The following is a 72,089-nucleotide window of genomic DNA, read 5'->3' as shown; positions in this document are numbered from 1 at the left end:
CTTACACACCCGACTCACAACTAGAGAATTTTGCTTTGATATCCGGTTGATAAAACAAAGTGGTGAAAACTTGAAATACTAAATGTTAATTTATTTTGGTTTGAACAGCCGTACAAAGCTATGATGGTAAAACAAACGACAATCAGAATATTGATTTCACGTGAATTTTATCAGCACAGCAGCGCCTATGCAGAAGTTGGCTGCATGCCGTCGTCTGCTATTTCCACTGCAGGGCCTACTTTGTTCAGTACAATTTTGTATCTTTTTTTCTGTAAATCTAGAATTAAGAGATTCATTGAGGCCTGTATCGGAATTTACTGAATCATCAGTATTGTTAAATTCCTCTTCAAGAGAGGTTGACAAAATATGTTCAGTTGCTGTGTTATCTATGCTATTGAGTAAAGAACTGAAGTGAATGTACCATGTCTGAATATCAATACTCTCATCTTGGCCACGTCTTTGATTTAGCAGTGATTTCAAAGCTGACCCAAAAGTCGTTCGCCTCCTTTAGTCTTAGAGCAAGCTTCATTTAATTGGCTCCTAATACGGGCCTGGTGTTCTCTTTTACTCTCTCTACAAATCTGTCTAAATCTGGCTTTAGCTGTCATATAATCGTTTAAAACAGCATTTGAACCACATCTCTAAAAAGTTTTAGTTTCGCATACATGACACGTTTCGACTCTGTACAAGCTCTATCAAACCATTGTGGTTGACTGCCAGTATGTTTGAATGGTTTACTTATGCAGAGACCTTTAGAGCCAGCATACATTAGCGCTTCATTCAGCTTATCAATGGTGTCTTGAAAATTGGGCAGAGAATTTTTCGCTTCTTGCAATAATGACTGGACGCTTGCAGACATAATATTTAGCCGAAAAGAATTCTTACAATTTTCTGTCCAGCCAAAGCGGACAGATCCAGAAGTTGAAGTGGACGGATGTTTTTTATTCTGATGCAAATGAGTGTTGGCTGCCTCCAGTCTGCAAATGAGTGGAAAATGGTCAGATTCAACCCGTGGCAATACATTAAAATAAGTGACGTAACCAAAAATTTCAGATGACGAAATTATATAATTTATAAAATTACGCCGTCCATCCTAAATATTTATTTTGATGCTATACTAAAGCTCTATTCTCGACCACGGAATGACGTCAGTAGGTGAGACGCACGTGAGCGAGGCGTTCAAAAATATTTAATAAATAAAACTTTTTTGTGTGAGAAATAAATCTAAAATATACGAAGGCTTTACAAGATAGACGATATGTGTAGCTGAATTCTATTCATGTACAAGCATCATTAGTTATACATGATACATCATGGAAAAAATTATTTCTACCTCCATGCGTGGATCAACCAAAAGTTAAAAAGCTAGAAGCCGAATGAATGAACGGTAGTTAATTTTAAATATAACTAAGATCGAGATTTGGTTCCGATTTGCTGATTTTGTAAAGTCAGTTCAGCAAGTTTTTATTACGTAGTCGTATTCCTTTTTTATGAAAAACCCCTGCCCTGTCTGGATGAGCCTATACGAACGTAAACTGTCTTTGCCGATTTGTATGAAAACAAGGGCATCTGCGCATGTGCGGGGTAAAAGCTGTTTCCTCGCTATAACGCCCACTACATTGTAATGCAACAACTGTGGCATATCTCATTCCAAAACTGTGTTATTCACAGATGTGTACTAGTGTAAAAAGATCAAAAGTGCTTTCTTATTCATTATATGAGAACAGCGTCGGCTCAGCGACTCTAAGTTACGCAAAATTTCACTTTTATTCATACATTGCCAACACACATTTAATTTCAAAAGACACCCGCTAATCATCTGCGGCCGCATTGCATTCTAACAGGCTTGAAAGCTGATGTAAAAAATTCGGTAAAACTGAAAAGTTAAGTTGCCCATCTTTTAGTCCGAAAGACAAAATAAAGACCCCCAAATTAAGTAAGTGTATCTTTGTAGGATTTATATTGACGAGCGCTGTCAGGTTTATTAACAATTCTCATACTCTCTAATTCGATCACTCCAACGCTATTTTCCATCGATTAAATACTATAAATTCGATAAAATTCATTAACGATAATCCTTTTTGTAAAAAAATGCTTCTCAAAGTTAAAAGCATCCCGGCGTCTAATTCGGATATCGTAACCTATGCTGAATGTTTCTACCCCGTGTGTTTTCCAACGGCCACTGCCTGCATTCTAATTTATGCGCCGGGCATTAAAGGCGCCACCAGCGGCTGGAAATTTTGGTCAGATTTTGACGTAAAAAGTCAAAATTTCATCAACTTTGCAAAGGAAATCATAAAAAAACCTTATTTTTATATCATTTGTCTCGTTACAGACATGCCATTAAAAGTAATCCAAATTTTGTGCCGTGCTTTTTAGGCTTTATATCAGACCCTCTTAAGATTTCTAACATCATTCGATCTGTAGTAAACCCACAGATAAACATCCTTATCTCTGGCCAACATCCTGCCATCCTAAACACCCTTTCAATTCAATCATTTGGAGCAAAACTCTCCGTTATCGACGTATCTGTTCAGACACTTCAACTTATGACAAAGCAACCAAAGAAATGATACATCATTTTTCAAAACGAGGCTACAAATCCCAAACAGTCAAAACTTGCATTGAAAAAGCCAGAAACATAGAAAGAAACGACTTACTTACCATCAAATCCACTGATAAGACCCAAAACAAGAGAATCTCCTTTGCCACCACCTTCAACCCTACTCTTCCTAAAATTTCGAACATTATTCGCAGACACTGGGGTATCATTTCCGATGACACAGAAATAAACAAAGCCATTCCGGAAATACCGATCACAGCCTTCAGACAACCTCCAAATCTAAGAAAAATTCTCGTAAGAGCAGATCTCAAAAAACAACCACATCAACCCACAACAGGTGAAATTAAACGCTGCGACAACTGCAACCGATGCCGATTCATTACAGAAACTAACACAATTACCAGTTCCACTACGGATAACACCCATAACAATATCGGCAAAATCTCATGCAACACCCGGAACCTCATTTACATTATCACCTGCCAAAAATGTTCAAAACAATACATTGTGGAAACGAAAAGGGAACTCAAAAGACGAATTTACGAACACATATACACAATCCACAGTCGTAAACCCACCCAGTCTCAGAACATTTCAATCAACTCGACCACAGTCCATCTCACTTCCAAGCTACTGGTTTACACAAAGTACACACCATAAATACTTACAAAAGAAGACTATGTGAACAAAAAATACAGTATAGAAATTGACGCACTCACACCCAAGGGCATTGACCAAAGAGAAGGTTATAGCTATTTTCCCGCGTTTTCAACTCTTCCCTTTTTCCAACTTAGGGGACTCCTTAGTCTAGACTATTTCTTTACATCTAAGGAGTCCGAGTCCCTCCGCCATGAACTTGTTCATTCCGACCCTCCAATTCCGCTGGTATAGCTCTACTCTCCGCATCCAGGTCAGTTTCATTTCCTTGTCAGAGGCTTTGTTTCAACCACCATTCTTGTTTCGGAGAGCTTACTTATCTTTAATGTTTTAGTCCTAGTGCTTTTAAATGTTTAAAATCACAACTGGTTTTTAATTTCGTTTTATAATGATTGTCTACAGTTTTGTTGTTTTTTTTTTCGCTCACTGTAGTTCCAGTTTTCATAAGTATTGTAATTTCATTTGATTTCGATTTAATCCTCAGTTTACCTTTTACCAGCCTGATTTTACTTTTGTATGTGCTCACTTTTATTTGTCACTTTTACCCTGAAGAAGGGTGCCGAAACGTCGGTATATTTTAAATAAAGATCATTAGAAGACAAAGAGTACTGGTTGAACTGCCTCCTTTATAAAATTATCTATGCCATGATCCTGGTGTGTTCCCGCACTCTACGTGTTGCTTCTATGGTTGTAGTTGGACTGACTCTTTTTAGAACACTCTCCTTGGTTGGAACGCAGATAAATGGAATTTAAATCGTGATTCTGAATTTTGAAATCGTCTTAAAGATTTATTAGGTGAAAGTATTAGGTGAAAGTATTGGCTTTCACTTAGATTACAACACCACATGATTGGAACAAATTTGGAATAATTGGATGTGAAAGAAATGTCGGTTTATCTGCAAATGTAAACTCATCTTCTCTTCTTTTTAAGTTGCAAACTTGCTTTTTGAGTAATTTGTAATATTGCAACATTCAGGTGTAGTAGGGCACCTAACACTTTTGAGAAATTTTAAAAATATGAAGATCCAATTATCCCAAAATAGTTCAAATTGTGTTACATATATACGATATTACATCTTAAACGGAGATTACTAGAAACAAATCCAAGGTCAGCTGGAAGAAAACAATTGAGCTCTCTATTTTTAAAGGGCCGTCCATTGGCACACAAATTTAGTTTTAAATATCAGTGACTAATAAAGTAATAAAAAAGTGAGTTGATGAGGAAATCACCGTCGACGCGTCCAGGTGAAGGGACGGTGACTGGTAAACTTTTGAAAGTAAAATTATTAAGGCTTTTATTCGTCTATTACCCTACCAATGATCGCAATTAATGATTGCAGAAATTAAATTATCACGTCAAGGGACCACTAGAATCAATCCTATTACACGTTTGTGCTACGTGGAGTGTAAGACAATTTCATGGGTCTTTTAGTACCCAATGTAGCAGTAAACATATCAACAGGTGGTTGTGTAGCGCCCCCCTGAAGGTTATATTTATCAATGCCAAAGCGAATACTCAATGTGAAGGACAATGTTTCACGTTAGTGACGAACAGTGAAAGCGACGCTTTTCGTCCACATGCAGACCACTTCTGATACCATGTGTACGTTGAGCCTTGTTACTTTGTTCTGGGTATGAAAAATAACGCCTTCGATACATGGTAAGTGAAATGCTCTTATCCAAATTATTTTACCCAGGCGAAAGCAAACTGGCTCAAAAAATGGAGGCACAAGAGAGAGAGAGAGAGAGAGAGAGAGAGAGAGAGAGAGAGAGAGAGAGAGAGAGAGAGAGAGAGAAGAGAGAGAGAGAGAGAGAGAGAGAGAGAGAGAGAGAGAGAGGAGAGAGGAGGGAGGGAGGGAGTGTGGGTGTGTACGTGTTTGTATGTGCCGGGGCACGAAAGTGTTGTAGTCGTACCTTGAGCTAGTGAGTTGAGGTGCCAGCCAGTATCAGTCGTAACAATTGCACTGAATTTTAGCTGACACATCAAGCTTAGGTACCACTCTTGATATTTACGACAAGATGGCAACGTCATATAAGCTTAGTGTTCTACACTCCAATTTCGTCATACACCTTTTTAAAACAAAACTTTTTGTAGGGCCTAAACACAACTATCTTAATTATAAGCTTACTGAGTAAACTTTGGTCATCTCACAGAAATTTCAGCCAGTCTTGCAGTGTTTTACTAATTATTATTGTAATATACAGTTCTCGATATTGTTATCTCCCGGCCCCAGTGTTATCAATAATTAAGGTTATATGCGCCTCGACTCGGTGACAGATATTTCGATCTCAAACCTTTACAATACCTTGTGAGTGCTAATCTTCATTTTGAAGCGTTGCAGTAAGAAACAATTTCAGTGTCTTAATTTTTCGAAAATGAAAAATTTCATGAGTTGGTAAATGTTTGATAATTGCTTTTCTAGAACCAAATATTGCGGTTTCCCCCGTGTTATGATTTAAAGTTTGTCTTTCAATTTCGAGGCGCAAACTACACAAATGTTGTATGTACGTCGAAAGTGAAAGACCTGTACGTTTGCTCAAACTTTCATCAATGAAACTTTCAATCATTCTCTTACTAATTTGCAAATAAAATTCAGGAGTCACCCTTGCAAATTCGGGTACCAGCTAAGAGAAATGAATTACCTAACATTTACCGACTTTTGAAAATTGAAATGGCCGCCATCTCTTTTACTTGAATGTGAAAAAATACAATTTCCAGGTTTCGCAAAATTAAGAAAGTGGAAGTTTTTGTTACAACAATACAGTAAATAAAAGGAACGCCAACAAGTGGTATAGATCGGAAAAGTTGTGAAAATGGTTTTTTGGGCTCGAACATTGTCTCCGGGAGAATTCTGCCATTGTCACAGTGTTGCAGAGACGCTCACACATGCATTCCACCATTGTCCCAGTGTTGCCAGAGACGCTCACACATGCTTTTTTCTTACTTTCGGTAGATGAATTCTGGAGCAAGAACAATATGTCGCATGGGTATTATCGTGTTAGCTATTAAAATGGCATCATTTGATGACAGTTTGAATGAACTTCTGTGGACCAAAACAAGTGACCAACAATTGTGCCACAGAAACTTCGATCGGCCTCAAAAAATGGCGGAAAATAATAAAATATTACCATTTTGCTTGCTGTAAATTGTTGTCTCTGTGATACCAATGGAAAATGACTGTGGAAGAGATTTCGTCGTGTGTTTGACAATGGAAGAAGATAGGAAACGCTAGTATTCTATTGTTCTGTTTGAACTCATATATGATTGCTGATGAACGGTCGGCAATACATGTGATATTCTGTTATAGATGTCTGTAGAAATGGATGAATTGTATAGGCCTATAGTGACTGAAATTGTTTACATGCTAAAATCACTTTGGTTCAATTGATCAATGTTATAAAAATGAGAAAGATACTCTCATAGCAGGCACAAAAAGATTCATTGAAACGGTCCGACTAGACTATGAGGACCATGCTCCAACACAGTTTATTTTGATAAGTATGGTGAATGACAGTCATTTATAAATAGGACAATCTTGATGATATCTTGTCAACACAAAGAATGAACAAGCCTTGATTTGTTGTATACGTTAAAGGCATATTTTGGACATTTCGGGATTTATTTCATCCTGGAATCGTTGCACGTAAGACAGTGGCCCTTCCCCAAATGCTCGCATGAAAACTAGTGACCAAACCGCAAAGTGCACTAGCCCCCATCCCCCACCCCAGCCCACCCCAATTCCCCGTTAATTATACGTCCATGCAGGCCATTATCAAAGCGCATGAGATTTTAATATCAATTAATAACAGTGCTAGCTGTTATTTTTACTTTGTCTTTACGAGTTTACCTGCTCTGCGGTCTGATGCCAGTTGAAATCTGAAAATGTACATAATGACCTGTCAAACTTAACAAATTCTGAAAAGAGAGGGATCAAACTTAACTGTTTTTGTGATTTTTTAGTAAGGCTGGGCTTTTCCTCCGAGGCTCCAAATAGGGTTCAAGGCTGTTCGACCTCTATGATTGACAAACAGCATCCCATGCTACACCATTTTGAGACCACGCATAGACGCTTATTTCCTGAGAGAGCTAATATCATCAGGCCATGTCGGCAGTACACTAGTCTCGGAGCCCATCTACCGTCAATAGCGGTACCACGTACTACGCATACCCACAAGTGCTTGCAACATCGCTTGGATAGTCGATGGAAGGCCTTCGTCCTCGCACTTTCGCGTCGATCCCGGGCCTTCAATCAATTACCCAAGCAACGCTACAAGTACCTGTGCGCAAAACAGCCCGCACAGACGAGTTCGAAGTTATCAACAACTCTACCTCACTCGCTGTGCTATGCAATAGGCCAAACCCGGAATTCGAATCGACCACGGTACAAACAAAGCCATGTGCGTAAACGCGCACAGACGTACGTGTATTTCCATCCACAATCAGTACACATGTGGGTTTGTTTGTACCGGCATCACGTGATTATTTGGGCGTACTGAGTATGTAGAACGGCGTACGCATCGCGTCCTTTTTATTCCGGAGTAGAACCATTGGTGACCATCATCTATCGATACGCTTTGAAGTGTGCATATACTAGTTCAATGGCTTGAATTACTTCAAATAAGCAAAACCTGTTCAATGATCATGAAAGAATGTCTATTTTATAGCTCAAAGCTGTATTATTAATATAGTGAACATGTCGACAAATGGAGACGGAGAGCGCACCGATTTGGGTAAGGGGCAGAGTTGGTCCAAAATAATGCTCCCATCATTAATGTCTTCAAATTAATAAAAATTGCTGCAAATTATATCAAAATCGTTGTGAAGCCGTGTCGCGAAGTTCACCCCTTCATTCTCTGTCAGGGTTTTTGTGATGGGTTTTGAGGACTTGATGTTTAGGACGCCCTCAACGGGTAAAATTAATGCAACTGGCATCGATAGTGTCACGGTCCCTCCTCAGACAAATATAGTTCCTTAAAGCTTGCTATCAATCTGCAAAGAATTAATCCTCTTTCTCAAAATTGAATTTATTTGCAAGGTGATCATTCATGTCATGTTGTAATTACCCTCTTTATTGTCTTGTGTGACTTTTGATAAATAACCTGTTTCCCTGACTTTTGGAAATCATTCTATCATTGTGCTTGTTAACTTTCATAACGACGACAAACAGAAAAAGAAGTGATTACAAAACAGCCTACAGCAATGAATAAATAAGCGTATGTTGTCTTCAATATTATATTTCATGATTTAGCTGTGAAATGAAATTGAAAAGTCCATGACGTGATGCAGAAGACACCACTCATTTGAATATTGGAAAACAGTTGTCATGAAGAAGCTTAGAGAACACATATAATGTATAAGACATTTAAGACACATATCATTACAGTTGATGCAATATTATTCAGACTTTTATTTAATTGCCATTGTTTTCGACAAAGGAATAAATGTTTGTAAGAAATATACTCTAGCATACCCATATTTACTTTTCAATGTTAGTCTTCAAGAAACTCTTCAATGCCTATGTCCAACCATTTAGGAGAAGATCCATAGACTCAACTGAAACTTCAGAGATATCAATCAAAGAAAGAGTTTCTGAGAAGACAACTTTTAATCAAAATTTAGGAAATAACAAAGAAATTTAGAAAATAGAATATTCCAAGTATCATCACATAATCTTGCTGCTAGGACTGGTAAGTGATCTACAGACATCGGTGCAAGTGTTTTGCCCAAATATTACATACACACAAAAAAATGACAAATACACACTTGTTCATTCCAACTCAACTTGTTATTGGCCCAATGTCGAAAAAAAATAAAAAATAGACAGTTTGTCTCTGAAATTCAACTTACATAGAGTAAACTACAACAGGGCGGAATAAATAACAAGATTATGATGCAGACAGTCCACAGTCTGTGGTGGAAATTTTTGATAGCTCACGTCAGGATGGCTTGACCAAAATTGGCAATAATAGCCTCAAAAATATAAGATTGAAGATTTCATCATCATTTTTATATCACTTTAAGATCATCTCAAGTAACATGTAAACCAAATACCAAATCTATCAGACAAGTAGTTTTTGAGAAACAAACATTTTGACTGACAATGGCAAAAATTACCTCAAAAATACAAAATTTGCTGATTTTTTATCATACTTTCAATTTATCACAAAGAGATCATCCCTAGGAGACTGTATACAATACATCTAAGCTATCAGACAAATGGTTTTTGAGAGAAAAAAATTGACCAAATCTGGTTTACATCTTCACTGTACAACATTTCACAATGAATGTATGGGAAGAACCTGTAATTTCAAAGCTGAAAATGGCTAAAAGTCAGCATTACTGGGGCATTACATCAGTTGTTGTAATTTAAAATCCATGTTTCCTCCCTCCCAAGCATGAACTAATAGAGGTGACACTTCGTAAGGATGGCAAAATGGATTCATAGGGTTGGATTTCGCTGTAATGCAACAGTGGCTTCACCATTTTGCACAGTGACCTCAGATTTTTATACTTTATTTGGTAAACGTACCGGTATGCCAACTCAGTAACAGATTTATGTTCATAAGCAAGAAAGAAGTGAGTCCTCCCTATGAACACATTTCTATCCCTCCTGACTGCAACAACGGATGAAACCATAGAGTAGCTTCCCTCTACATCTTCACTCGGTACTCCCATTGACTTGACGCCACTTTGTTCTGCCATACTTTGTGTACGTGGCAGGTGATGTCATCACTTCCTGTGTTTGTATGTGGTCTTGAAGGAAACACAAATCTATCCTGCTTACATGGGAACAGGTATTGGTCTGCCGGCCTAAAACAATTCAAATGGAGATTATTGTCAGTGATGTGAAGTGCATTTGCTATCAGTTTGGTAAAAATTACTTTTATTGAAAGTACAATACTTTTGTTCTTGGATCAATTGGCTGGAGCTTTATTTTGAAAAGTAAGTGAAAACTAACATGCTAACATAATTTCTCATCTGGTACATTGCAAATGCTGATATTTCTACATTTGTACATTTCTATTGCTTTTACATGCACTTCGAGTAAGTCACTATAACTGTATTTGATGTCACACACTTTGTATCACATTATTTGGTAAGATGGTTGCTTTTTCATTAAAAGGCTGCTTGAGAATATGTAACATGTACATGTATATACCAGGTTGGCAACAGTGCAGTCTCATGCATGTTTTCAATAAAATATATAATACCACATTACATACACCCAGTTATCCCTATAGTATGACATCACACTATTGGCATATGACTACACTGAATCCATATTGTCACATTACATAGATCCAGTTATTCCTATAGTATGACATCACAGTATTGACAAAGACCCAGTTATCCCTATAGTATGACATCACAGTATTGACATAGACTCAGTTATCCCTATAGTATGACATCACACTATTGACATAGACCCAGTTATCTCTATAGTATGACATCACACTATTGACATGACCCAGTTATCCATGTATGACATCACAATATTGACATAGACCCAGTTATCCCTATAGTATGACATCACAGTATTGACATAGACCCAGTTATCCCTATAGTATGACATCACAGTATTGACATAGACCCAGTTATCCCTATAGTATGACATCACAGTATTGACATAGACCCAGTTATCCCTATAGTATGACATCACAGTATTGACATAGATCCAGTTATCCCTATAGTATGACATCACAGTATTGACATAGACCCAGTTATCCCTATAGTATGACATCACAGTATTGACATAGACCCAGTTATCCCTATAGTATGACATCACAGTATTGACATAGACCCAGTTATTCCTATAGTATGACATCACACTATTGACATAGACCCAGTTAATCCTATAGTATGACATCACAGTATTGACATAGACCCAGTTTATCCCTATAGTATGACATCACACTATTGACATAGACCCAGTTATCCCTATAGTATGACATCACACTATTGACATAGACCCAGTAATCCCTATAGTATGACATCACACTATTGACATAGACCCAATTATCCCTACAGTATGACATCACAGTATTGACATAGACCCAGTTATCCCTATAGTATGACATCACACTATTGACATAGACCAAGTTATCCCTATAGTATGACATCACAGTATTGACATAGACCCAGTTATCCCTATAGTATGACATCACACTATTGACATAGACCCAGTTATTCCTATAGTATGACATCACACTATTGACATAGACCCAGTTAATCCTATAGTATGACATCACAGTATTGACATAGACCCAGTTATCCCTATAGTATGACATCACACTATTGACATAGACCCAGTTATCCCTATAGTATGACATCACACTATTGACATAGACCCAGTTATCCTTATAGTATGACATCACACTATTGACTAGACCCAGTTATTCCTATAGTATGACATCACACTATTGACATAGACCCAGTTAATCCTATAGTATGACATCACAGTATTGCCATAGACCCAGTTATCCCTATAGTATGACATCACAGTATTGACATAGACCCAGTTATCCCTATAGTATGACATCACACTATTGACATAGACCCAGTTATCCCTATAGTATGACATCACAATATTGACATAGACCCAGTTATCCCTATAGTATGACATCACACTATTGACATAGACCCAGTTATCCCTATAGTATGACATCACACTATTGACATATGACTACAATGAATCCGTAATTCCACATGGTGTGGATGTGTCCCAGATTACTTTCACTGTAAACAAAAATCAGCTTTTCAGAGCTCATTTGCAAATTCTAAAAATACAAAAGTAGGAACATAATGAGTTCTGATATGGGGTGCTACTACATAATATGATTGATCCGAGAATTTTGATAAAATTGTGGGTTTTTTGGCGTTGGCGATTCATCTTCCAATTTCTTCACCACTGATATTTACATGATGTTGCTCCATTGCTAGCATTTTATGTTGTCTATCTGATTATCAAAAGAGCTTTTGCAAAATTCATAAACAACATAAGTGTAAACAATGACTCACAGAGTACTATGATCACTTCAGCAGCAGGGATGTTTATTGAAGCAACATTGACAGGTGGCAAGTTCATCAACACAATCAACAACACTGCCGGAGCATTTAGTAGCCATCAATGAGTCAAGGCGAGGAAGCAATGGGTGTTCATCATTTCTGACAGCAGCTACATATGTATATGTTACTTATTCTATGGACTTGATGGACCAGAAGAAAAGCTTTTTTCATGATAGCAGAATTTTCAGTACATTTGAAAGTTCAAGTTTCAGCTCTGTTCGTGCATGTTGTGCATCATGTTACCTGAATTTTAATTTGCTGTTGAACATCGGTCATCAAAGCTTTGAGACACTCTGCTTGATTCATTCAGAAAATCCCAAATGAGAGATGATATTATCCGTAAGAGCAGTTTTGTTGTGCTCAAAGTCAACCTCAAACATGGCTGTGCATGACTGCATAACACCAGTGCATAGATTCTATTCAACTAGTCCCAATAGTTCTTTCCCAGCATTTATGTGAAATACCACACTTGAAATGTTTGTTCACTGAAAAACTGGGTTTATGCATGTTATTAATATATAATCATCATATTCCTTACTCTTGAGGCTGCATTATGGACTGTTAATCCCCCTTGACTACGGCTAAGATGGATACAGCAGCTACATAGGGAATCACTTGTCCATAACGCAGCCACACTCATTCGGAATGCTGGGAATTATATATAAGTATTTCATTATTCTATTTCTCAAACTCATGAGACTCAAAGCTTCTGTAATGCATTGAATACATACACTGTACTTTAAGAAAAACATTTATATTGCTAACTGTCATATATATTTACAACTTGACAAGCTAGCTGGTTTATCATAACAGCTGCAACTCAGATATACGTACAAAATTTGTGTCACATGCCAAAGTTGGATATAGCAGATAAACTCAAATTAAGATTTCATCCCAGCACATAGTAGTACTACAGGTCCTCAAACTGTTTCTGCAATGTTCATACAACACAATTCAAGTTTATTTAAGCTTTTACCTTCAAATATTTGAGAGCTGTCTTGATCTGCTGTAACTCTGCACAACTTAGGTCAATCAAACATGACAGGTTACTTATCTAAACAGTGTAAAGGAAAGGTACAATAAAAGTTAGTATCGGAAAGTCTATGTCAAGCTGAAAATCAAGGAAACTATGTATCAACAATTAAAAGATCCACCAGAAGATGACAATATATTTATTCACGAATAGAAGCGCACAAAAAGCAGATATTATACCGTAGATTGCCAGCATTCTCAGCTAAATGTATAGTCAAAGAGTCATTCATTGCTGGTTTATACTGCCCTAAGTTACACATGAATTGGTATTTGGGGGTTGTGTTAACCCCATAGTTTGCTTCCTAAACCCTTAGCTTTTGAGAGGAATTACCATTACTTTTTTACAAAGAGTGGTCTCATGTCTCATAACATAATGTCAATTTGGTTAAATGTGGCAGTTCAGTGTGAGTATACTTGACTAATAATGTACCAGAGTGAGTCGTTTTGGTCTTTCAAATTCATTAGGTTTATACTGACCCTCCACTAATTCAGCGCTGTCACTTCAGGATGTCTGTAATTCATCATCCTTCTTGTAAGAAAACTCAATTTTCTATTGAGAACATGAAGTGAGTTCCTAGTAGGCCATAATCTTGAAATTGATCAGGTAGGTTCCACATTAATGTCTGTTGGAAAATATAAAAACAATTATCATTGTTGTTTTGACTGAACAGAATACTTTTAATGCCGTAACAGTTTAATTATACAGATTCAGCTATTTGAAACCAGTCTGGATCAGTCTGAGTCTGAAATGCACAGAGATGGTGACAAATAGTAAGGTTTCTTGTGCAGGGGTAAGCACATATTTTGAGAGGTCTACTGGCAAAAAAGATCACTAACCCACCAACCATTTCAACTAACCAACAAGTTCAATGTAATTGTTAAAGCCAACAACCTGCTTGTCTGTTATGCTACTAAGAGCAAAACAAAATACCAGCTTGTTCACAACAAAACTATAAGGCCATTAACTGGGGTTTGTGTATTTGCTGATCTGTCACATGCCATGTGCAGATATGGTACTGGTAGTTTTTTCAAAAAAACTTCAAACACAACTTTTAATTCATGACATTATTACACATTTCTCTGTGAACTGTATTTACACTGTTGTCCTACCAAATCACAGTCTGCAGAAAACAAACTAAAACCTGGTTCACATACAACCACTTGAGGATGTTATTATTCCATTATCATAGGCAAAGTCTCAGGAGACATTATGTATAGAACGAATCATAATGATTATTTACTCATAATTAATTCATTTGTAATATGATAAGTTACTTGCCTTCAATGACACTGGAAATTGCTTTTCCATCATTGCTAACACCTTGTCAACACATCTACTGATGGCCTTTATTTCCTCTACTTTGTGGACCAATGTTGCAAGAAAGTGAAGAGCTTTACAAAGCTGGTACACTGCTTGTCCTCAGTGCATACAGTATGATGCCATTGGTGAAAACCTGTCAAGGTAAAAACAATAACTTAACATTACACAGTACTTATGCTCAGTGTGTCAATACAATAAACAATGCAATAATTATCTTTATCAGAATTGTCTAAAGTCATGGTAGAAAACAAACCAAATTCTGTCTAAGGTTTGTAATTCAACTTTGCTTTAAACGGGTAATTACAGGACCATTGGCGCACAATAGGGAGATTACCAATGACACAGCTATTTGCATACACTGGGCAGGAGTTTTTGAATTCTCATAGCTCTGCTTTGACCGTATGATTAATTTGCATAATCATGATGGGCACTTTCCAGACATATGCAAAGAGGGGTCAAATGGTTGTGCAGGGAACACATTTTGAAACATGCGTTCTCCGACATAAAACGGAACATTTTTTTCAGTTTATTTTTGACTTGTGTAGTCGCTATATATTCACAGACATCATATGCAAGATTCGATGACACTGAAAGTTCGAAACATGGCAAAATTATGGGATTCTGTGACCAAAGACAGCACGCCCGATCAGTAGCATGGCTTTTTCACACTTGCATAGATTTAGGATGATCTGGATTTTATAGGGGAAGTTCAGGGCTCTGAGCCCAAGCACTATTCTTATGATTTGTACCTTTCTCTGTAATTTAGTCTAAACTTTGTGGATGGAGATGCAGTGATGCTCTACGTACTTCATACAAAAGTTCTAACCTTTAAACTTTTTCCCTTCTACACTCTTCATACCAATGGCATGTTCAAATAAAGTCCTTGGTTTATGGTATAACTGAAATTAATGGGTACTTGAACACTGCATACTCTCTCATCTGCAATCTTCATGTCACTTGACTGCAGTATAAATGGAGTTGGTGGCAACTTCATCCTTTCCTGTCTGACTGGGTACTCGCTTTTCTTTTGCTGCAACAAAGATACAGAGAAGATAATAAATCATTTAAAAACTTATTACCAAGGATACGGTAAAGATTTCAGCCTGTGTACATGTATTACTTTCATTATAACTTTCATAAGTCCAGACTTATGGCAAACACAATATTGCTTCACAAACCAAACATCCAATATATTTTGGGAAACAGCTATGCATGTTGATAAGTACCAAAGTAATCAGCTATCAGATTTCTGAGTGACAACAAATGTTGAAATCAGTTTAGCAAAACAACATAGGTGATATCATCATGGTCTCCAATCAGAAGCCAGGAATTTTCTTATTTCACATCGAAGGCAGAAATTTACATACAAATAATGAATAAGACTTATTTCCGATCATCAATTGTATGATATTTATTGTCTGTAAATATAAAATTTCTCATTTGATCTATCCACATCATGGCTATCAATGATCACAGCCATGGCTCCCCCTGAGAGTCAGGAGTCAAGTTTATTACCAGCTGACAATGCAATCTGATAGTTGATTATCAGTGTGCCAAGTAACACTGTGAGTAATATCGCAGTTGATGTAAATACCTGTGTCAACAACAAGTCATCATAGATGCTGATAACTGATCTGGAGTTATAGTCATAAGTCACAAATCATACTACTATATTTGTAAGAAAGTGATGCACACTTGTCTGACAAGTGGATATGGACATAAAACTTTGAAACAAAACAGCATCTCGGAGGCCATGTTGACTGCTGGCAAACCAAATTGATGATTGAGTCACAGTGCCCAGTCCTTGAGCCAGTATTGAAAGAAATCAGTTCCTGCATGTCAATTTAGCTCAAATCTGGACACACAAAAATTAAAATGGTAAAATTGATAGCTGCATTGAATTACACATGACATAAAATCAAGAATACCTGAAAACAATGTACAGACACACAGAACACATACATTGAAAAAATTCAAAAGTTATGCCCAGCTACTGTCTCTTTAACTATGCAGCAGTAATTAAGCTGGGTTCAGTTTGAAGTTATATTCAAACTGTCATGAGTATAACTATTCATTGTTGGCAGTAACTTTCAGAATAAAAGAGTGCATATTTTCTGCAATATACAATATGCTGTAGAACTGTTGTTGAGTGCATGAACCTTGTAACTGTGGTCAGCTGTATGCCCTATGAGGAGATGTGGTACATCATCAACAAGATGTCTTCATTTTATGTATAATGTCAAGTGACTCAAAATCTCTGTAAGTCTCAGGTTGGCACAAAGAGCCCTAACTGTGTTTCAGAAAGGGCATCATGATATTTAGAACAATAAAAATGTTACAGATTTCTCCCTTGACATACCTCTTTCCAACAGATTCACCTCCTTGGGTAATTTTTAAGTGATCTTTGAGACACATCTTCCCTGGCAAGAAAGAAAAACAACAATATTTGTTGCAAGCAACATCTAATGCATGCTTCATGATTTTGTTAACTTTGTATGCTGTGATAAATGTTTGAAATTTATGTTTGTGTTTTATTAAAACAACATCCACAGAATGCACCAGTAGAAATGTTATTTCCTGATAATTTTTTTCCAGCCAAACTGGCACAAGTTCATTTCTTAAACTTCAATGTCTGAAAGACATGTTGATTTATGGGCATATTTAGATTACAGGTGACTGTATACCTTTTGCTAGCATTCACAACTGATGTCATTTGTCTTCTTCTTGAAGTCTTACATATTGATTAAATGAACCTGTGCAAAATAAATACATAACATATATTGGACACGAAATACAGAGGAACATGGGTACATATTACACTGTCAGGTATGCACATACCGGTACACATATATTTACATAAATCAATTATATGTACCAATACAAAATTATAACAATATTTTTTCTAGCATGCATATCTATACTGAACAAAAAACATCTGCCATACCAGACTCAAGATTTGTTACTGTGTCTTTTCTGAGTAATTTAGCATCCAGCTCAGAGAGTGCTTTGCCACAGCTAAGGAACATGTACGACCCCAAGACATAAAACACAAACTTCAGTTAAATGAGCCTGAGGCACATTTAACATTCCAATAGACGTATACCATTTAGGACATAAGTTTGTGTCCTAAACCCCTGTGTCGCTCGCGTTGATTGGTAGGTCTTATGTCCCTATGTCCCATCTGCGTTCATTCATTGGCTGCCTATATGTCCTCAAGTCTCATTAATATTTACTGTTCCGAATCCAGTTCATTCATTGGCCGCCTTATGTTCTTGTCCCTGCCTCACTTTCGAGTGTTACTTGTCTCGTTCTGCCATGTGCTCATCACTGTAATGTACAAATGTATCTGCGCGCTTAGCAAAGCAGTCCCAGACTCCAGGTGTTTCATTCATCACTTTCGAACAATGACTGACAGTAACCTTTGTGAAGCCGCCAATTATGATGGATTCAAACACAACGTATCGCCATGACACCTCTTTACGATGACTAAATGGTCATATAATCCACCCCGTCTTTGTTTGTCTCCGTGTTTACCGCAGCTCCTCTACCAAAAGCATAGTCAACATAACGAAAAAAAGAAAATCGTATTACTGCATGACCTCTATAATACCAATTTCTATGTGTGCGTGTGCGCGCGCGCACACACACACGCACACGCACACACACACACACACACACAATGTCGGCGTAGTCGCTTACTTCAATAGTACAAAATACACGGAAAATGTGTCATGATTTATTTCAAAGACCTTCGCTTGTATATTTGCGTCAGAAGTCAACGCAAGACACGATACAATCTGATATGTCGTTGGGCTAGGAATGTGCATACTTCAACTATAATAGGCATAAACCAACGTGGTTAAAAGACAGAAGTATCAACATAATATAACAGGGGCAGCAACATTCGCCAGATATTAAAAAGAATTCCTCCGTTGAAGGTATCGTGTTCTTTTTCAAAGTCTCAAGTTTATTCGGGAAACCCGCGGCATCTAGCAGGGTTGTTTCTGATTGCCCGGAATTTTGTTAAAGTAACTTCAAACAGGTGCACAACAGGCGCATGAATTGCCCTCCACAGCTAATGTCTTGTAATCTTTGTTTCGCATCGAACGGATCACAAGCAGATTTACCTTGCTCATTTCGATGATATATGTACACCAACATTGGATCTGAAGACGATTGCGAAAATAATCATCAACAGACCTGAATGTCCGAAAAAAACTAATGAGCTAGTCTAATTAAAGATGCTGACTACGTTATACATGTACATGGATCATCTGGAATCAATGATGCAGTCCTTTATTATCAATTCGGAATTCAAGGGACATGAGCTGTAACTTTTGGCTATTTTTTCAGTATTTTATTTCTGTAAATCTACTATAGTTTCTCATCCTAATACCTTTGCTATGTTAATTTAAAGTGTCCATTACTCTGCTTGTCAACACACCCAGTACATGTGTAATGACCATTGTTATTGTTGATAATCGGGCGTTAATACACAATCTGATGGCAAGCATTTTGTTGTACAAATGAACCTGTAGCTGAAGACTGTAACTCCAAAGTTGTATATTTTTCATTTGGTAAGAAGCAGTATATTTTTGACAGAAATATTTACAGCTAATAAGACCAATATTTCCACGTGTCACATGTCCACGTGTCAGGGAAATGCAGACAACTTTGATGCCGGAGCTTCCTGACAATGAGATTATTAGTGCAGCGCAGGTGCAAAGACAAATTTGTCTTCACAAACCTTGCGCCTACGCTACAGCTGTCTGGTAACGATTGGCTAGGCTCGCAGATGCGTTACAGTAATAAGCACATGGCAGAACGAGACAAGAAACACTCGAAAGTGAGGCAGGGACAAGAACATAAGGCGGCCAATGAATGAACTGGATTCGGAACAGTAAATATTAATGAGACTTGGGGACATAAAGGCAGCCAATGAATGAACGCAGATGGGACATAGGGACATACGACCTACCAATCAACGTCAGCGACGCTGGGGTTTAGGACACAAACTTATGTCCTAAATGGTATACGTCTAACAAAACTGTAAGTACGGTACATACCACTAGCATCAAAATTCCTTTCAAAGCAAATTTAGTTATGGCAATCAGAAACTGGAGGCATTCGGAGTGGCAATCTCTTACTGTGATGTTCTAAAGACTATTTCTATGCATAGATTGAGATACCGAAGTTTTTGTTTAGTGAGTACAATGAGTAAAACACACTAGCAAGGACAAGATCATGATTTGTCACCTGCCTTCAGTCTGGTGCCCAACGACAGACATTTTGTGCTTTTTTATACCGCTGCTTGCCAACCTCCCCTCCCCCTACAAAAGATCTTCTCAAAAACCACACTTCATATATATGTTAGGCCAAAGTAATTAAATTCTTTGTTTTGCGTACCAGCCCGCTTTGGTTTTTAAGGTTTTCATAAAAAACACACACAGTGTATTTGAATAGGAAATTTTAGGACATGGCCGTTTAGCTTTTCTGAACTAAAATTTTGTTACAATTTTTTATTTGCTGCAATAAAATTACATTGTGTTAATTTTCTTGTGTGTGTTTTTCAGCCGCTTAGACGCGTACCTTTTCCCATTTAGAGTGGACGCAAAACAAAGAATTTTCTTACTTTGGCCTTAGTGACGGATGTCAACAACAAACCAAAATTATTGCCTGCTTTCTTCACAACCTTTGCCAAAGTCTTCATTCAGTACCACACTAACATTCAGTTGATAGTGGAAAACTTGTGCTTTATCAGTTTTAATCAGTTTTTACATTGGCTGGGTGAATTTGGGTGACAATAATGCACCAAAATGGCTACTGGCTTTGAAAATTGAACGTAAACGTATATCATTTGAAATCCCAGAAATTAATTTAAATTCTAACATCATAATGCACTTTCAATCACTGTCAGTTATGCTTCATCGACATTGGCCGCGCACTTTTTCTATTCTGTGCTTTAGACATTGGAGGAGTTGATCTGAACAGAACTAATTGATGTCATCACTGCATGCACTTGTTTACAACAACATAAATGGTTCTGTACGTTTTTCCAGTCGTCGTTCATCTTTGAGAACCAATATCAAAACGCTACACACCAAATGTCATCTATGCGCTGAGGGTTTTATGATGACTTCTAACATTCCTAACATTGTTTGAACTATGTGATATCAAACCAATTTATTACGAATGCCGTCCAACTCACAAGCCCTGGCGAAACTCGAGCTAAGAACTGCACCTTAGGCTTCATTTATCTTTGGTGGTAAGACCACTTCGTTGGTTTTGCTATCATCTCCCCTACTTCCAAACACTCGAGACGATGCTTAAGCCCAGGAAATACACGCCATCGTCAAATATTGGTGCAATATAGCTGCAAACTTGTAGCTCTACGAGCTTTGCGACCTCGCTCACCAGTAGAACAACGTCGCAAAAGCAAAAATCACCGACAGCCTCACCGTAGAGCTACAAGTTTTCAGCTAGGTGCAATAATGCATCGTCAACTACAGCATGCAAAAATGAGGTACAGCCACATCGATAGCGTCACAGATGCCTACCTCATCATAGCTGCACGGACCGCGCGCCAGCTTATTCTGTCGTGTTGGCTGCTGTGTAGCGCCGACGCTACTCAGCCAACACAACACACATGGCAAAAAGCCAGCGCACGGCCCGTGGGGTACCAATTATTGCAGCTACCTACCTCACATCTAGCATCTCACAGTCCCTCATCAGTTTGTTTCAATGTAGAGGTAGACGCAAACTTGCAAAAGATCGGGCCGGGGAGTATCCGAATATGGTCATGCTCTCTTCTGCCTGCGTAACATTGTGAAGTTCATCGGTATTAAAACTGAGGACTGCAGTCTGACGCAGATACTGTCGAGAATCTACTGAATTGCAACATAACAGCTCCAGGAATAAACTCAAAGATCGGATTCCTGCTTTTCTCTCTCGTCCTGGCGTTACGCCCACGCTCGTTCTAAAGGCTGCTTAAGTGACCTGACGTTATTGTCGCTGGGTATGTAAGCGTGAAAGGGTATGTCACGGCAGTACGAGTCGCAAAACTGTCGTGATTATGTAAGTTCGCTTTGTGCATTTGAGCGAGACTACTTCGGCATTCACTGAGGGATTAGCAAAAATCGACTAGCATATTCGCCTGCATGCCTTTAAGGATGGAGATAACAACCTTTCGATGCATTATTTTAGTAGTATACCTCAACAACGTACACAGGGTACAGGCTGCATTATCTGGTTCCCTGCCCCCTTTCCACCGCTGGCTGCGCTGTGCTAACGAAGCGGTAGAAAGGAGGCAGGGAACCTGCATTCATAATGATGATCTTTGTAATTAAACAGCTAATTATTTGGGGACTTTTTTCAGACAAATTGCATTGTAATTTTAATGCATTCACAGTTATGTAGATTTGTTTTGTTTGCGACTATGTTGAAATGAATTTATCTTTTTCAAAACAAAAACAAAACAAAACAAAGGAGGCAGGGAACCAAAAGAATACAATAAAATAAAATAAAAATAAAAGAGGCAGAGAACCAGACTAGTTGGCTGCAATAGTCGAGCTTCGAGATTGTCGTTGGGTTTCTGAAAAGGGTTTGGTGTGCTAATTTTTATCAATAAGCCCTTAGGGGTTGAAATACACAGAAAATACTTTAGGCCTATCATGTCAACTTCATTTTATGGGCAAAATACCGTACATTCGTATTGTCCATTTAATGGTATTATTGTTGAAAATTGAATTCAAATCATCAATATCAATGTGAGTGTATGTAGAGCTCAGAGCTCTCACCCATTTTCATCTGTAAGCTTTAACAGCCCAACTCTACCATTGGGCAGAAGAAAAAATTCAAAATAATGAAATATCAAACTTTACGCTAATTCTTATATCTTGGAATCAAAGTCTTCTTCGGAATCTCTTGTTTCATTAAAAGGGAAGCGAATCAATTATACATTTCTCTTCCGTGATATATCTCAGTAATTATCGGTTTTTTTTATCAGGCCTACACTTCACCTATAGTACCGATCTCTTGATTGGCTAAAAACTCCGCCACGTCACATTCCAAAGTGATATGACGTGGTTCGATTTGCTATTGCCCTCGACTCTCTCCCGCTACTCGCTAGCCGTTCGAATTCAAGTTCGAAGCACGCACACGAATCGTAATGTGGGCCTACAGTCGCCAGGAGCTCTTGTAATATCTGTATCTTTAGCATTATTTTTGTGATTTTACTTCCAAACTAAAACAATTTCGTGGTAATGTACTCATTGAGGGGTGTTTATACAAGTAGAATAAACTGTCCACTGGGACTGCATGTGCAATTTTGAGCAAGATAAATGGTAACTCGTTGATGACGAAGAGGGCCATATGGCCGTCATTTGACTGACAATGACCCAGACTGCTTCATTGGCAGCTTGGTAGAATGAGGGCTAGGCAGAATCAATATTACGCTGAGGCGGAGAAATATGCATGGTAAATATTGGTATTGCCAAGTAAAGACTAACTTTGACTTTACGGCAGCTATACTGAACTCCTGAACTGAATTCAAACAAGTCGGAATAGGGACCGTGCCCTCATAAACTCAAGCAGCATGATTAGACACCAACATGCGTATGCAGAAAGGAATTCATTCGCCAACGACAAACTATTCCTCGCAGAAAAGTGTTTTCTTCCACTCTTTAAGAACAGAATGTCTGTTTTCGACTTCTTTAACAGCTAGCGTCGCACTCAACACACAGTTTTGTTTTTGTTTTGTTTTTGGTTTTCTGTCTTCTTTTGTTTTCGATGACACGTACGGCACATGTCGTACTAATATTCGTAAGCGTGATTGCATTAGGGACGTTGCCGTCATCAAAAGCTTGGAGAATGTTGGGCACAAACTTTCGGAGGCACTCGTTGCCCTCATATTCCACAAAGTACTATGTCGTCATTTTATGAACAGTCATAATGAGTACCAGACTAGTAATTTCATTAATAACGCACAACAACGCAAATGCTACAAGACTGATAAGTCTGTGAATCTGGCGATTGCTTCACTACATCGCATTCAAAAATTGTTTTATTCACAGGCCTGTTCCCTTCTAAGTTTATTCTAGTTTCCCTTGTCCCTTCGCTCATCTTCATCTAGTTTTACATCTCAGTCAAATACACACATCTGAAGCAAAGTATCCTTTACTGTGTTTTCACAATCACAATCATTCTCATCGAATATACAACCAGTATATTTCTCCGATACAATATCTTTGATTTTTAATGGTTAGGGTAAAGGCCTGCCGTAACGCGCGATCTCCCTGATCTTGTCACTTGGCATTCCATACATAACAATGGTCCATGAACTTTGTGCAGCAATTCCTGTAATTTTTACAATGTTAGTGATATTTTAAGTATGATCACTTGAAAACAATATGTGGCAATGAAAAACTGCCAATGATATTACCAAATCATTGCATTGCAATAACATAGAGACTGAAGTAGTCGCCATGGGCACCGCTCGAATTCAGTCTTATACTCAACATTACAAAAGTGTACAGTTTGCATCCAAATAACGACTACTCTATGTTATCGGAAAATCTGGACTCACAGCAAATTGTCGAAACAGGCAAGCTTTACGAGACGACATATATTGCTATATTTGGGGAAAAATTACAAATAATAAGTAACAGAAACATGTACATTCCTCGATAATAGTGAACTATAATCAAATACCAACTACCAGTGTAAGTTAGGGTAAAATTCAACAAGATTACAACTCTAGCAAATAACTGTTAAGTCTTTGTTAAATCATAGACTCTCAAGAGTCTATGTTTAAATCTATATCTTGAGGACATACTTTCAATATCCTTTGGAACGCTGTTACGCGGCCAATAATTTGATAACGTTTGTCCTAAACTGGTTTTGGATTTATTGGGATGGAGAACATTTTTACTTTTAAAACGAGGATCCATTGAGGAAAAATACGATTCAAAATGAATGGGAAGTTCATCATGTATTACACCATGAACGAAAATGCCTAGAGCTTGAATTATTAGTAAAAATCGAGAATTTGAGGTTTAATGTCTGATGTAACTACGCACAATTCGTTTTTGAATGACAGAAATATCTGACAGATATGATTTGAAGGTATTAGCGCACACCTCTAGACCAAAGAAGATGTTAGGTAAAATACAAGGCAGAATCACTGACAGATAACTTCTCATATGCGATGTCCTTTGGTCTTGAAAGACGCGATGATGTCTGCTTCATGTAAAACATTTCGGTATCGTATTTCAAACGGTGAAACTTTCCCGTCTTTAATAATTCGTAAGTTTAGCAAGGCTATATTACAATTTTATACATTCATGTGTTATTTATTTATTTATATATTTATTTATTTATTTCAATTTTCATATATTTTTAATCGTAAAATAAAGGGAGTTATGTGATTTATTTCGTTGTCTTTATGATGACTAACTTTGTGCATGTCATGCACGGGCCGCAATTATATGATAAAAACCTCACATACTATTATTCAAGTAAACAATGGATAATTAATCATGGCCTTAGCCACTTTATTTTTTTCAAGTCATAATAAATCGGTCTTGCTGTAAAAAATTACAAATGTTGAACATTGTTCTTGAAAATGATTAACCACTACGGGTAGACATAGGATTCGCTATAGCACAATTTTAATTATTCGAGGCAGTAAATTTACAGATTTAATACAATCATAATATTTCATATACCTTGTGACATGGTTGCTGAATTTTCTCACTCCGCCCAAAATTTTCTTGGTCCGTTTATACAACGATGCAGTGAATGGGTGACGTTCCGTGAGGTGGTCAAATTTAATCCGAAGAAATATTTCTTATTCAAAAACGTCTGGCTGTAAAAATGGGGATCTTCGTGCTTGGCACAGAGAAACGAAAGGATGTAGTAGGCCTGGGAACAGAACTTAAGACTGTGGGCGGTCACGCCTCTTGCCTCTTGATATGACGTTGTTTGATCTTGTCAGACACGACCATGTATGATTCATGGACTCGGAAAATGTTTGATATCGTGTTTCAAACTGCAAAGTTAATCCGTCGCCGACGAAGCATGACGACTTGAAATTACAAGGAATCCCATTGGATTTTAAAACTTTAGGTGTCACAATAACGGAAATAAGAACACATGAAGATTACATACTGTCATTTGAAAAGCTCGTACACTGCAGACCAACATTGTTTTGAACATTCAAAATACAAGATCAGCATATGTATGCTTTACATCAGATATACGTTTTTATGATGGTTATTTAGTTTGACTTGCCAATTCATATCCTTTCTTCATCGTTGAGGCAGCAAATTGTGCAACTTGTGAGTAAATAAACGATGAAAAGCACTGCAAGAGGTCAGTGATTATGAACATAGTTTTGTAGTCTGCGATGAACGTGAACTAGTCTTGTCTGAGTGTTTCTCCCGTTGAATGCAGGCAAACTTAGTAACCTCATCTATAATTAGGGTGACTTGTTATTGAACTTTTAATCGTTTACTTTAAGCTAGAATAACTATCGTTTTTTCCAATACTGTTCTGATCTACCATACTAATCATAGGGTCTCATTCCAATACTGTTCTAATATACCTCTCATGGGGTCTCATTCCAACGCTCTTGCAGTAAGGATATTTTCACTGTCTTATTTTTCGGAAAATCGGCATTTTATTTTCCCCATACAGTCAACACAGGCTACTTTGAATTTCAAACATTTGTAAATGTTAGTTTGTTTCTCTTGTACCAAACTTTGCGCGGTGATGCCTGATTTTTTTTGCTTCAATAAATTTAGTTTGTGTGCGATGTGTGATAGCGAGTATGTGAGTCAGTGCTCCATGAACTCTACAGCAGTGTGGAGGGGTCGCAGTCAGAAAATTGTAAAACTATAAGCTCGGTTATTGAACCATTCTTTTTTGAGAGTGGGGATTGGGCCGAGTGGTTCTGTCTGCTGCACTTCTCAACTGGGTGACTGGTTGCCGTATGTTGGAACCTTATTGAAAACACATTATTCATTACTTCTGTTTCGCCGAAGAAGGGATGCACGTAGGGGTTACACAGTAACCAAATGAGATGTGAACATAATGCGGTGACGTAGTTAGTTGTTAATTGATCTTGAACTTTTTGGTGGGAACAAAATTTAATGAAAAAAATAATATTTAGATTGATGAGTCATTCATCGATACCTAATATCGGTGTTAAATAATTTAGCAGCCGATTCCCATCGCTTTCATGCTGCCCACCCTTTCAAAATGTATATAAAGCCGACAAAAAGTAAAACATTAGCTTTTTAAATTCTTGAAGGACGTTTTAACCATCGCGAGTCATGTTTACATTCACGTTTGCATTGACAGCTAGTTTTGTACTGTCCTTGACGATTAATCTATTTGCAGTGAGCAGCGTTAAACTTGGTACAAGTGACGATCACCTGCTTGAGAACAATGATGGGGAAGGACTTTCCAGGATAACAGGAAGGAAGATTTCACACGGGGACAATAGATAACTGGAAAACAGGAGATCATGTGCGCCATGCGAGAGAAAAGCATGAAAGCGCACCTTCAACCTCGCCTGTCGTGTTAATTGCCCGAGACATACAGATCGGTAAGAAAGATTATTTACATGCTCCGAGTGACTGACAAATGAGGGTGACTTGTCTGTGGTTTCAAACTTATGTGTGCTTGTTGGATGCATATTAAGAATGTTCTGAAGCATCTTTGAAAGAGCGAATAAACTGAAGAGTTTAAGAAATTTCAAAAATTAAAGAAAGTGAAATAGTTGGCTGATATATCAGCTAAAATACTAGCAATGACGACTTAACTCCGTAAAAACGCTTTCAAGAGATCTAAGTGGGAGATATCATGACCCGCAAAGAGGACTTTAAATTACGACATTCGTAAACCCGAGAAAATAAAAAGTCCAGACAAAATTATTTCCGGTTAATTTAGATTTAGGGTCAATATCTAAGATTCGTGTAACAGTAATACACCGCATGGCGAAGGTATCCAAGCGGTCAGATCTCTCTCGATAGAAAGGCGGGAACAGAAACCATGTAATGTGTACATGGATTTGAAACATGAACCAGGAGTCCATGAATGCATGAGGTAAAAGTAGAATGCGCCTCGGAGACGGATATTGGGACTGCCAAATTTTCACAATTCTTTTTCTGACCTACCACTATTTGGTGCTCATTTTAAAGCTCGTGCAGTAAGAAAAAAATTTTACAGTCCTAGCTTTTTATGATAAGCGAAACTTTTATTTTCCCCATAGAGTTAACACAGGGATGACCCCCATTTTCAAATATTACTTCTTGTCGCGCGTCTGGTTTCTCTATCTGTGTCAAGGTCAAGGTACGTCATTGCTTTTAGCAACATCTCTCGTGAGAATTTGAAGGTTGGGTGTAGTTTTAGTGAACTTGTCCGCTGAACTTTTGCAGTTGCTCGCTCAGTGTGTTTATAGTACATCATAAAAATATCATCCTTAAATCGCGCCCAAAATCGCACGTCATTTACGTTGGTGCCAAGCATGCGGCAACCCATTTCTTGGAACTCGATGTCTGCTGTTTCCTGTAACGAGGGTGATCCCAATCACATGCGTGCCTATAAGATTTGCCGTTGAATTCTAAAGTTTAATGCACTCAACTTTTTGGAACATAGCAGCTGTTATTTCCGGTGACGAGGATGAGCCCGTGCTGGAACCACACATTTAAAATTTGCAAAAAGTGTTGTTTTAGGGGGATCAAAGTCAAAGGTTTTAAGCAGATAAAGTATTTAATCTATAGTTGAACCCTTTTTATTCGACAAGTCGAGCTTTTCACATATCGTTAAATTTTCAGATTGCAATGAATATTTGAGGAAATTGGAGATTTAACAAATTTCGCAGAGTTGCAGCTCATGGGCCTTGTGGCCTCAGGACAGTCTAACGTAGTCTGCAGGCCCTGCAGGGTCTTTGCCGACCGCAGGAGAGTAAAGTATTATCCTCTGCACTGAGGGAAGTTTCCATCAGGCTCGTTTGTACTTGCTTGGCTAGCGATAACGAATCATCAGAGTTGGCAACTTTTGCTCAAACTTTCCACAGTACTACCATCAAATCAAGAACAAAAGTCAGGGTCACCGTGCAAAGTTTGGTACTGGAGAAACAAATTACCTATTCAATTCATTCCTATTCCAAACAACCGACAACGGAACATCTCATAAATATACTTGCTATGTCAAAAATGAATTGTAACTATTACATTACGGAGTGTCATTAATAGAGCGTCATTCATCGTGAATATCAATATATACGGTTATATCGAGATTGTGGAGTCAGTACAGACATTTTAACTTCATAGAGTTAGCACGTCGAAATAGTCTTTAGTCTCTCCCGGCTTTATCCCTTTGAGCTTTGGACCCTCACAGTGCAAGTATTAAACTATGACACTGTGGTACGAGAATGGAAGATCTAAATACTCGCATTTAAAAGACAAAAGAGGATTTAAAACATACAGGAAAACACAAAGAGGGATTGCATTGTCTGATGTCGACATCTTCGCAGTTCTTTTACGCGTAATTTCCGACAGTGCCGTGTAAGATATTTTAAGAAAACCTAGTATTTTTATATTACCATTGTAGAACTGTGACGTTATGTGGCGTTGGCTGACTGGTTTTGTCATTTACAAATCTAACAACTGAATTGTATTCTCACTTTCAGTGAAAGACAAGCTAGGCAGGGTCAAAGGTCAGTCTAGGCTGCGCATACATCCGTCTGTCTACCAAATACGTGAGAGGTTAAGCTTAAAACTTGCCTTGAATGGAAGTGAGGTCCTTCAGGAAGGTACAGTAGAAGTTAAAATACGTGAAGTGACAGAGAGATTGAATGGATTTGTGCGCTCTGATGACATCTCAACAATCGACCTGACAGACACGTTGCAGTCACTCCTGCGTCCAAGGCATGTAGACTTGGAGATTACGGTAGACGTTGGATGTGGCTGTGATGATGACATTGAAACGTCATGTGGTTGCCTCCGAGGTGGAAAGGTGAGTAAGCACTTTGTAGTTTAAGAACTGATTAATTCCTGAAGTTTTCCAGTTTATATCTGTACTAGTTCTTCGCTGATCATACTCAATTTCAGGGTAAATTATGATCAGAAAAAGTGATACCACCTGTATTCCGGTTTGTCTGTCTGCCTGCCTGTTCTGTCTATCTACCTTCGGATATATGTATGTCCGTCTGTCTTTATTTCTGTATTTCTGTTTGTATTTCTGTATGTATTTCTGTTTGTATTTCTGTATGTATTTCTGTATGTATGTATTTCTGTATGTATGTATTTCTGTATGTATTTCTGTATGTATTTCTGTATGTATGTATGTATGTATGTATGTATGTATGTATGTATGTATGTATGTATGTATGTATGTATGTATGTATGTATGTATGTATGTATGTATGTATGTATGTATGTATGTATGTATGTATGTATGTATGTAATACATGTATGTATGTATGTATGTATGTATGTATGTATGTATGTATGTATGTATGTATGTATGTATGTATGTATGTATGTATGTATGTATGTATGTATGTATGTATGTATGTATGTATGTATGTTATTATGTATAATATGCTCATATATGTAAGCATGCATGCAGCCTTTACATAATTAACGAAATTTCATACAATAAAACCTACCTGCCTGACTATCAGATGAGTGAAGCTCGAGAAGGTTACAAGGTACACCAAATATACTTGAAGTGTTCTCATCTTTATTGTAATATTTCTCTGCAATCCTACATCGGAGCATTTTACCCCTCTGCCTCTGAGGGAAATATATATTGTTATGTAGGTCATTTCCCCTACACTCATCATGACCTGAGTTCAATTAGTCTAGAACATTCTCAAGGTCACTGCCCTTAATGACCTCACAACCTTGAATTCAATTAGTCATGTCTGGAAATTTAATTAGTTGTGTAAGAGAGATAATTTTAGAACAGTAATTAGCATGTCAATAAAAGTTCTAGATTGTTCTTATATGCTCTTATGTAAACAAATGTGTATAAAGGGACAGGCGCAGCTTCCAGTCAGACTTTTGGGATCGTGTCTCTTGTGTGTTACTAAACTCCAGCAGTAGTCATTCTCAAGACTTTTCAAGACCTTCACTGCCAACGCTGGATTTATACTGTGGACTTTGTGCAACTTCAAGCCTGCAAGCCAAATGACTGTTCATTCATCCGACTGACTGTTACAACTCTGAGACTGGAGCTTTGCCGTCCCAGCTGAGATAAGTAGTCTGTACACTTTTAAAGCTTGTACTCTATCCCTGACTTAGCAATTAGTTTTATTTTCGTAATAAATTTTGTTTAAACGTAAACTGCTGAGTTCACCCTTTTGTTCGTTTTCTCTGCACGTAACAAATTGGGGGCTCGTCCGGGAGACGAATATTTTGAGCCGTTTGACAACATTTTGCCTGCTTCTTTAAAACTACTGTATACTGTGAACTCAGCGAAATTTAATCATGGCGGAATTTAAAACCAGAGGAAATGGATGACCTTGATCAGGACACATTTGATTCCCTCAGAAAAGACGACCTCATAACACTGGCCAATTTCCTTAAGGTAGATGTCAAAAGATCTATGCGCAAGCGAGAAATACAGTTCAAGATTGCAAACATTTAGTTAAATCAGGCCATTTCGAGGAGTCTGCCTTAAAAGATTATGAGCCCGAGTCTACCTCTGAACTCAGAAAATTAGAATTAGAAATGCAGACAAATTTGGAGATCAAGAAACTAGAATTACAAATGAGAGAGAAAGAATTACAAAGGAAGAAAGACAGAAAGAAAAAGAAAGGCAGGAAAGATTAGAAATGGAAGAAAGACAGAAGAAAAAGAATTGCGATTAGAAGAACAGCGACTACAGGTAGAAATAAAACGTTTAGAGCTTGGAAAGTCAGGAAAATTCTTCCCTTCAGACGGTTTTGACATCACTAAGCATTTCAGGTTAGTTCCCCCTTTCCAAGAAAAGGATGTTGATAAATATTTCCTTCATTTTGAGAAAATTGCTCAGAGTCTGAATTGGCCTAAGGAGTCCTGGTCTATGCTTTTGCAGAGTGCTTTGGTGGGTAAAGCCAGAGAAATTTACATTCAGTTGTCAGTAGAGCAGGCTTCAAATTATGATTCTGTGAAGGAATTAATTCTCAAGGGCTATGAGTTGGTGCCTGAAGCTTACCGTCAGAAATTTAGGGATTGTGAGAAGGTGAAGGATCAAACTTATGTTGAATTTGCTCGAACAAAAGAACAACTGTTTGATCGTTGGTGTTCTTCTGAAAAGGTCAGTCAGAATTATGACAAATTACGACAGCTTGTTTTGATTGAGGAATTTAAAAGGTGCATCCGGAGTGACATCAAGACGTTTATCAATGAACAAAAGGCAGATACATTGGAGGTTGCTGCACGTTTGGCCGATGATTATTCATTGACCCATAAATCTTCATTTCTCAGCAAACCGTCCCAGCCCTTTTCATACAGAAACAATGCAGGTAAATTTAACTCCTCCTTTTCATCCAAGAATTTTTCAAAGGACAGTAGGAAATCAAATGACAACAGTTCACAGAGTTCAAGTAACACTCCCACATCATCAGATCCCAAGTCTCAATCTCCTCCTGACAAACAGTTCGGTACACTTTCTTGTAATTATTGTAAGAAAGACGGCCATTTAATGTCAGATTGTTTCAAATTGAAAAGAAAACGTGAAGGTCAAAGTGGTCAAAGTGGATCTAAGCCCACCGGCTTTATTTCTTCATCAACTCAATTAGAGTCTAATAATGTGTGCAACACATTTTCTGAGGATAAACCCCTCTCATCCCCAATTAATGAGGTCAAAGTCAATTCTTCTCAAGATAGCATTATGGGTATTTTCGAACCATTTATTCATGATGGTTTTATATCCCTTTCTAGTGATTTTTCTTCCGCTACCCCTGTCAAAATTCTTAGAGATACCGGGCCTTCCCAGTCTCTTTTGTTGGCAGATACCCTGCCGTTTTCTGAAAAGTCATTTTCAGGTTCTAAAGTTCTTATTAAAGGGGTAGATTGTAATGACTACATTCCTGTTCCTCTCCATAATGTCTATTTGTCTTCGGACTTTGTTTCTGGACCTGTGACTTTAGGTATTAGGCCTTTTTTGCCTTTTGAAGGGATTCACCTTCTCCTTGGAAACGACCTTGCTGGGGACAAGGTCATTACTAATCCACTTGTGACTGATAATCCTAGTTTAGATCAAAATCCAGAGCCGATAGAGGAAGACATTCCGGCCCTTTTCCCTTCATGTGCTATTACTCGAGCCATGTCAAAAGAAACTTCTGAGAATCCAAATACTCTCAAAAATAATGTCACAGATGTTGACTTAAATGACACCTTTCTCAGTCAGGTGTTTGACACGGATCATTCCGTTATCCCTCGTGGATTTGAAACTTCCAGTAAAACTTCTGCTGACCAAAGTCAGACATTTTCTAGATCAAATCTCATTGCAGAACAACACAAAGACCCAGATATTTTGTCTTTGTTTGACAGGGTAGATGATGAAGGTAAAACTTCAGATAGCTCTGTTTCCTATTATACAAAATCTGGTATTCTCATGCGTAAATGGAGACCTCCAGATGTTTTGGTTGATGACGATTGGGCTATAAAACATCAAATTGTGGTTCCAAAGCCCTACCGTACTGAAATATGCGCCTGGCCCATGAAACCCCCTGGGCTGGTCACTTAGGAGTCAGGAAAACTTATCATAAAATTCTCAGTCACTTTTATTGGCCTAATCTCAGGCAGGATGTAGCACATTTCTGTAAAACTTGTCACACATGTCAAATGGTAGGAAAGCCAAATCAGAGAATTCCAAAGGCCCCTTTACAGCCAATTCCTGCATTTCAAGAACCATTTAGTAGGATACTAATAGACTGTGTTGGGCCCATACCAAAAACAAGATCAGGAAATGAGTACATGTTGACAATAATGTGTACATCAACTCGGTTCCCAGATGCCATACCACTGAGAAATATAAAGACAAAGACTATAGTGAGAGCTTTAGTCAAATTTTTCACTTTATTTGGCCTCCCTAAATGTGTCCAGTCCGATCAAGGCTCCAACTTTATGTCTGGAATTTTCCAACAAATAATGGATCAGCTAGGCATTAAACAGTATAAGTCATCCGCCTATCACCCAGAAAGTCAGGGTGCTCTCGAGCGATTCTATCAAACCTTGAAAAATATGATTAGGACCTACTGTTTTGACACAGAGAAGCAGTGCTCTTTGCTGTTAGAGAGTCGATTCAAGAGTCTCTTGGTTTTAGCCCATTTGAGCTTGTATTTGGACATACAGTCCGTGGCCCACTTAAGCTCGTTAAAGAGAAATTCCTGTCTGACGACGATGATTGTCTGAATATTTTGCAATATGTGTCAGATTTTAGTACAAAACTCTCTAAAGCATGTGAATTAGCCAGAGAAAATCTTGAGTCATCTCAGCAGTCAATGGAAACCAGATATGATAAAAGCACCTCAAAACGGAAGTTTGAACCAGGTCAAAAGGTTCTTGTTCTACTTCCAATTCCTGGCAAACCACTCCATGCTCGTTACTTTGGGCCATACCTAATTGATAAGAAATTGAGTGATTTAAATTACATCATAATAACACCTGACAGGCGAAAACAAAAACAGCTATGTCACATAAATATGCTTAAGCCATATTTGGATAGGGATATAAATATAAACAACCTGTTTCAAGATGTTCCAACGAGGACAAACGTCATCTATCACGACGTTGATGTTGGGGACAGTAAGCCTGTAAAACAACATCCATACAGACTGAATCCAACAAAAGCGAAATATCTCCAGGAAGAAGTCAAATACCTGCTGGACAATGACTTTATTGAACCCAGTAAAAGTAACTGGAGTTCGCCGTGCATACTTGTCCCAAATCAGACCACAGTTATCGTATGTGCACGGACTTTAGGAAGGTCAACACTTTAACAAAGACAGACACTTTCCCAATCCCGAGGATTGATGACTGCATCGACCGAGTGGGAAAAGCCAAGTATGTGACGAAATTTGACCTACTGAAGGGATTTTGGCAAGTCCCTCTGACGGATCGTGCTCGTGAAATATCCGCCTTTGTTACACCAGACGGATTGTTCCAGTACAAGGTGATGCCATTCGGAATGAAGAACTCTCTGGCAACGTTCCAACGGATGATCAATGGTGTCATATCCGGGCTAGATGGATGTGCAGCTTATGTTGACGACGTCGTCCTGTATAGTGATACCTGGGAGGAACACATCAAGCTCATGCTGAAGTTCTTTGAGAGACTGAGTAAAGCAATGTTGACTGTCAACCTTGCCAAATCTGAGTTTGGCTGGGCGAAGGTGACTTACCTCGGACATACTGTAGGACAGGGTGAGGTAAAACCTGTTGATGCCAAAATCAGTGCCATTTCAAGTTTTCCCATACCAAACTGCAAACGACAACTGATGCGCTTTCTCGGTATGGCTGGTTACTACAGAAAATTCTGTCCAAATTTCTCCACAATTACTGAGCCTTTGACTAACTTACTTAAAAAGAAAGTAAAGTTTGTTTGGTCAGAGCAATGCCAACAGGCATTTGATACACTTAAAGCCATACTGCAAAGTGCTCCAGTGTTGTCTGCACCAGATTTCACTTTGCCATTCAAATTAGCTGTAGATGCTAGTGATACAGCTGCTGGTGCTGTTTTATTGCAAGAGGATAGTCATGGTGTAGATCATCCTGTTTGCTATTTTTCACGCAAATTTAACAAATCCAAGAGAAACTACTCTACAATTGAAAAAGAATGTTTATCTTTGATATTAGCTTTACAGCATTTTGAAGTTTATGTTACTTCTTCAAATCAGCCAATAGTGGTTTATATTGATCACAACCCTCTTGTTTTTTCTGCAGAAATTTAAAGGCAAAAATCAGAGATTGTTAAGATGGAGTTTAATGTTACGGGAGTTTAATCTTGATATTAGACACATCAAAGGCAGAGACAATTTAATTACAGACTGCCTCTCTCGTATTTAGACTTCATTGTTGTTCACTTTCAAGAAATTTTAAGAAATTTTACTTTAGAGAAAAAAAAATCTCTTTTCAAGATTACATTTGAAAAAGAAAGATTTTTCTTTGAAAATTTTCTTTTTTTGAAGAGGGGGTGTGTTATGTAGGTCATTTCCCCCACACTCATCATGACCTGAGTTCAATTAGTCTAGAACATTCTCAAGGTCACTGCCCTTGATGACCTCACAACCTTGAATTCAATTAGTCATGTTTGGAATGTTCTGGAAGTTGATTAGTTGTGTAAGAGAGATAATTTTAGAACAAGTAATTAGCATGTCAATAAAAGTTCTAGATTGTTCTTATATGCCTTTATAAAAGGGACGTGCTCAGCTTCCAGTCAGACTTTTGGGATCGTGTCTCTTGTTGTGTGTTACTAAACTCCAGCAGTAGTCATTCTCAAGACTTTTCAAGACCTTCACTGCCAACGCTGGATTTATACTGTGGACTTTGTGCAACTACAAGCCTGCAAGCCGAAGGACTGTTCATTCATCCGACTGACTGTTACAACTCTGAGACTGGAGCTTTGCCGTCCCAGCTGAGATAAGTAGTCTGTACACCTTTAAAGCTTGTACTCTATCCCTGACTTAGCAATTAGTTTTATTTTCGTAATAAATTTTGTTTAAACGTTAACTGCTGAGTTCACCCTTTTGTTCGTTTTCTCTGCACGTAACAATATACACTGATATATACTGATATATATATATATATACCGGTATATATATAATATATATATATATATATATATATATATATATATATATACACAAAATGTATACAATGTGCCCTCCCGGATTATCCCGGTTATATATATATATATATATATATATATATATATATATAATATATATATATATATATATATATATGTGTGTGTTGTGTGTGTGTGTGTATATATATATATGTATATATATATATATATATATATATATATATATATATATATATATATGTGTATATATATATGCACCTATTAATTACTCAAGTTTCACACATACATGCGATCGTCAGATAGGTAGATTTTATTGTATGAAATTTGCTTCAGGTGCTTACATAAAGTACCAACTTGGGCCAAACCAAGGTGAAAAGTACAGTTTCTGTCTCAGTAATGTTTGTTAATAACATTGTAGGTGTATATGCAAGTGGTAAGGAAAATAAATACTATCTACCAGTATTTGTATTATGCAGTATGTAAATTAAGATGCACACCTTGGCCAAACCATTTGTTGTGGGTGGTAGGATTGAAATTTAACAAGTAAACCTTGTTTTCGTGTCGGCACTTGGAGACCACCTCAGAATACATTGATTATGAGTAGTTTCTCTGTTAGATTGCATTTTTAGACACACATGAGTACTACTTGATTAGATAGGATTGACCATGATATCTTAAATGGTTTGTTCTTTGATCCTAATGCCATATATTCTTTGATAAGTATGTGCTGTTTAACCACACTTTTCGTAAAGATGGACATGATTTGCAGAATAATGTGTTGAAATGTGTTGTCAGTTAGGCCGATGTTAATGTTTCGCGTCTTTGGCATCGCTTGTAACACTATAGCTTTATAGATTATGCATTTACATATGTAGACAGGCAAGCTTCCTAGAGTAGGCAATTGGCCTTGATACGGCATCTACATTCGTGAGTGAGTTTATTATCATCGCACTGGGTGACCGTTTGTTGCGTGATATTATAATACTGTCCATGTTCTGCATGCAGCTGTAGCTTAATTTGACTGTATTTCTATTGAGAACTTTGTGTAATTTACAATCTTTCGGGAAATGCTTCGTTTGTTTTACACTCTTACTGTAGGGTAGGTTGAACCATGTAAGGGAAGAACAATGTGATTTCTGGGGGGGGGGGGTCATGGAGGATTTGAGAGAAAAAAATTGTCACCAGGTGAGATAGAAGAAAAAAAAATGATCCTTCATGGCCTGAGAAAAAAAAAATTGTCATAACAGACAGATTTGAAAAAAAATTGTCACAATGCACCAGAAATTAGCAAAATTTGGGAACCTTATTCTCATGTATTCTTTGCCGGCGCGCCGCCATAGGCGGCGCAAATGTTTTTACCACAAGCAATTCTTATGTTTTTTCCCCAGCACTTATGATATAAGCATGCACTACATAGGTCTACTTTACACCTCAGTACACTCAATGTTTTCTTCCTCTTTCTGACCAAGAAATCATATTTCAGGATTTCTGTTGCAATATCTCAATGGCATAGGCACTATCTAAAGGGGACTATTTGACTTCTGTAAATTGTGAAAATTTAAAACACAAGACAGGAGTCAATAAACTAGTGTTAAAACCAATATATTATTCTCTCAATATAAATATGTTAGAAAGATGTACAAGTTGACAATGAAAAATTGAGGAACAACAAATATAATGAAATACAATGTGTGAGCCTTGTTTCTCTGACCACAAAAGATAACATCTTCCCTGAGAACTTACATCGATGCTTGGTCATGTTGATTATAATATGACACCACACACCGGATCACACACCGGGTCAAAGCACTATCGATTCACCGGTGTCTCGCCATGTATTCGGAGGAATGTGAGGGGGTTAGGGGTCACTAAAAAATTGAAAACTTCAGGGGGGCGCTTACTCAAAATGTGGTGGGGTTACTCAATTTTTTTGTGCGAAATAAATTGAAACACATCTGAGATTGCACCATTGCACACATCCATTTCTCAAATTTTCAATGTGAGAGGAGGACCCCCTCTCGTGTTCTCCCCCTTGGGTCTTCTAACAGTTTTACTGTTAAAAGACAAAATTTAAATTGAAAATATTAAGTAATCTCTCGGATTGCACTTCACGCACCGTGGCGCACATCATCTCAATTTCTCAAAATTTTCACAGGATCTAAACAAAACTGAACTGTCGTGAATTCATCCTGTATTATCACAGAAACATGTTTTAATGTACCTCAGTTCAATGACCATTTTGACAGTTAAACATACCATATTCAGGCTTTTCATTAGAAGCTGGCAGCTGGAGAAATGACACAAGAAGGTACAGATTTTCCGTTCCTGTATATTCATTTGTCTTCATCTCTGGCAAACAGAACTGTTTTTCACAAATTGTATTGTCATTGTTTGGTTGTTGAACATTGTGACTCAAACACTGATCATGCAAAAAATGTAAAAAAATATCAGTGTTCAATGTCATTTTCAAACAGTTTTACCGAGTGCAAAATAAACTGAAACTCCTCTCAGATTGCACCATTAAACACATCAATTTCTCAAAATTTCAATACGAGAGGGGGTTCCCCTCTCGTGCTCTCCCCTTGGGTATTCTAACAGTTTCACTTAGTAAAAAAATAAAAAAACACCTCTCAGATTGCACCAGACTGCACCATTGCACACATCAATATCTTAAAAATTTCCATGCAAGATAGGGGAAAGCCCCTGTGACACTTTCCCCCTAAGCCTCTCGCGTGTTCTCCCCCTGTACTTTCAAATTCTGCCCGGTCAGATATCCTAGTGAAAACCCTGTCATAATACCCATCCAAATTAAACAATATACTATATGGTTAGATACTGCGTGAGCTTTTATATCTTTATTTTATTGTGACTTTGAATTTCATTTTGAGGGTTCACCTTTTTTGAACCATCATGAGATAACTGATGATAGTCTAGCAGGGTACATCAGGATTTGAAAGGTCTTTACTGTTGCTGTATTTTGTAAATTTTACTATCACATGTATTGGTATTTAACTTTTCTAAGTGGGGGAATCAGTCAAAATTTCAGAGTTAGAGAGGGAGGTTATTCAGATTCATCAGGGTTGGCGAGGGGGGGTCACTCGAAATTTCGGAGTTTCAGGCCGTAAATAATGATGGCTCCCTTATATACAACGCATTACAAACTTGATGACAAAAAAATTTGCACTGCTACTCATTCGAAAAAAAAATTGATGACAGTAGAAAAAAAAATTGCTGTCACTCTGACAGAAAAAAAAAATTGCTCCCGTACCCACCTTCCTCCATCCGCCCCGAAATCAAATGGGTTCTCTCCCTAAGTTGCGCCTGTCCGTTTCTTGGCCGGCTTGTCAGCACATGTGTATTTTAAACTGGTCAACGTACCCACTGGCCTCAAGTGACTTACTGTAAATATCACTGCATGCCTTATTGAACAGACTCTCACCCTGGATATGGAGGAGATGAGCTTCCAACTGTATCGGTGATATGTTTAATTATGGAGGGAGAGTGGTTGGATTTCTTATTCACATATATCGTGTTGTCGTTAGGTTTTCTGTATGGGTAGTATTGGCCACTGCATAATGTCTAGAGTGATGTCAAGGAAGTTTACGGTATTCTGTTTACATTGACTGTTACTTCAGGCGGAGGTCATTGAACTTCTTATGTAAGTCCTTTGTCATTCTGTCTTCTTTTCTGCCAGTGGCGTTCTGTATTACACCCAAGCCGCCACCTTTATATGTGCGATGTATGATAGTGAGCATGCGTGCGTGAGTGCTTCACGAACTCTACAACGTGTTGAGCGGCCTCAGTCAGAAAATGTAACCACTTAGCCGGCTATTGAACCACTCTTTTTGGGAGTGGAGATTTAGCCGACTGGTTCTGTCTGTGGCCTTTCAGCTAGGCGACTGATGCCGTAGTTGTGGGTTCGAATCCGATTGAAAACTATCCGAATTATATAGACCAACCTTGTACGTTTATATATTAATAAAATAATAATAATAAATAATAATTTTATATATGTATATATATATATTATATTTATATACATGTACTTTTTATCAATGCTATACATCATTTTGTGATTTTTGACTCTCTGAGAGAAATCCTCACATTATTGAAAAATCAATAATATTAATACCAGCAAATCCTTTCTTTTTTAAATCCACCAGCTAATGCTCGAGAAAATACCAGAAGAGACATGTAAAGGTTATCTCTTCACCGTCGATGTCCAAAGCTCCTTGAACTTGGAAAGATGGAATGTGATCGATCCGAAAACTTTACTACTCTTGTTTGCCAAGGTGATTGTAGAAATGGTGAATCTGCTGAACGCTTTGGACTTTGTGGTCAATGTGTACCGTCATCCTTCCGGGATCTTAACGTACTGGTGACAGAACCAGACAGCTCTGTTGTATTTGTGAAAAACTTTAAGAACGTAATCGTGGACAGATGTCAGTGTGAAGTTTAGATACCAATACATGATGTCGATATTGCCAGGTAGAAGCAAAATGGAAGAATAAGCAAAAGCTTTAGTGAATAAGTAAGTTTTCAGGTTCTTTCTGAAGCTGGTGGCTGATGGCTTTTGTCTAATTTCAAGAGGAAGTGTATTCCACAGTCTAGGCGCGGCGCGCGAAAATGATCGTCCACCGTAAGAGTCAAGATTGTAGCTTGGTTCCTTCAAAAGACGTTTAGCAGATGAACGGAGAATTCTTGTACATTTCTTGTACTCTGATATGCTCCATGGCTTACACCGGGTATTTTTTGTTTTGCTTACATCCAACTTAGTGTCCTCTAATTTCTCTTTTTTTCCACAACCAATTTTGCTACCATCCAGTCTTATTATATCTTTACATCTGTATCCCCATTTTTTTAATTTTTGTCCATTTTCACGTTCACATTAATCTATTTTTCACAATCGTGTTGTAGTTATTTTTCATCTGGATCATTGTCACGGAGGCAAATTATGTGTTGCCGAAATGTTCATGAAACACGATTGGAACTAATTTGGGATGATTGAATGGTGAAGTAATGTCGATTCAATCCACAAATGTAATCTCATCTGCTTTTCTTTTTATATTACACACTTGTTTTTATGAGTGATATGCGATATTGCATCATTCAGCTACATGGCACCTCACACTTTTGAGAAATTTGCAAAATACGAAAATCCGATTAGCCCAAAATCGTTCCAATTGAGTTAAAAACATTGATATTTTGGAGACCGACTTCAGACAAATAGAACTCTATATTCTTATTTAAACTGTATTTAGAAGATGTATTTGAAGTTAATCAATCATCCAATCATTTCCTGACTTTATTAAAACATTATCTGAATAAAATCAGTCAATAAATAGAGTGGCCTAATTATGGAAAATGCTCTTTTGGCCTTAAATAATGACACCATGGAGCGTACGTGGAGATCAACGTGTGTACAAACTTTTCATTTCTACGTCGCTAAGACAAGGGAATATGTCAAGGGTGGGTAAACAACTAAAAAACACATATAATATGTCACGTGCTGAGTTTTGTAGAATAGAAGTCAATATACTGCAGTATCTCCACGATTTTTAGATTGGCCTTTGCAGGTACCATACCCATACGTTAAAAAGCCAATGCTTATCTGTACATAACCTCCGTCAATTATCTTTGTTGTTCGGAATATCATAGTCACGACCGTCTTCTTCGACTCACCGTATAGGCCTAACTGTTATAATGGATTCTCTGCGTATACATCATGCTGTATCCATCAAAGGTTGTTTGTTCAAGTTTGTTTGTATTTAACGATTTTTGGGGTTCTTAAGGTTGTCTCCATTCCTTCTTGCAAATGCCCACAAATAAAAGTAGTTTTCTCTCGTAAATTGTCATGAAATGAAGACCAGACTTCCAACCAAAGTGTCACGTGACTTGTACGTGTTCTCAGAAGGGTAGAGTAAGACCTGAGGTGATTAGCTTGGGTGTTACTGACTCTAATGGTGCTTGATAAACGTATTGAGCGAATGAAAAATTACGAAAAAGTTTTAATTCCCAAAGTAGGTACAACAGAAAAGAAGCAGAAAAGAAGTGGATCGATACGAAATAACGATCGATAAGAACCCCGTCAGACTGAGAGGAAATTAGGGAAATTTGGTGTAAACGGAATGATCCTCTCTGTTGATGGGATTTGTCAAACATTTGCTGTGTCGTGTATTTTAAAATCAGACTTGTAGGCTATACATAGGCGTGCTCTGTGACTCTTTGGATTTGCTGGTACGTTTAAAACAGACAACTGACACACTGTGTGACTTGTCCGAGGAGTTAACATAATTAACAAGCGCTAACAATCATCTGTCTTATCAAGACAGTAGAACATTAAATGGAAGAGTTCAGGCTCTACTCAAACATGCTTTTTGACGCCCATTTAGATTTTTAGAGTGGCTACATATTGCAGTTAGTGGACAATACAACTCATACACGTTGTGTCCGAATCAAATGCAGCATTAGACATGTATTCACTATTATTTTGAAGATCAGTAAACAAAACTATTTTCCGCAAATCTTTTTATATGAGTTATATAATGCCAACAGATAGATCGAAGTCTAAGCTTATCAACACCCGTTGACGTTGTCTCGTGTAGGTTAATGACGCATGAGTCGATGCTAGGGTATTTTCCCTGAAAAGTGAACAAGACAGAGTTACATCTGACATACCAAATTAATCCTCGAAGAATTTTAATTGGCTGTCGAGACTTGTTTGCCTTAAATACCATCGTAGCTAGTTTACACTGATCTTTAAATTATCTCAAAATCTCGCTGTGTATTTAATCATCTAACCGATCAGTTTTTTTTTCCCGCAGTCTCACCAGAGGAATATTACAAAGCTCTTTGTCTCGGCGTCATTTTTATATGCAAGTTAAGGAGCATAACTCTGGTACATTATCATTTTATCACAACCGAAAGAAGTTCTCATCCAATAAGAGCGACATACTGCAATTGGTGTGTACGATGATGTAATATAATTGGCATTTATTATCCGATCAGGAGTCCATGAAATGCTTCACAGAGTCCGCTTACATGTATAATACTTGACTTGGCCACCATGATGTAAATGTACTGAACAGCTAGCAGACTTCGGTGTGACTCAGCGTATTCTGTGATGGCAGGTACATGTACAGGTGGCAGTGACTAGATTTAGCAGGTATGAACCCTAAAATTGATACATATCTATGTACTGATTATGCACGAGGTGTACATGTACTAGTGACCTGATATGGCAGCAACTGATCAGAAAGGTACGATTTTTATATAAACTTTAAGAGAAGGGCCTAATCCTAATGAGATGAAACACAGCAATACAAAACAATATTCTGCGATGTGATGACATGGGCCATGGTCCCTTTGTCACGTGACAGAGGGACCGTGCATTGGCATACAATAGAACGGTGGGTTTTACCGACTTCAACTTCAGAAAACACATGATGTTAAATCACAAAGGCTAGAGGGCAGTCATGTTCCCCTCGATGTCAGCGAAAGTCACACAAACCTAGAGATGCCTTTCTGTGGAGTGAGTCAAAACACTCAATGAGTTGATGTCGATCATTTAAAGTTTTGAAAACTTGTCAATTTGGCATTGAGAGTTTGAACTTGCCGGAGAACTGGCATTCATAGCATAAGAAAAGCTATCAAGACCACATCATCAACATTCACAGACATTTTAGTCACTGACATGGACCCAGGCCCACCTTGAAATCACTTGAAATCACTTGAAATCACTAAAATCACTAGAACCTGATATATAGTACTGTAAGTTGATTAAACCCATTACATTTTACATCTGGTTTATGCGTGGAGGTACATGACTGTATAGATGTATCTCTCTACAGCACCCTCAGTTTATATCAAGTAATTTAAAAGGAAATGTATTTGTCTGACATTTCTCATTCCATTTATCAAAAAGACATAGCCAAAGGACTAACGCAAGTCTAGGAGATGTGCTATACATTTTCCTCTGCAGCATATGTACTCTTTCATTTTTGAGCGATGAATGATTTTATGATGGACGGAAGGCATGCTCAGAACAATTTCATCTAACGTTTCACTGCAGCCAGAGAATCTTGTAGTAGTTTATATAAAGAAATGAATTAAAATGTTAAAATACGCAGAGAAATTACAATAACGTGTTAGCAAATGTTCATATCTCATGTTATTTTCAGTCTAACAGCCTCGATGATCTAATGACATATTCTATTCGCTAAGGTGAGTGTTTCATTTTCGGGTACCCCTTTACGGCATATGTTACAGCTGTATAGCTACTTTGTTTTGAAATCTCGTTAAAGGCTTTGCAGAAGTAGAACAGAAACTATCGCAGCCCGGCGGTAAGATCGCGGTGACGTCATACCCGTTTACTTGAAATTTCTATTTTGTCAGTGACGTCACGCAAGAACGTCGGCAGTAAAAACGACTTCAAAGCATCATGGCTCAAAGTCGCCGTTCGAATTCAATGCACACTAAGTTACAGGGCATCAGAACATCACTGACCACTGACCTTGAGTCGCTGTTTGACCACTCAACCTTTCTCAGATGCAACCAAGTCTGTACAATGGGGAATCTATGAAATTGTGTCTATTGGCAAGTTACCTGAAGAGTTGAAGTCATGTCGGTCAAGGTAAACTTTTCTCAGTTAGTTCTTCTTAGAAGTATTTTATTTATTACCGTCAAACTTATTCCACTGCTAAGGAACATTCTAGAAACACGGTGTTTGTTTCGTAATGATTTCATAACTTACACCACATCGACTGTGTTTGGCAGTACCCTTTACTGTACAGTTATACTCTATGTCCAGTACTCTAGTTTTTCATTATTTTCGCCATTGCACTGTATTGGATAATTTGAACAATGTCGGTTCACAAGAATGTAATTTTTTCGAGCAAGGGGCATTCACTTTGTTTTTGAAAAATATTAAGGATTGACCAAGAATCTGATTTGATAAGTGTTCCGTCTGATGCATCGTACCTTGTTCGCACATGAGTGCACATAGCACGACCGCATGATCGGAAGACAACGAGTTTAGCAACTACAATATGACCAGCGAGAATACTTGCACTTGAACCTGGCGATATCAACATCTCACTTTCGCAGAGCAGTCTTCTGTATCAGAGTTGAATGAAGGTGTAACACGAGTTACAGGACAAGAGTTCATGAAGCATGACCTCCGAGTTCGCAACCACGCCATAATGCTTGGTGTGTAAGGTATGTTTGCACAATTTCAAAGGTTACGTTACCTGAGAAATATTGTAGGGTGTCAGTAAATTGTCCCTGTGAGCTACGGATCACAGCCTGAGCAATGTCATGAAAATCATCTCTGATATATTTGTGTACCAAACATGTTGTATCAAGCTATAATCACTCAAAATGTTTGAAATTATCGTTGTTCTTTAAATTACGGAGCTACAACCACAGTCCCCTGTGATCTATTCCGCTCTTGGACTATTCGCCCCATAGACGTGTGTACATGCATATGTACACACGTCTATGGGGCGCATAGTCCAAGAGCGGAATTGATCACAGGGGACTGTGCTACAACCTTGTGCCTCAGGCAACCTTTGATGGGTACGTGCGTGTAACATGTAAATGTTACTCTTCATCTATTTAAAACTATTTTTATTCTCCATATCATGTCGTTTCTACCATGACGTGTTATTGTTGTTTGCATATCTTCCCCAGGCTGTGCCTAGAATCACTATCTTTTGTTTCGGCATTACCGAACCAATCACGTGAACAGAAGCCACCGTAGCTGCCTTCATGCACGTGATTCTGTCATGACGCAGTACAGTGTGCGTTTGCACTGTACAAAGAGGACGGAAACGACAGAATGACGAAATTGGAAATACCCAACATGATATTTTGAGTTCCACGATGTCAGCATTTATGTAGGAAGCGACCCCGATAATCAATTGTATCGGGGCGTTTGGCACTGGGTGTCACTGATGCATGTCAAGGGTCAAACTCCATAAGTTCATCAGCCAAACTGCAGCACCCATCAACCAGTGTGACCGTAACTAATGGTATCCTCCCCTCAGCTTCGATAGACGATAAAATCTTTGCCTTTTCTTCAGGAGATCAGTCCTGTAAAATTCAGCCACCAGGCGCTAACGTGGCCTTCCCATTCGCATGATTCGACTGAGAAGTAAATGTTATGTAATATATGAGGCACAAGAAAACAGGTATAAATAACAGTTTATTTTTATCGTTGAAAATTTAAAAAATGACATTCCTTTCCTGTGTAATGCCCCTAATTAACTTGTGAATGTTTATTAGTTCAGCTGCTGTGGACGGACACGAAGATTTCAGTCATTCAATAAATTAAAGAATAACATTGCGAAGCAATAAATAAATTCATATATGGAGGGCACTTCAAAACTTTGAAAGGTACACGTCGGACGCCTTGTTGTTCGTTAGTAAGAAAAAAGACTTTACCAAAGTTTTTAGGTATCTAATTCAAGATACGGTGCAATCAATGTTTACGCGTTAAAGTGAAGTCAACAACACCAGATGTTATCACATTACGAATTTGCATACTCTGGTGTCGATGTCTGTTACCAACACTCGGCTCCGAAAATTCAAAACGAGCAAAGACAATCTTCAAATATGGGTTGCTGTAACCTGACATGACCCCATACGTCATCATTACTCCCATGTGACGTCACCAAGAAACATGTGTGGGTGGGCATTGCTTATTTAGATTGCGCAGATTTCAAACAGATTTTTTTCCGTGCTGTACTTCCGCATTAGACTGCTGTTTTCTCTTTCTCATTCTCCGAGATGTCCTTCTACCATTTTTCTTAGATGTCGATTTTTTGTTTCCTTGACATTTCCTCCTTTTGCGCCCTTTCTCAGAATCTGCATCGAAAAAGAGGAAATACATCAATGTGTCTTGACCACTCCATCAATGTAAATTTTAGCTTGTTCATATGTCTTGCTATCAATTTACTGTTAAGTTTGCTGTCAGTTTACTCACAGAAAGATTTGTAACTGTAAACGACAGAAAAAAATCAACAAAATTGCATAGTGTAATGTGAATTATAAAAGGAAAATGCACGATAAAAAATATAGAAAAGTAGCCGGACATTGTGAAATCAAAAAATATTACATAAATTTATTGAAAGCATCATCTTAAAAAATTGAGAGTAGAAATGGAGCGTCAGTCCTCATCCTCTGTAAGAGTTGAAACTTCAGACATTAATTAATGACAAGACTTACAGGCAGATCAACATGAGTGTAAACTTTGCATTTCTTCGTCGCTAAGGAAGGACACAAAATACATCAAAGGTTCTATGCTAATTCTCCTCCATGGTAAATTGAAACTACTTGACTGAAAATTATATGCCCACGATTTAAGAATTCACATTTAAGTTGGAAGACTGTAACATACCTTTACGTTGGACGGCTAATGAAAATCTGTAAGTGTCTTCCATCAAAAACGTCTCGTTGTTTTTCTGCAATATCATGGTGTGAATTTCCCAATCGCCGTTGTCATGTTTCCATGATACATCTTCAATAACAACTGTCATGGTATGTTCAAAGGTTTCCGGTCTATAAGTCATACTGTAACAACCAAGGGTGTTTTCTAATCCTTCGCTTGAATTCAATTGTATTTTTAGATCCATATTTAGGTTGTCTCCATGTATTCCTGCCCTGGCATACAAGTAATAATTACTTGTAAGTGGGAATGAAGACTGTACTTCTACTTGAAGTGAGACTCTTTCGTGTTCTTGGACGGGAAGAATAAGTCGTGATGTGAGAATCTTGATTTTTTCTGACCCAGTTGGTGCTAGATGGTGTCCTGCAAAAGTCAAGGAGTTATATTTTCGTTACAGACATTATTCTCAAATTCGACATAAATTCATTATTTGCAGAGATCCAATACACCATTCATTACTTAGCAGAGATCCAATACACAATTCATTACTAGCAGAGATCCAATACACAATCAATGACGTTGAAAAATGCAACATATGAGTTTTAGTTTAATTCATAATTGTCTGGCCCAATGATTAATGGCCAGTCATCAATGTAATGCTAAATTCAACGTTGAACTTAATAAACATAAAAAGCTGCTAAATTTACAGTAAGTATAGATTACAAACGTGAAAATATACACAAACGTCTTGGTAAGTAATATACAGTGGTGTCGAGGCCGCTAATTTTTATTCGTTCTGGCACTCAATTGATTGAACTCCCGGTAACAGCATTGTACTTTTTTATGTTAGTTCTCCTGTTTTAGGCAAAGAAACTATTGGAAGTTGAACGGCTGCTACTAACACTATAGGGAAAAAGTGCGTGACTAGAGCGAGAAACTGACGCTTTCTCGCAATCGGTGAGAATCTGTTCTGATTCTCACCGCTGTTGGTGAGAAAATTTTAATCTCCACTGGAGATTGGTGAGAAATGCACTCCTTGGCGAGAATCAAGTGTGATAACAAATTCTCACAGGTGAGAATGGAAATTCTCACTAAGTACAGCGAGAATTGAAATTCACTGGCGAGAATCATCAAGACTCGCCGTTCGGAGTCTTTATGATTCTCGCCAATGAACGGTGAGTCTTGATGATTCTCGCCAGTGAATTTCAATTCTCGCTGTACTTAGTGAGAATTTCCATTTTCACCGGTGAGAATTTATTCTCACACTTGATTCTCGCCAAGGAGTGCATTTCTCACCAATCTCCAGTGGAGATTAAAATTTTCTCACCGACAGCGGTGAGAATAAGAACAGATTCTCACCGATTGCGAGAAAGCGTCAGTTTCTCGCTCTAGTCACGCACTTTTTCCCTATAGTGTAAATGTCGGCGCTTAAATTTCTGCAGTATCTTATCGGGCCGTGTTCTAACACTGTTCCGTACACAACGGTGTCTTCATTATCACGTTATTCGATAATGACGCTGCTACCGTTGAGATTATTGGAGGCATCAGTTACAGTGACGACTTGAACCGACCTATTACCTCCAATCTAACAAAATCTTTGTCCACCGAGGAAAGATTTCCTCCAGTGAACGTATTCTTGTTTTTCCAAGTTACCCTGGACTTCATTAACTCGGTGAGGGTCTGTGGTTCAAAACCCAGATGTCGTTGCGTAAGTTTACTCAATTGAAAGGTAAAATGTCAGCAAGTGAATTAGTATCATGATATTCTGCTTACACGTTGAAGTTACAGACTCATTTCAAATCCTGCGCAGACTGTGCACATAAGCTAATGTGATTAACAGTCTGATCGGCACAAAACACTTATCTATACGTAGCCTATGAACATGTATGTCGAAAGTTGACCTTTGCCTCAAGGACAATCGTCAGATTAGGACGTTTAAAACATTTCCTTCGGTATTACAGTGAACAAATTCCATTCCGGTCGGAAAACTAACCCATTGGAACACCAATGCCTCAACACGTGCTAATGTGGTAATGAACAATAAAACTGGCACAGAAAGCTATTTCGTATCATAAATCATTTGCACTGTACAGATCATTGAGGGAGATCTCTTCTACCGCCAATGTACAGATCTAGGCTGATATGCGTCTTGTGCATACAGACCTTCAACTACTGATTAACAGGTGGTTGATTGAATACATGCCCAGCGTATCAGCAACGCCTTGTCCAATAATTGTAACGTCCAAGTGTTCACCTATCAGTCTTTGATCATGTGCTCTGATCACGTGATCCAAAACAAACGCACGTCGTCAGTGGCACAGTTACGTTGTGGTTGGGGAATCCCTTTCGAGAGATACTTCACTTCAGATTACTCATACCTGTCCTAACCACAAGGACTGTGCCTAAACGTTTTCAGTTTGAGTGGATGTGAGGCAGTATCAACGTATTGGCGCGAGTAAGTGGGTGAATTTTACCACAAAAAATCCGAAGCAGTGTTTAACATTTACCTGATGTGATTAAAAATACATGGCGACGCCATATCAACCGTGTACAGACCTGATTATGCAAATACAGCCTGTAAAATGTATCAAAGAGCACTTACCACTCAAACGTAGAAGTATTATCACTGACACTACAACGAGATGCTTGCTGATCATTGTGGTATTCAACAAAAACTCCGTCGACAGTTTCAAAGAGTATTCTTACAAACACCTTATTGAAGACCAAACTGGTGACAGATCAGCACTTCGAGAACGACTAGCAAGTTCTGACAAACTAGGCTCCAAGATCCATTTGTATTTAAGTTGTCGGACGTGGGTGTTGGAAAAGGGGGGATGTCCATATGAAGTCATGATTTGGTAATCCTGCATCTATTTCATGAATGGAATACCTAACATTGTTCATTTCAATAGACAAACCAAGCTATTTAAATTCATTCACTGAATAGTGAACAAGCCATCGGTCAAGGTAAAGTTCGTGCATTGCAGAGCCACCCTGCTGCCCCTCAGTGAAGAGACATCTAAATGCATGCAGTTTCTAGTATTAAGGTATTAGATCAGCCACGGTGAGATGGAGTGTTGCCGTTTGAAATAAATATTGAATCAACTACCAACTGTTTTTATTATACGTATCTGTGACACTAGCAATCGGATTCGTTGTCATGGTGACCACATCAATTTCCGGAAGACAGTGAGGATTTTTTAATTTTTTTTTTCTTGAAACGGAGGAGGAAATGCTACTGTACACCCAATGTATTTCCATAATCAACCTCTCAAAATTGTCTGAAAGGGTTTCATACTTTTCAACTTAAAAAAATTGAAGTATTCCAGAATCTCGTAAAAAGCCACATAAATCAACATTTGCATTGCTAGGTATCGTCAATGCAATTTAATTTGTTTGTGTGTTCATTGTACTCTGCGTTGAAGCTAAAGTGAACACAAATATTCAGAATATGTGAAGTAGCGTCTAAACCCACCTTGTATCTAGATTGACCAGGCAGTCCTATACGGTATACAATGAATGCAAATTAATCGCTGTAAGTAGAGACAACCACCCTTTATAAGGAGACACTGATCTTGTGAGCGCAAGAAGAGATAGGTGTTAATTGATCACACATTTTAGACATTTTCTGATATGAGTAGGCCCTGCCGAGGATAAGTCACATCGATCAAGAAAAAGATTATCTCGACTTCCTACAATGCAATCTTACGCGTTTTACATCGATGATGCAGCATTTGACAATACTATATGTACTCGTGTGTTTTATTTAACAACACCACTTTTGCTTTCAATAAATGTACAATTTCTATAGAGGCTGATGATTCGAAATTGTCCGACTTTCGTAGAATTATCAAATTCATCGATCACAACCGATGGTGATTTCACTTAAGCAGATGGTACGTTGACGCCAAAAGAAAAACTGCAGTGAATTATAAAATTCCACTGCGAGTACAAACACTGCCAGTATATTTACCTTTTAACATATTACAGTAACGTAGCCCATTGTTTGTCTTGTATGTCACAATAACTGACATCACACATTGGGTCTTTGCAGCGAGAAAATCATTGCAGTATTGCATCCTGAAGTTTGTCCGGCAGAATGGCAATCATTGAAGTGGGCGTTGTCAAAAAATCGCCTATCAGTCGTAGTACATGTCTAGTTGGACCGGGGACTGATTTCATTCAACCAAATTCTGGAGCAGTGATCAGAGTTTTAGCAATGAATCAAGGTACACACCCTTTACAAAGGAGTGGCCGTAATTTAGGAGATTATACCGTTAAACAATGACATTTACGTTTTTCTATGGGAGTCTTTCAGGAATGTTGGAAAGGCTGGCCTTGAAAATACATTCCGATCTAAAATACCAAATTTAAGATGAAATTGGCTGCTTGGTGATATTTCACACCAACACGTCACCGACTAGCCGTAATTGCTGTGTACACACTAAAATTTTAATCGATTATGAACAGAGTGTCAACAACCCCTTGCCCGATGATTGCGAAATATCCGCCGGCATGGACGGATCACGAGGTCATCTAGGGGATTCCCCGATAGACGTTACAAACCCATTGCTCGAATGTATGGTTGTGAATGTAACGATGTGTCTACGTATAGAATTGATGTATCCTGTAAATTTTGACTTGAGTTTTCAGCATGTTAAAAAATATGTCGTTTTGGACAATAAGTACATTTATAAGGATATCAGAAGTACCATGTGATAGTTATATGGCATTTCACTGACCTGCCTATGGTAGTGCCGCCTGTGATAATATAGTACAGAACTAATAGAATTGCAAACGTACAACATAAAGGCGTTCTCCTGTTATTAATAAAACTGAATGCACACAGTTCAGTTTCCGAGTGTAGGTCAATCAAGAAGATTTCTACCAACAATGCCGTACGTACAGTGCTGTAGTTTTAGTCGACCGAATTCAAGGTTCATGAATATGTCATCATGTAGCTTCGTCTGACCATGGGCTGAGGGTATGCACATGTAAACTGTTGCATATTTAGTATAACAGAAACGTTACTTTGCATATGATCGATAGAAACATCATATATCACTGCGTTTTGCTCTATTCTGTGACGAATGGATTGTTTGACTTCATTTCACTTGAATATATGCTGACTAGCGTGCTAACACATCCACTGTTACCGATCTAGAGTTCAGCCTTTTAGTATAGAGAGACGGTATGGAAACATTGAAATTATTTATTAGGTCTGACAAAGTTAGCGTGTTACATGAATTACCTATAGATTAGTAGTTTGAATCAGATAATATTTACTGAAGTACCGTTCCCTGTCATTTAAAAACAAGACGCGTTCTCATGGTAACGACACCATTTTCCTGGAGACAGTGGCATGGTACATGTATAATACGTCACGGCGCCGGCACCGGCGCGTGCGTCAAGGTCAAGGTGTCTAACAAACGGCAGAATGACGATTGTTGAATCTTATCAGATGTCTAAGATTTTGAAAGATTGGCGATCGATTTGTGCAGCACAATTCATATTGATACGGAAAACGGACTTTCCCTGCTTCCAAAAACGAACGTATCACAATTTATTCTATCCAATCATACTTTTCGTATTTCATAGACAGCTACTGGTTGATGTCACTGGGGAATCCCCGTTCATATGACGTATAATATTAGCCGGAAGTGTTCAGCCCTTACCAAAGTCCACTTTCTCTTTAAGTATCCAAGTCTTGGTGTTAAGGGAACACAAGTGCATCATTCTGTTCTTTACACTGCAATACTAAATGCTACTATATTTTACTCAATGATGTGTGTCAGCAATTGATAAATAGCTCATTGCCTGTCAAATCAAACTGTTGAGGGCTTGGTAACGAAATAACTGACCGAGGTCTCCAATTGTGACGTTCTTTTGAGGCGGATTGGCAGACATTGTTGTCACCGGTCCATGTGTTGAGTTCAAAGGCTTATCTGTTGATAACTTGTGAATTAATCATTGATAATTAGAGCTTACCTGTCAAATGGAATAGCCAAAGACAAGCTGTAATGGTTGCCTGCACAGCCACACGTACTTCAGCCATTGTACGATCAGATAGCAATCTCTGTTATGTCAGGTGACACCTGTTCGCCAAATAGTTTTATGACAGTGTGCTGCTACTGTAATGTGCAGACACTGTAGATTGTAGATGACGATGGCCATGGTGCAGGGGGCTCCTTTAAGTGCACAATGATCGGGGATTACCACGCGTTCATTTCTAAAAATAGCTAGCACAAAGTCGACGACATGTCCGCGGCAGTGAAAGTTGTCACTACGCATAACAGAAGCGGACCAAAGCTCTGAGCCCTCAACACAGTGAGGCCAAATTCAGAGCCCTCAAATTAGGAAGGTGAAAAATAACAATAAATGAAAGGTAAAGTAGTTATAATTAAAAAAAAAGAAAACTAAATCAAACAAATAATTTTTTAAAAGATGCGCAGTGGCCATTAACGAATGCCGCAGGTGCTATTAACGACTACAGGGGATTTTTAGCAAGTTGATATGTCATTCTCTATTTCCTGCTTTCAAAATAATCTCAAGGTAAAAGCTCTTAAGACTCGGAGGCAAATATCTGCACATCCGAAAATTGATTATTTAGAGGTTTTAGGCTAGTCATCAATAGCAGAAGGGACGAAATCAATCAAGATAAACAGAGTGACTCATCGGAAAAAGTTTCAACAACGACAAGCCCGTGCTCAAACGTGCAAATGATTAAGACCCTAGTCTATATATTGTCATATGGGTGTTCAAAGTTTGCTACATGTTACAGGACATTCTGGCTGAGTGTTTGACTCCTCGTTTGTCGTCATTGGAAAGAAGACACATGAACAGTATTAAAGTCAAATACCACTCCAGGTACTCACTTGACTGTGCCTATATAATTAAGGGGATAGCACTTTCAACGAGGAAAGGAATGTGAATAACAAAACCTTCAGTGATAGATTGGGTAGATGGACTACGAAAGCATGTATAGCAGAGATATAATGACCTTGTTGATCTACGATATAACACTTCATTTCTCATAAATACAATCGACAAAACACGTTCTCCATGCCATTGTTCAATCCATCTCATATTGTGGTTTGTGTGTAGTGAACACCAACATTAAGTCAAAGTCCTATTCAATTCCAACGTCTTTCGAGTCGAAGAGTTTCATCTTACGTTAATTAATACGTTGTGTTATGAAATATCTAAATGTCGTATATTAATATTGTTTTTGAAGAAATACAGAAAAGTCAAAGAAAAGTAAAAAATATTCAAATATGAATATACATAAATATTAAATTATTAAATATAATATTAAAGCGAAATGTATATATATATATATATATATATATATATATATATATATATATATATATATATATATAAAAACATTAATCCGCACATTTTGTGAATAATTTTATTCTACACCTTGTTTTTAGCCAAATTTCACCAGCAAAAGTGGAAATTATAGCGTTTTGAGGATGTCCCTCGAGCACTGCGTCGTACAATGGCGAGCAGATTGGGAACGCGTTCAGCGCGTCCGCTAATTATAAGCGCACAGAAGAAACTTTTTACCCGCGCAGCGCAGTGCACACGCGGTAATGTAGTTCAGCAGCACAATTTCACTCAGAATTACAAGTTGTACACCCCGTCAAAGTTATTGGATCCATGGACTGTATAACAAAACTCCCTACGTTACAGACGCAGGTGCATAATAATATCTGTTATTTAAATTTCATGCGTCCTACAATCCTCAGACAGACAGAGCTTAATTTTCCTCAGCTTAGGTCTTTACTCTCATTTTAGGGACGTGTCATTATGCTGTGGTTTAAGGTGGTGTTGAAATTGGAAAAAAATAATATTTTTTGGTGGACGACATTTTAAGACCATTTCAGAGCGTTTATTTAACAGCCTAGATTTATCAGAATTGATTATTTGTATCATTTCTGGTCGACAAAGATATAGCGTTTGCTTAGATCAGGGAGCGTTTGATTGGGGCCTGGGTGGGCTGGCATTATCCGGGGATTACCTCAAAATTGAAAGCTACAAGGGTGGGGGGGAGGTCACGTATTTTTCAAACAGCAAAGATGGGGGTCACTTGATTAGTATCATAAGTATTAATCATTCGGCCAAAAAGCAGTTTCAATGTACAAAAATATTCTTGGAAATAAAATGATTATCCCAGCGCATGATTTCATTCTCTGAAGTCATTTCACTGTAAATCTGAATAAAAGTATATGTATTATCTGTCACATTAAGATCTTGCGATGACAACTCTTACTTACTCAGGCAATGGGGGAGGTGTCATGAAATTTTGTCATCTTAAAAGAGGGGGGGGGTCATAATTTCGAGGGGAGGCAATGGGTAGGATGTTCACTTATTTTGACTGATGCACAGGAAGAAATTTGCCAGCCCACCCCGGCTGTAATAACTGATCGGTCCCTTAAAGTAACTCAATGCTCTATAGAATACATGTGCATGGGTGTGTATTTGTTTGTATGTATGTATGTATGTATGTATGTATGTATGTATGTATGTATGTATGTATGTATGTATGTATGTATGTATGTATGTATGTATGTATGTATGTATGTATGTATGTATGTATGTATGGATGGATGGATGGATGGATGGATGGATGGATGGATGGATGGATGGATGGATGGAGGATGATGGATGGATGGACGGACGGACGGACGGACGGACGGACGGATGGATGGATGGATGGATGGATGGAATGTAATTATGATAAGTATTATCCTTTGACGCTTGGAATCAATAGCTTGGGATTTCGCTCCGAGATCAGCGTACTAATTATAGGTAGCCTTGGTAACAGGTCTCGTTGAAACTGGGTTAAATAGAAATGATGCCAAATTCATTACTAAAGTTTGCAGTCTGAGTGCCATTATGGGTTCTAACAAAATCTGGAGATTGAGGTGCAGAAAATACTATGTGTAAGGTTTCTGTTTCGATTGAATTGACTTCGCTGTTCACGTTCATGTGGGCCATTTCCACATTTTCCAAGGAGGTGTAGTGTGTTCAACTAATGTTAGTGTAATACTACACCTGTACAGTGCATATGTATTTTGGAAATAAATAGGACTTGATATGTATGTATGCATACAAATTTTTCTCAGTGATGTAACATGCCCGATGTTAAAGTATTCATCGTCGACGATATGAATTCATATTCACGTTTCACGGCGAAGTTTTGATCGCCTTGGTGGTACAGTTAGTTTTGTTGGATTGAAACAAATGTGTCCCCTGCATTCATGTAACTGGAATTAACGAAGAATTTGTGTTTTGAAATTGAAGCTCATATCGATACTGACATGGTTAGGCTGTCGAGTAAAAGGATCTTGTCTTTATTTGTGACCAAGGGACTATAACATGTGTCTCTAACTACGATAAGCTAAATGACGGACGGTACGAGGATGTGAATATAAATTGAACCGAAAGAGCGATTGGTGCATTTTTCATGGCAACATATCTGTTGTACCTTTAGTAAGTTTATCTTTGGTCTAGGTACAAAATATTTTTACTCTTATTTAATGATGAAAGTCCTTTTGCAATGAGTTGTTCACAATTGACTTGAAAGAAGAAGTCATCGTGAGAAATGTATTCAAATGACGGTTCAGATTTTAAAGCTAATGACAACAGCATTGCTTTCTGTATAAAGGAACCAGTGAAAAATGCTGATTCGGCATATTTGCCAAGTCCTTTTTACAATTACATCATTGTGTATTTTCATAGCTCGGTTAGTAACTAGCATCTTTCTTCATGAAATCTTAATAAAGGGGCAAGTTTTAATCAGCTTCATCTCTGAGCATATTGACTGAATGAGTATAACTTTCAAAGGAGAACGAAGGACTGAAATCACATACACAGTCAATGTCAAAAACCATTAACGCGAGAATAAGGGATTTTGGACAGCCGCTGTAGAGAAATGTTTTGTAACTGTATGTTGCAGATATACCAGCTTCAGTCTTAATCAGCTCATGATATGCTTGAACAGAAAATTATCAGAAAGTAGTGTGAGCCGTACTGTTAGCTGCATAAATTAAAATGGTGTGACGTATTTCTTTAAGATTTATCTCAAAAAGTAGTACAAATAAGTGGTAATTCGACTTTACATTTCTTGTACACCCACTGTACCCTACAACATATGCAATAAAACGAAAAATACAAAATTTTAGTATTACGTAGTGACCTATCTGAAAACAGCTAAAAGTGACATCTCTTTGAGAGAAGATACCTATTTCGTCGAATATTCCATTTTGCCTTTATTCTATTTGTACAGCACTGTTAAGTGTCACTTGATTCCGATGCTCTACAAATGACTATGACGGACCGTAGTGTCCAGTGAGGGCGCTCTTCGGTAATGTCGACAAAACGTCGATAACGACGTTGAAAAGGGAGCTTGGGTAAGGCCAAAACAGATATCGTTTCTGGTCCTACATCCGGCGCGTCATGGTTTTTGGGGGGAGGGGGAGGGGATTACATACTGATCAGTGCAGCTATCCTTGATATCCCTGTTTGCATGTCCAAAAATGCTTGAAGAAAAAGGAAGTATTATGCAGCCAGTGATAAAAGACAATAATTGTTGCATCAATAATGCCGAACCAGCATTGTTAGGAATTTAAAAAAGAAAGAAAAAAGGAGAAAAAGAAAACCGCGTCACCCCATTACTTTTGCTGAATGTCAAGGACGAGAAACCTTTTTGGCCTAAAGTACTAGTAACATAAACACCGATGAGACACAGATTACATTACAAATGCTTCTGGAGAACCAACTTTATTGGAGTGACATGTCCATACAAAGACAATATATTCCAGCCACTCTGGTGTTGTCAAATACTTATACAAGTGATATGCAAGTAAAGGTATATGATCCTTGAAATTATTGTAGTATTCGCCTCAAATCTTGGCAACAAATGAAATGAAAATGACGTTCTTGAATCGTGGGGTGATCATTATTTCAAATAATATTTGCCAGACGATTGGCTCAAACATTAAGTCACGCTGTTGAAGAACTGATGGATGTCAACTTATGCCTTAGAGGTAACTGAAGTTATTTTTTATTTCATTTTATTTCATTTTGTTAAATTTTATTTTTTTTATTACATTTTTTATTTATTTACTTATTTTTTTATCTTATTCTGTTTCAAGTTTGAGCACAGTGGCTGCCTGTTTCAACTTATTACTGTCAAAAGTCTTTTTAGCTGTGTCTTTTTTGCCCTGTCCCATGACTTGACGATTTGTTATGAAATGTATTCACCATTTTTACCTAACTGTAGTACAGTATATATACGGCAACATCCATGTCTGACTCAGGGAACACCATCGTTACAACGGCAAATATATAATTAATTTATTCCCTTCGTTGGGAGAGTTTGGACAGTTTTTGCCACCAAGTCATAATTCAATTAACACAAGAGTGTTGAACATTGTGGAGAAAACCGATAGCAAGTAAGGTCTTTTCGAAGTACAAACGTTGATAAATCACTCAAAATGAAGGCTCTTCATGTCTCAACTCTAAGGATACCAATGTCTGAACTATTTTGTCTTCGACCTTTGCCCTTTTTCCTCATTACGCCCTCTTTCGGCTTTCTGTGTCGAATATTGGTCTTTTTTCTCATTTTCACGTTTATAGAGAATTTGACCGAGCCATTGGCTTTGAATGTGAGCTTGCCTTTTTCTTGGGCATGAACTTCCAGAAGATAATCACCGTCGTCATCGTTGGTGGCGTTTTTAAGAAGAAATGTAATCTCCATTTTCCAGGTTTTTCTTCTACTCATCTTTATGCAATAATTTCCCAGACAGTTTGGATGCATTTCTGTGGTGTGTCCATGAAACTCATGCATGATTTTTGTTTCTTTTCCGTTGCCTTTCGAAACTTTTATTCTGAATTTGTAACTTTCTTCACATAACCGACATTTCATGGCAAACGACAACTCGACAGGGTCACCCCGGTAGACGTGGAATTCAACACTGTCAAATGTGATATTCGCAACAGACTGCGAGGCTGCACAGGAGACCAGTCCTAGTGGGAACATACGAAGAAAAATGTGAAAAAAAACGACCGTATATTACAATTATTTGTAGTAACCAATGTGATATAAAATGAATTTTTGAACTTGATTTTTTGGTACAGATCGTAGAATGAATCTTGTCTAGTTGCAAGCTGAGTTGCCGTTGTGCACAGCTGACCAGTATTTCAGCATGTTTAAAGCAGTCCTGGTGGGAATACACGAAGAAGTGTATGAAATAATCTGGACAGTTTATTACCATAGCTACGTAGTAGTAAATGTAAGGTGCCACAAGATATAATAAGAAAAAATTGTGTCCAAGACCAACTAACGTATTTCACTATCGATGTGTTAAAATTACGTAGACATGTTTTGACGTGAACAGCTGTCCTTGAACCATTCTTTAAAGGGACAAAGTCGCTCTTTGTGACCTCTTTGTGACATCAAGAAAACATTGGATACGTGTACAAAGTCACTCAGTGTACAACCTTACGACAGTACATAATTGTGAGGTGTAAAAATTTACTCCTGTGCTGAATGCAAATAGTTGATTTGGTTTGTGACTTCAAGACAAAGTGCATTTTCCTATTCCGCTTTGCGTTTCCATGAAAAACGAACATTGCCACAAATTGAGGGACATCTGCCATGTGAAAGGCACCGGCAATGATTTCATTACAACTTGCATGAGGTCCAAACGTTATGTGTATGTGAAGTGTCGCATGGCGAGTTTGAATTTCTGAACTCGATTTTTTGGTACAGACTGTCAAATGTTTCATTGAATATGTTAAACTTGTCTGGCTGCAAGCAGAGTTGCCGTTATGCCGTGCACAGATGACCATATTTCAGCATGTTTCGAGCAGTCCAAAACCGCAAACTACATAAACTTTTCATATCAAATAAAATTCAGGAAAAGCTCAAAAAGAAACGACTTCTTTGTCCCTTCAAACTTTGATTTATTACAAGCCATTGTGTCGCTTAAAGCTAACACGTTGCTCTGTTACTCTTCTTATTGCACGTGACGGAAAGTTACTTCCATATTCGGTGACAAAGTATATTGTTTGCAGCAACATCGAAACCATTACATCATCCTTTATTGTTGCACGGAAATTCCTGATTACAAGATTCGACAGGAAGTTACAGGCTTCGAAGAGATCGCCAAATATCCATAAATACCGCCTACGTATGTATAATACCTAAAAACCATCATTTTTTATTCCGCGTGTCTTTTTATATGCGTAATTTTAATACTGTGCACTTTACTCAACTTTGATCCCCGTATGAGCTACGTGTGTAGCCTCAGACGTACCCAGGCAATAAATGGACTGTTTATGAGGTACACGCTTGACAGCATTCTGAATGCCTGTACCACTGTAAAACAGTCACCAATGTTGTAACCGCGAAATGAAACTACATTGCGTAATTACACGACCAATTATAAATGGAGCATTTCATAACGTCAAGACGTGGAGATGAGAAGGAAATTACGTCATCATTACATTGAGAAAGAGTAATAGTTAGCGGTTATTGTTATATGTATAATTTAATGATTTGCTATTTTTATTGTTTGAGGAACTTACCTGAGAGGATCGTGGTCAATAGAGTTATTGTAATTTGCTGGGGTCTTGTCATAAATCGCAACGTACAACACTATATGTAATTCGACACAAATGATCTGTCCAGCGCCGCGTGAAGAACACATATATCGAGTTTACGAAGTATAAGCGTCAAGGACATAGAGTTATCCATTTACAGGACTCTTCCTCCTTTCGATGACACAATTACACGGAGGGCCAGACTGACCTGAAGACGTCCTACGAGTCCCGTAAGGACTTTGATGTTGTCCTGGCGACCTAAATCTCTGGACGCAGACACCAATCATGGCTGACCCTTTCAAATTAATATCCGGGATCATGACCCCTGTTATCGAACCCCACCAAATCATTAACTTAACTACCGATGCGTATCGGCTTTTTTTACTTCTGCCCTCATTTCTCTGCTTTACAAGTAACAGACACGTCGGCTCTGTCACGGTCCCTCCACAAAAGGGACCGTGGCTCTGTCAAGGTCAATGCGTGTTCCGATCAGTAGCTTGATAAGCGCCCCTGTATTGTCACGTGACCTTCAGCATAGGGTACGCTCCGTTCTCACCTTTATAACAGAAAACATGTACACCCAACACGGCCCTGCTGGTGGCTAAGGGGTGGAATGGGTCATTTGCAACCAAAGTATTTGTCAAAATAACACAGAGATTATCTTAAATTGCCAAATTAATAAAATACGTGACTGGGAAACGTGAAGATCTAAATCTAACAAACATTTCAGTTTTCGCGTGAATGATTTTGTGCCAAGTTTTGATGATATTCAATTACCAGCGAAAGGGAGCGGAGATTTAGTTTTTTTCGTATTATCGTTTTAATTAGGCGATATCAAGAAAAAAGTGTCCATATATAAATTTGCATTTACGGATCATTCTCAGATCTCAGGGAAATTTTTCAGTGTGACCATGAACGATCGATCTGATGGTCATTCCCCCGGGCCGAAAACAAAACAAAACAAACTTTTATGTACTCTTATAAGGTCGTGTAATTTTAAGCTGTCTTACAAGATTCAAACATCACAAATTTTCTGCCTGAGGACATTTGTATCATGTTAGTAGACTTTATGAGGCATCCTCAAAATGACGAAACAGTTCCCTTACGGTACATATGCCTTACAACACTCAGACAAAACACAGTGATGACACGCTTTCAAAACGTATAAGCTTAGTATCAAAACCCAGCAAACTTCAAACCTTGGAGTGGAGCATTGAGTGACTGATCACAATATTTATGATCCACTTACACAAAACATTTGAGTTCAAGGTAAGATTTTAGGTGAATTTAATTATGTTTTCATTTCTAGAATATTAGCAAACCATGTGTGCTTCATAGTGAGTGTAAACGAATTCTGTTATTTTCTATCCGCAGGGAAGGGTACGTGGAGACTGTGGAAAGTAGCAGGCGATCATCGGTGGAGGGAAACGTGTCTTCAGATATATTCCAACATAACATTTGAAAGAGATGATAAAACTACGGTACCGGTAAAAGTTTTAATCTCCTGACACCCAGTTTTTCATCCGCCGTACTCTTCCTCCGGTGCGGTTTTTACACCCTGACCCTTTTAAATTTTTCACAATAGAACTTTAGATGGGAATACAGGAAGGATAAAATTCCATCCATGTACAATTTCAATGGAATTTACATCACAATAAAAAGCTGAAGCGATACACAGTCTTGAGAGCTGATGGCGTTGTGCTGTTGTGGCAGGTGGTTGTTCCAACTGATTTTTGAAAAGCGTGCATGGTGGCGGACGCTGAGGGCGCTGCACAGTCAGCCATAACGATGGCTGGGGCAATGCCTTTTGTTACCGAGATCAAACCTTTGAATACTCTTAATTTGTGTACAGTATATAAAAAATGCTGACAACGTACATTTTTACCGTTTTCGGAAATATAATGTCAACAACAAACTGATATTCAAAAACGTTGTTGATAAAATTAAAGTCACCCTTCAATCCTATGTTACGTTACTGATATTCGATTTATATTTTTCTCGTCGATGAATAGTGTGTGCCCCGGGCCGTTATTATACATGAAATGCAGAACAAGTTGATGATTTTGTGACTGAGCTTTCAATTCTTGTGAGACATGCAAACAAAATTACTGCTTGAAGTCATTCTTAAGGTTAATAATTTTACTTTCGATTTTTCAGTCTTTTTAGCATTATTTTGTACCTTTTTCGTTTGTGGCGACATGAAAATTCATGTTTATTGTGAAAATATATGCTGTCAATGTTTAATTATATAGATATATATATATATATATATATATATATATATATATATATATATATATATATATATATATATATATATATATATATATATATATATATATATATATATTCAAATGAAATATACGAGAGAGGCGAAAGCGAAGCGAAGCGTTTCAATATGCCTATGTGGTTATTAAAAAGAACTACAAAACGTTTGAAGTTTCGAATTGAGATAATGCAATAACCAGACAGTCGTGAAGTCGTGACAAATCATTAGTACGACCATGGATGTAACAACTGTGTGCTACCCCCCGTGGTACGATGATCGGCAATTTTTATCGCCATTATGGCAAAACAAAACCACAGTGCTGTGAGATCCAAGCATCAAAATTACGACGGTAAGTGAGAACAATATTTAAAGGATGACTGGGGCAATGCAGCGGGTTACGGATCAAAGCACTTTTCCACAGAAAGACATCAGCCTGGCGCAGTTAGCCAGCCAGTGTGCAATACCAAAATATTATTGTATATGTTCCGTTTCTCCCGGATATCGATCTCAAAGACCGACTTCCGTACCTGAATAAACCTATACCTTTATTAGACATGATGCCACTATTCGGATGCCACTGCCGTTTGCTGTGCCGCAAACGTATACGCCATAACATGAATGATAATGACATCATTGGAACAATCCTAAAAATTCAGTGAAATCAGTTTTCAATGATGATGAGTTGAGCATGGGATGATGCAGGATAGGGACAATCAAATTACGTTCATGGCAAACTGAACTCATTGCGTTCAAGTTGATCTCAACCACGAACTGTGTTTAAGAAGAAATCCGACGACGAAATTCTGATTGAACTTCCGTACAACAAGATGTATTGCTGATATAGGCTACTAAATAAGCTCTTGCTATGAAATTCTAGGTTTAAATACTGGACTATAAACGCATATGTTTTGCGAATCACATTTTTTTCAAAATAAAAAAAATATCCTAACTGTTTACACTGACTTCTGAAGAGGACATAATCATGTTTTCCCATACTCGTGCAAAATAATGCGTACATAATTAATCTGCTACGCAGCAAATATAATTGTCTCCAACGACATCCCGTTCATTTCACTGCAGAGAGCAACATGTATGACAAAATATTGACGGCAGTGAAAAAACTGTAGCTACCTGTTCGCGATAATGTGAATCAACAGATATACATCGAGTTTGGAACCAAAAAGGAAACAATGCGGTTCGACGAGGAACCGACAAAAGAAGCCGTCACCTTTGAAAAAAAACTAAGATGTTACTTAGAAGAAAGAAGAACATGTAAGATAACAGGAGGTAAGAACATTTAGAAACATGCAATGAAGGAAATCAAATGTTAGAATAACTTGCATTTCTTCGCAGTTTAATAGGGAGAAAATTCAATTACCGCAGATTTTTTCGACAAAATAAAATTTTTGCAACCATTGAAAGAATTACAATTTTGGTAGGTTGACAGTGAGAAAAAAATTTCCCGTAAAATGCTAGCAAATGCAGAGAAAATATCACATCTGCCCATAGTGTTATCAGCACAAAGTTACTTAATTTTTATTTCACTATTTGGCAGTATTAAATATCATCCGCTCCTAGCGAAAAAAATGAAGATGAGAATCCTCCACTATATACTCATCATCATTATTTTGTCTTGCATAGTTTTAAAAGAAATCTATGCAATGTCTATCAAATTTATAAATAGTGATTGAGTTCGCTATTTGCGCAATAATTCTATTCAAAAAGTGATATCATGAATAAGACGGAAAAGGTTACGTTAAGAATAACAAAAAAAAATGACTGCAACTCGAACTTGAAATAAAATTCATTGACACGTTACACAGTTCCACGATTTCATTCAGTGGCGAAGAGCACACATAATGGCGACGTGACCTCAGTGCGAGAAGGGTCTTAAGGCTTGAGTACTTTGAGTGACCGATCTCTTGCACGGATTATAGATGTCCATCGGTTGGACACTCTTATATTTGTGAGTGGAGGCAGGAATCTAATTTTTGGGATGTGACATGCTCTTGCATCCTAGCCCCTCCAATGCAGGAAATAAGTCCTTTTAAAAACACAAGTGATGATATCAAAATGTGGCATAGATTTTTCAACTGGTGTCTCACTAGCTGGTAGCTCTACTTGTGTGTGATTAAAACGCAACACCGATTTGTCATGATTTCTTGTCATGGAATGTACATGACAACGAATTAATTAATTCAATATTCCGGACTGTGAGTGACACAAACCAACAAGAGGTGAATAAAACGCCTTGAACGTTTCACCAATGACGAAAACAAAAAGTAACTACGGCGTTGTTATTAGCTGTAGATGGAAATTCGTTTCTCTTTTTTAAGACTTCCCTTATTTGTCTCAAAGAGTACGTCCCCACAGAAGACTGCCAAAATAACGTGGAAGTAATAAGATATTTGTTATTGACTTAAGGTTCCAAGACAAGAAATTGACCTTTTTAAGCTAACAATTCTCTAGTGGTTAATAAGCTCAGAACCCCCGTAAATTATATATTTTCGAAAAGCCTAGATATAGGGGAACATTTTTGTTACCATAGTGTCACCATTGTTTACATAACTATCACGTGACAGGTAATTTGCATAACCTTTCAAAAATCGGTTTTCCCTATGTTTTGTTTTAATGCTTTGAGATATGTGGCTGAAATTTGTGTGAGTCTAACCTGTCCTTAGGATCATCCAAAGTGTGTCTCAGAATTTTTTTAAACGTTCTAAAACGACTTTTATGCCAGAAAAAACTTCCAGAGCAGTGACTTTAACCCTAGTTGATTTCTTTAAAATTGTGCTCAAAAAACAAAACAAGCAACGTATAAAAATCTGAGACATACTTTGGAAGAGCGTTGTTGCAACTTGCATTCCAGCAAGTTTGAGTCAGATATTTTGAAGTATTGAGACAAAACATCGGGAAAACCGATTTTTGAAAGGTTATGCAAATTACCTGTCACGTGATAGTTATGTAAACAATGGTGACACTGTGGTAACCAAAATGTTCCCCTATATCTAGGCTTTCAGAAAATGTATAATTTATGGGGGTTCTGAGCTTATTAACCACCAGAGGATTGTTAGATTAAAGAGGTCAATTTCTTGTCTTGGAACCTTAAGTCAATGTGTTTTAAAGTTTATGTCTCTCCGTGAAATTCTAAATTATTGCCTCTATTGCAATCGATACAAAGTTCTATCACTTTTACTTGTCTCTTTCTCTCTGTTTTTCACGTTGGAACATATGATGAGCCTTATATGAAATGTCAATCAAGTTGATAACAGTCGTGTTTGAGTTTGCTACTTGCGCAATAATTCGTGTTAAAAATTCATCATGAATAACACGGAAAATGTTACGTTAAGGGCCTGGTCAGAATTAACAGGGGGGAAGGCCGGTGCGATTCAAAACCTGGATGCATGAAAAATACTGACCCTCCCCCGATTTCTTGCGCAAAATCAAGTGACCTTCCCTTTCCCTGTTTGCTGTCTTCAGTCCCAAAACACTGTCTTGTCCAGTAGGCCGTTGTCCTTTTTTTTTCTTTTTTTTTTTATTGTTCACAAGGTGTAGGCCGTTGTCCTCCTTCCGTATCGACTAAGCAGTACGGGTTGTTCAGTTTGTTCTGTGTCTTCTGAATGATACCGGTATCATCAATGTCACTGTCTGAGGAATCTCCAATTTCAGCTAGCACCATAGTATCTTCTTTGTCACTATCAATATCGGAATCAGTATCTCTGAATTTCTAGACTAGTTCATCAAACCAATCGTCCAAAGACGTCAAGGACACAAAAGACAAACTAAAACACAACTAAAATCAATAAAAATACCGGAAAATTCTATTCTGGTAACATTGGACGTGGTATCTATGTACACAAACATGCCACAAAACGAAGCCATTAACGCAGTGACCGCAGCCCTGGACTCAACAATTGTACCAGCAAACACGTACGATATAAAAAACCGCCAACAAGCTACATGCAAACCCTACTGTCGCTTTTTCTTGAACATAACATATTTGAATTAGACGGAGAATACTATAAGCAAGTCCTGAGGTTGCAGCATGGAGTCGCCCTCGTCTCCTCAGATCCCTGACGTCACTTTCCTTGAAACGGAGAAAACCATTCTAAATCTCCACTCCGATCAAATATTCCTATGGAAACGTTTCAGAGACGACATCTTCATGATTTACAAGGGAACAGAAAGTGAACTCCAAACCTTTGTCGGGGAGTGCAACATGCAGCACCCTAAGTTCAAATTTACATTTGAATATTCTATCGACAAAGTCTCATACCTTGACTTAACGGTCAGAGATACAATCGAGAAAGAAGGCTCGATTTCAAAACCAACACAAAACCAACCGACACGCTCAAGTATAATTTGTGTCACCCGAGCGGCACTTTCAAAGACTTCATTAAAGGTGAACTTCTCCGATATGTTCGCACATGCAACAACAACATAGACTTCACACGCAAACTTCAACAACGAGATTATAGAAAAAAAGATATATCTCGTATCAAGAAAGATGTTAACCTCACAAATCATCAACGATACCTCACCAATAAAGATAAGGGGAATGACATAAGAACAAAACTGGTTTACACAACGACCTTCAGTCCATTCATCAAAACCAGTCAAATCAAACAATGTCTAATAAAAAATGGGAAATAATAGAAGCCAATCAAACACTGGACAAAGTTTTTCCAGAAAAACCTATCATAGCATACAAAAGGAATAAAAACATAAAAGACATCCTCGTTCAAGCACAAAGCAAGCACGAGGATAAAATGAACACGAACGGTCCGACAACAAACCACTCAAAGTTCAGACCACAACATAACCATACTAGCATCAGACCACAACATAATCATACTAGCATCTCTATTTGATGAACAATCGCTACTATCAAATTAACATGTGGGAAAACAAAACAATTCGAGCGACTGATGAAGGAACCGCACTCTGGTTCCGAAACACCGTTAAGATGAATCACTCTAACACATAACCGGTTCTTTTCCCGGGGACCCAGATCACATGACCAGGGTCAAAGCACTATCGATTCACCGGTGTCTCGCCATGTTTCTCCATATCATTAAACCACATTGATCGATTCAATATACCGCATCACTATCAAAGGTAGAAAACGATGTGTAAAGTTGCTCTCATTTCCTATATATTTATTTTTATGAGTGTGTTTGTTCTGTTCAAGAGAAGGCTATTTATAAACAGATTAAAATGTTTTATTTATATTCAAGATCACATACTGGTACATGTGTATGTTTTATAGTTGTGAGTGATGTATTTTGCAGTACAACTGATATCAATATACATAAATACATGAGTGCCCTATATGAACGCAAGTCTCTTTTTAGGATTTCTCTTTGACATTTCAAATTAGGAAAATTTTCCGTGTCATCCTTGCACTAAAATTAGTGACTCTCCCCCTGACTCATGCTCAAAATGAAGTGGCCCTCCCCAAAACCGTTGCATGAAAAATAGTGACCCTCCCCCTATCGCACGGCCTTCCCCCACTGTTAATTCTGACCAGGCCCTAAATATCAAAAATAGTGACTGCAATGTCATCTGAAAATAATTCAGTCACATGTTATACAGTTGTACGATTACATCCAGTTAATAGAAAGCACGCATAATATTGGCACTGTTTGCAATGGCGACGGCGTCTATACGAAAAGGGTCGTAAGACTGAATACTTCGATCTCTTGCACGGCCATTACAGATGTCCATGGGTTGGGCACATCTTATCGCCATGTATTTGTGAGTGGAGACCGGAATCCAGCTTTTTCGGATGTGACATGCTGTTCTATTCGTGCAACCTCTCAGAAAACTGACCCATAATAATAATAATAATAATAATAACAAGGCAGTATTGCTGAAGGCAATGAGTACTTGGGCCGTGATAGAGTAATTTTGAGGACAATATATACTACTATTCAAATATGGTCTTGAATTTCCTCCTGTCATTAGGCATTTGATTAACTGGTTATTAAACGAAGCAATGGCATGACAACGGCAAAATATGTCTAGCAACTTTTGTGGAGTTTGAGGCAGGGGTTCATTATTTATAGTGAAAATTGTTTAAACTCCTTAAATATTCAAATTACAGCAAATTTCTTTTGTTCTCGATGGTAGATGTCTAATATTTAGATGGGCATATTTAGATTTCTACCCTATAGTTATCCCTATATACCAAAAAGTCGGACATCCAGCTCTATTGGCTTGCTCAGAATTAGATATGCGCATAATTAATGAGGTACAATATGTGGTGTCATAAGGTGTCCCATCATACCAAATATGAAGGGTGTAGCACTTGTGGTTACTGAGTTGTGGACAAAATATATCTATTTGAGGTCAAAGGTCATTGAGGTCACGTGACATTTTGTCAAAATAATTGTATTGCTAAGTTATTCCTATATACCAAAAATCAGACCTCTAGCTCTATTGGCTCGCTCGCTTGAAAACAATCTCATAAACCTGGCCATATGGGCAACTGTGTATGGGCAGCTGGATACTTGACTTCCCGGAGAAGGCGAGCTGTCACGTTCAAGCTCAGGATTATTTGTCGATCAATTTCAGTAAATTTACCTTACCTAGATGAAATTTTGTCTATAGGCTGAAATTTCGCCGAATTTTGACGAAATTGCATCGATTTTTCAGGTTCATATCCGACATTTTTGAGTTTTGAGGCAAATGGCTGCGACCCCATGTTGACCCGGTATCTACTGAAGTGCAGGTTGCGGGCTGCGGGTTTTTAGAATTATGGCTAGATTTCTAATATATGTAATATGGCATTTAGTATATAAGAAATAAAACCTTTAGAATGTGTCTATTATCAATGATGATGATGGCTGCCTGGCCATTACAAATAATTAGGGATCTGAATCACTTTTCTTTCTTGCCATGGATGTGAGTGAGAAATATACGTAATACCAGACTGACAAAAAAAAATCGCGCCTCGGAAATGTCGCCACTTATCGCGGAATGAAAATTGTTACATTTCTAGTATCAGGCCATAGGAAGTAAATTCTCTTTGTAATGCATCCATTCACAATTCGGTTCCAGGGCAACTCATACAGAAAATTAAACAATGCCTAGTTAAATGCAATGCATAAGGAAAGATTTGACTTAAAAAAGCGTAGAAGTGATGTGTATTGTAAATGCCGTGTATTTTTCATGAATCTTTAAAAAGAAAAAGACGTACAACAAAGGACTTAGTTTACTTTGCCGTTTCGGTTCAAGCGAGGTCGCGACCTCAGAGAACGACATTCTGCTAACATTTTAGTTTGTGTTCTGCAGCTCCGACTCTCAATAATTTATCTCCTAATATCATGAACGTATGACTTGCACCTGCAGTATGATAGTCGCTCCATGCCGGTATGCTCCCTTCAAGCATTTGATCCAGCATGACTTTGAAAAGTTTCCTAAAACTATAATCGTGTTCACCACAATAAAATTATTTGAAACGGCGTTGAAAACGATTTTGAAAATTGTGCTTTTATCGCGGTTGAACTAATCTGAAGTGTGAGAAGGGCGAAAATGATATCAAAAAAACACACATTTTTTCATGCCCGCAGCCCGCAACCCGCAAAATAGCGCATCCGGTTCGTACGATGCTATGTGCTACAGCTAAAACACAGCATCGTATGCAGGGCTAGCGAGAGAGTTGCCGACATCGACGGTTATTTACGAGAAGTCAATAAAAGACTGTCATTTTTGGAAGCGATCGAGTAGCTGAGGTAGGCTGGGATACGACTTGGCCCAAGAACGCTGAATTTCGGCAGTAATTTGGCTTTTTACGTGAAGTCCCAAAATGGATTTGAAGTCACCGACCCTACGTACGGGTCTTTGCAGGGTTGTGGTGAGCGGGGCGATTAGCTGTAGCGGAACACACAGCATCGTACCCAGGGCTAGTTGACCCCAAGTGAAAATGTGTTCGCGATCAAATCTTCCTATATTTTTTCAGAATTTTCGACAAAATCATTGCTTCTTAAATCTTTTGTAAAATATAAAATACTAAAATAAAACTGCGATGTGCCATGTCTCCAGATTCTAAAACATCGTTCGTTGACCGTTCGACGGAATACTCATTTCGCAAACTTGTGACGCAGTTGAAATTCAATACTGACCGACAAATAATCTTAATGAAACGAGATCATTCTAGACCCCGGTTCTAGACATCCTCCAAATTATCCAACCATTCGCGTTAGAGTTCAGCTCGCTTAGAGTATCATAACATTCTTCGGCCTTCGTTTAGATCGACCCTAATCTCTCCCATTTAGGAAATAAATACACAAGCTACCTCGGCAAAGCTTCGTGCACCATCCAGGACCAACGCACTACAAATCTGTCTTGACGTCATCATCTCCTTACA

The 72,089-nt window shown here is 38.0% G+C and overlaps 1 protein-coding gene and 3 long non-coding RNA genes across 6 annotated transcripts; 1 reads left to right on the top strand and 3 right to left on the bottom strand.

The window, feature by feature from the left end:
• Positions 1 to 8,608: 8,608 nt before the first annotated feature.
• On the bottom strand, positions 8,609 to 13,938 carry LOC139126275 (uncharacterized). The gene is made up of 2 exons (XR_011550512.1): positions 13,264 to 13,938; positions 8,609 to 10,031 (listed from the first exon to the last, which is right to left on the bottom strand). It is a non-coding gene; the product is annotated as an uncharacterized lncRNA (long non-coding RNA).
• Positions 13,939 to 14,568: 630 nt separating this feature from the next.
• Positions 14,569 to 21,632, bottom strand: LOC139126274 (uncharacterized). Of its 2 annotated transcripts, none has more exons than XR_011550510.1 (5): positions 21,341 to 21,632; positions 17,325 to 17,393; positions 17,000 to 17,060; positions 15,467 to 15,670; positions 14,569 to 14,773 (listed from the first exon to the last, which is right to left on the bottom strand). It is a non-coding gene; the product is annotated as an uncharacterized lncRNA (long non-coding RNA). The 2 variants fall into 2 exon arrangements; XR_011550511.1 differs by having other exon boundaries at positions 17,000 to 17,055.
• Positions 21,633 to 44,843: 23,211 nt separating this feature from the next.
• Positions 44,844 to 62,936, top strand: LOC139126556 (uncharacterized). The gene is made up of 3 exons (XR_011550635.1): positions 44,844 to 45,078; positions 45,552 to 45,662; positions 62,824 to 62,936. It is a non-coding gene; the product is annotated as an uncharacterized lncRNA (long non-coding RNA).
• LOC139126555 (uncharacterized) lies at positions 46,639 to 54,104 on the bottom strand. 2 transcript variants are annotated; one of them, XM_070692629.1, is made up of 3 exons: positions 53,821 to 54,104; positions 47,845 to 48,255; positions 46,639 to 47,312 (listed from the first exon to the last, which is right to left on the bottom strand). In XM_070692629.1, exons 1-3 carry the CDS (start codon positions 53,885 to 53,887, stop codon positions 47,167 to 47,169), a joined length of 624 nt encoding a protein of 207 aa, XP_070548730.1. In that variant the 5' UTR covers positions 53,888 to 54,104; the 3' UTR covers positions 46,639 to 47,166. The 2 variants fall into 2 exon arrangements, with proteins under 2 accessions (XP_070548730.1, XP_070548731.1); XM_070692630.1 differs by lacking the exon at positions 53,821 to 54,104 and adding an exon at positions 50,435 to 50,776 and having other exon boundaries at positions 46,700 to 47,312.
• Positions 62,937 to 72,089: the final 9,153 nt, after the last annotated feature.

Source organism: Ptychodera flava, assembly GCF_041260155.1.
Source record: "Ptychodera flava strain L36383 chromosome 3 unlocalized genomic scaffold, AS_Pfla_20210202 Scaffold_27__1_contigs__length_13241970_pilon, whole genome shotgun sequence".
Classification (NCBI taxonomy): Eukaryota; Metazoa; Hemichordata; class Enteropneusta; family Ptychoderidae; genus Ptychodera; species Ptychodera flava.
Note: the sequence above shows the minus strand (reverse complement) of the source record. Positions and strands in the feature narration are given on the sequence as shown.

Bases quoted from the DNA above. Each gene is read 5' to 3' on its own strand.
- LOC139126555 (XM_070692629.1), bottom strand. From the start codon at position 53,887: ATGGCTGAAGTACGTGTGGCTGTGCAGGCAACCATTACAGCTTGTCTT. The intron at 48,256-53,820 runs GTAAGCTCTAAT...TGACTTTTGCAG, and splicing joins TTGGCTATTCCATTTGACAG to GACACCATCTAGCACCAACT. The intron at 47,313-47,844 runs GTATGTTACAGT...TTTTCGATGCAG, and splicing joins ATTAGCCGTCCAACGTAAAG to ATTCTGAGAAAGGGCGCAAA.